Raw genomic sequence first — 60,948 nt, forward strand, 5'->3', positions numbered from 1 at the left:
CTCTGTTTTGTTTCATTCACAGGTTACAGGTTAAATGTGTCTGGCTGCCCATCTTACATGGCACGTGTTCACTACGGTACCTTCCTCTAACTGGCACGTTTGATTTATGGCTAATTATGATCGCACAAGCACAAGGAAAGGACGACTCATATTTCTAAAAAAGAAAAAAGAAAAAAGGGGGTCAAGCATCCTTAAATATTTCTTCAAGCTGTTTACCTCTTACTGACAATAGACCTCAGATATCTTTGACCTTGGACTGCACCGAGCACTTGTTTTTATTTAATAAGTTCCACGAATCCGTGGTACAGAACAGGAAGAACATCAAGTGAAGTTGGCATCAACTTATTGTTAAGTTTGGCAGCATGGCCTCTGACTAATATGTATATCCAAGAGCATTATCAGACATCCTTTCATATAGATGACTGAAGGCGGATGCTGGACGGCCGTGTTCCAGGTATCCCAAACGGGGATTACCATCTCTGACTGAGAGGGTCAGGTAGGAATGAGGGCCAAACTCCTGGAGGTTTCCCTCGAACAAGCCGCTGAAGGTGGAACAGCCATGGTATCACAATGCAATCCCTGGGAAGCACTCCCCTGCTTCCTCTCATTAACACAGCTCTGCGATGGAAAATCCATCTGGCTGTATTCGCTGTTTGTTTTCGGAAGCAAGCCGTGCCCTGTCTTTGTTCACACTGTCATGCACTTTTCATAGTTGCAATTTTTTTATTTGTTTGCTTCTCATGCACTGCTCTGTTTAGTGTTGTGGCTGAGAGGGGCACATGTTACATGTCAGTTGTGAGATGTAGGGCTTGTTTAGTCTGGATGAGGCAGGTAGTTCCACTGTTTTATATTCTGATATCACACTATATGAGGGTGGGAGCATTAGTGTCAAGTTGTAGCAAGCACACACCTGATTCACATTGTTTTAAAGAACCATACCTGTGGTTGTGCATGTTTCAAATATCTCTTTGAAACATGCAAAGAGATTTTAGATTCATTTCTAAACGTGCAGAAAGCCAAAATCAGCGTTCAGAAGGTTACAATCTGCTGTAGAGAGATGATTTCACACTGGACTACTACTATTTATTTTACTTACTTGTCGTTCCAGTTACACACTGCTTTGGCAAGTCTGTGTGCTGGCATATCCAAATACACTCTGTTGAGATTCAGCTGCCAAACATGATTTAAATGGATGAGTATAACAGTATTGTTTTTTTAAATAATGTCCATGTTTTTGTGCTGTTTGCTGTTTGTTGTATAGGTTTAATTATCCTATCAGCATATCACAAGAATGCAAAGTTTTTAAGGAGAAGACTCAACTAACTTTGACTGCCTGAGCAAGTTCCTGATTGTGTGCCAAAATAAATGGACCGATTGCGGATTCAAAGGTAGGAGATCAATCTACTTTGAGAGGTGTAATTAATGAAGTTTAGAGGTGCTGGTAGGTGATTTTTGTTACATTTGGACAGGGCCATTCAGGGCTCCCCCTATTGTCCAAATCCACTCACTTCTGGCCCAAAAAATCCAAGATGGAGACAGTCAAAATGCTGAACTCAAGGCTTCAGAACTGGTGAGTACACAAGGTAAAAACCTGCAGGCTCTACCATCGTAGTTAGTTTACATACAATATATAACAGTCTCTCAACTCTCAGCAAAAGAGCAAATGTGTATTTGCTAAAATATAAAACTATTCCTTTAAAACTTTGTTTTACCACCACCGTCTATCATACAGGTCAGTTCTGACTCTCTCGGTTGTTTTATTGTAGAGACACGGACCCTTTACAGCTAGTACAGAGAAGCATAGACTACCGACAGACTCTTGAGGACCTTGACCTTGATTTCCTGCTTTTTAATTAATCAGGTTAACAGAAACACGTCAATGGAATTTGTAAAGCTGTTTTCAATGGCTTGATGTTTGCTTGGGCAGTGTTTCAAGTCTCCGTTGTGTGAATGTTTTTTTTGGGAGCTTTTGTGAATGATTTTTTCGGATGTTAAAGGATTGAAATGATGTTATTGAATCATATTAATACATTGAGTATCAGTCAAAAGGAATGTTGGTTTCGTCAAAAGTCTAACATACCATATTTACTGAGTCAGTGTGGCCCAACACATTGTGTAATTTCATATTTAAACGACCTGTACTGACATGACCCATCAGGGCAGGATTCAATAGAGAGAACCTCCTGTCCTCTCCCATGTCCAGTTTACACTGTCTGTCAGGATGGCTGCCCACTTGAACCAAAACAATGGTGCACTTAGTCACTGCTGATGGGATATCCTGATTTATGTTATCTGAGTGTATCCATCAAGTGGATCTTTATTTAGCGATGAGTAGGTGCATGGCCCTGTCTGCCGGTGCCCACTCAACTCAAGATTAGATAAGCGGACACGCCAACCTGTTTTTTGTTTCTTTATCAACAGTCACATTAAATGATCGTTCTCAGGCATTCGCCACAAGGCAGAGAAGAAGGAAGTTCACCTTTGTTCAAAGCGGGGCCTACAATCTAAAATAAACTCTAATGATATCACAATCACAAATCTTTCTTAGAATTCATCAGCAAAAACATGGGCATGCATCAGGTGTCATTGCTCAAAATTCTGATAGTTTCATTTGTGCTAAAAGTCATACTTGGGTGGATGCGAGGATATAAATATTTTGCTCAGGTCTCCGCTGGCCTGATGCCACTTACACTGTAAACATCCCTACCTGTGGGGTTATTTGTTTTCCTTTGTTTAAACTATTTTGACGTCTATATAATAGTGAGAAAAAAACAGGGGGAGGCTTTGTTGGTCCTGAATGTCTGTATTTATGCAAGCACATCCCCTGGCCTCACAGACCTGGCCTTATTACAGAAGCGCGCTTATCATCAACACCAATCCACCAATGATACAGCGGTCACTGAATAACCTGCGACCTCCAGCTGGAGCTCATCATAAAAGAAGAAACTGAAGTGAATTATAAACCTAGAAAACCCATCAGTTTTGCTTTTATACACAATGGAGCCTTAAATGATTAGAGTAAAAGTTACAAAGATATAGATCCATATCAGCCCAAAAAGGGTTTTTTAAGGTGGTATGTTCGTCTTGAACTGTATTTTTCTTGCTATATTTGGGTGACCAGATGTGTTCCTCAGCTCAGATCCTCAAATTTGTGTATCTAAGTGGTTCAACCTTACATTAAAATGAGCAGCATATTGCCAAAATACTGTAGCCGTCCCCCATTTGACATTGACACCCTCACATATTGTCAATGTATACCACGCAACACAAAATGAAATGAACTGTACATGTTTTTCACATATTGTTTTTTCTCTGTTTGCTGAGCATGCTTGAAGAGGAAAACATGCCAACAGTGTTACTAAATGTTCCACATTGAAAAGAGGAATGAAAGACTTCATTGCTTCCTCTGGTTGGTGACAGAGGGTTTCATTTTTAACGGCTCCCACAATAACTTCACAAAAACAAGAGGTTAAAAATAGGCGAGAGGGCAAAAAGAAAGAGGAGAGAGTGGGGATGACAGTGAGTGACTGTGCTGTCAGATCTTTTAATGGAAAACAGGGTGGACAAGCGGACATCCTTAAAGGTTGTGTATTTGTGAGGGAAGTCCATGGACTGTCCTAGAGGCCTCCAGCCTCACCTTTAACTCTCTGGGAGGAATTTATGTTGTTGTAACCCCAAACACAAACATGGACATTGCATTCAAAAATAATGGTGATGATTCTGTTAAGGAGTGTTATTTGAAATGTATCTTTAAAACACCTTCCATTGGGGAATGATGCTAATCAGCCAGTCAATCAATATATGAGTCAATGACCTCTTATTGCTCACGAATGGAAATCTCCCCAGTTACGACATATTTGTGTTTGACAGTGTTTCTGCCAGTGAACAAAGGTGTTTGTCTGACTAACAGTTTGGTGTTTGTTGTGAAGAAGCCTCCCCCACTTTGCGTGGTCACTAGCTCCTTTACCTGCCAGTAAGTTATCTGTTCCAGCTGTTAACAACAAATTTATTGGCCCAGGCCATTTGCAAGAACGGAAACTACTTTGCATGGCAAGGAATAAGTCTAGAGCTAAACAATGGTTCCTCTTGTGAAATATGGCAACAGGGGCTCACCTTTGGCTCCTTGTGCCTTCTCCCCCGGCTTATTTACGTAAGCAGGTTGTGTTCTGTACCCCCATCAGGAAGAGGTGTTGCAGGAAACCCAAATCTGAGGTAGGATTTAGTGTAAACTCACAGCATTAGACCCCAAAAGAGAGCTTATCTGATCTCCCAGGGAGTTGAATAAAAGGGTAAACACAAGTATGACCTGTGCTCCAAAACCCACAGGGGGCTAAAGATTCACTTCAGGATTTGATTGCGGGTGTGTTGCTTCCACATCGCAATGAGGTTATGCTGACCTGCATCACAGCCTGTCTATTGTGTTCAAGTCCAGATATTCTAATTACTAAACGCCGGATATTTCAATAAATGCACAAGAAGAAATCACTGACCCACTTTTGAACATTGTACATATACAGAAGAGATTATTAGTAGGCAGCTTACAGGTTTCAGTCATGCTACCAAGGAATATAACATTGCTTTTCTACATTTATAAACATGGTTATTTTTAATTCAGTTCCTGTATTAATCATACTGCTAAAATGAAATTTTGGGCTGAAGTGAACAATAAAATGAACAATCCTTCAGTTTGACTTTGAATTTATCATATTTTGCTTTATTTAAAGTAGATCCTTGACGGCTACAATACAGAAACAGAGGGAAGCACGCACGCACTTAGACACGTTTTGGAAAATATGTACAATATGTTATGAGTCATGATGAATAATATTTTATCTGGAAGTTGATACTGGAACTTTCCGTATATCTTCATTGTCTACACTTTATGTTTTTCATGTTAGTCGTACGTCAGCAGCATCTTAAAAAAAAAATCTGTGCTCCAGTTTGCTTTTCTTTTTTTTGGGACTACATTTCAGTCAGTTTCATATTATTTAATGTACAATGTATATTAATATATTAATATATATATACAATTAATTTTAATTTCACATGATACCTGCTTCTGAAGATATTAAAGATACATAGCTTACATAAAATAATAAATAATATAACATTTAAAATAAGTAGGTCACTTATGCTCTTGTGGAATAACACATCACTGCGTAAATTTAAATTTGTATGCTTCTTTTTTTTTTAAATGAACCGTATAACCCATATGTCTGATTGGCTGTTCCTCTCTCAGCATACATATGATTGATGATGTGATCAATAGACAGCTGATCTTAAAGGTTGCTCTTAAGTTAATTTAAGGTGACGTCCAAATCAGGGTAACTCACGAGATAAATGTGTCTTATTCCTCAATTTTGTACCTTTTGACTAAGTATACTTGCAACAACAACAAAAAGCACCTCTGCAGCCTCTCTCACCCCTCACTGAACCCACGTCCATCTTTCATCAGCAAAGATTTGAAGTTTGAACCTAATTACTCTACATCCTCTCTGCCCTCCTGCTGACATTGCGCTGCTCACTTGCCCCCTTAACAATTGGTCCATTTAACCTTTGACACATGAACCTACTCATCTGTTTCACACCCATCAGTGCAATGTGTATGATTTGAACACCCTGTGCTTTTGTCTTGTCTGTGTTACACAACAAGTCAAAATGATTGACTGGTGTGAATGATGACACCAGCTGAGGGGCATCTGCCTGGATGAACCAAACTCATTAGCTATTTAGTGTTAAAAGGAAGAGAGGTGCAACCTAGAAGTTAGCAGAGGTATAACATAACTCTATAGTGTCAGTATGTATGTATATTGTGTTCAATCAGCAGTATGATCATTACTTAACACTATGCATATTTATCTTACTTTTACCTAGAGGAAACCAGATGATCCCCAAAAGGCAATCTATCCAGCCTGATGAATTAAAAGTATGTATATGATGACATACTGTATGTATTAAATATATGATATATTGCAAAGTATAGTATGTATTTATAAGTGCATTTCTACTTTCTCACTACCAACACCAGTCAAGACAACAATGACAACAATTACACTTTGCTGCCCTCTGGTGGCTTTTTGTGAAGCATTACATGACTAATCTGCTGAGACCTTCACTAAAGTGAAGTAAAACAGGCAAAGCAAGGCTTTGTTTTATTTCAAACATCATTTCACAGATGTAATTCAGAGTGATGTACATGTGGCAAAGAAATCTATTAGAGTAATATTTAAAAACACAATGAAATGCAAAATATCAATTACAATTGACTAAACTGAGATACAATTTTTTTGTGAAATAAAATGTGAAATAAAACACAAATAAATAATAAACCAACCAGCCTCTACTATTGATTGAGGTTACTTGTGTTCATCATGCATAACCCTGATGATTTTTTCTTTTACAGCATTAATGTACTTGGACTTTGGGTCTCAAGGGCTGAGGATGCTTGCTATGAACTGGGTTGTAAGATGTGTACTTTGACCACATATAAAGGCCAAAGTGTTTCCCTGGTCTGAAGCACCTGTTCTAAGTGCAACACACATCATACATACTTATTGTGGAGGTTGTCTGAATAAAATCAGAGTTTTTGACATTTCTGTTTTTTAATGCCTTCAGTCCTTATTTTTGTTGGGTCTTGTTTTTGTAGCACATCATTGTCTAGTTTGTATCATAAAACTTCCATGCACCCCATTGTTAAATGATATGCCATTAAACGTTTCCTCCATTACTCCTCTAATGTACAATTAATTAAATATTATTACCCTTGAGATAAATCTTGATAGCTCCTGACATGTTTGAATTTCCACCTCAGAGGTGTGGACAACCCTTTTTACATGGGTGTCTGGCAAGGAATGGAAGTACAGAGAGTAGAAATTAGAGTATAAGATAGAGGAAGACTAAATTATGAGTACAAATGAATTATTGTCTTTGTATCAATGTGTTAAAGAACTTTAATTTCCACAGATGGCAGTATTGGTCTGTCGGTTGGTCAGTTCCCCACTTTACTCCAGACAAAAATATCTGAATAATTAGTTTTGATGGTAACTCATTGGTCAAGTTAGATGAATTGAACAGTTATCCACCCAGTCACAGCCATTTGACCAACCCAAAGCCAAATAAACCAAATGTCAAAGGAAGATGTTGCTTTAGATGTCACCCCTTATTTTAGTGAGTAATGTGTGTTTTACATTTAATATAAGTTACAGTGAGCTATAGTTTAAGTTGTGTATTAAACTTAGACCACATTAACATTACTCTTCATTATTGAGCTTAAAATGGGCTCAGATGGTTGTAACTGTGGTAGTTAGCCTGTGGGAGCTAGTTGCTAACTTTGCACTTGCGAGTATAATCAGGATAGTTATGCCCCAGTCCTGCAATTCATACAAATAACTGGATGTAGGTTGTAAACTGCTACCAGACCCTAAATAAATTCTCCTGAGTTGTTACAGTTATATGGTAATCATTTTATTGTAAGCTGAAGCAGTGGTTATAACTATAGTAGCAGAAATACATGGCATTCATTTTGATTTGGCATGTTTTGGAGACTGGACTGGAGACAGAAACTTCTTAAGTCACTGCTCCACCCCCAGATGGATTGCCATGGACTTCAGTACAGACCCTCATGCTCAGAGGATGAAGCCTCATAACTCCTTCTGAGTTTTCAGCACCACCATGAGGTAGATTTTTGTGCTTTTAAGTGAAATTCATGCCCCCTCAGGATGTATTATAATAACTTTGGTGATAACTTTTCATCTAGTGCCATAACCATCATTTTATACATTTCACCCATCTTTATATTAAAGGCAATCAATGTTGACTAGGTTTGTCACAATAACTACTTTTGTTGGATAATATATTGCCTCAGAACTTCACCAGCTGGACCACAAACACAGAGGTCCTCCCCTATGACACCAGTGGCATCCCAGAAGGTGTTGTGGTCTGTCATTTGCCTCAGTTCAGGTGGGTGTTACTGGGGATCAGATGTTAACCATAGGCCTGTCACGATAACTACTTTTGTTGGACGATATATTGTCTCAGAAATTATTGCGATAAACGATATTATTGTTATTTGAAGATCATTTTATACCACTGAAATAATGATGATGTAATAGCTTAATAATGAAAGGGGGGTGGAGGGTGGGATTGGAGAATGGACGCTACGCTTCTCTAGAAACAAAGACTGTCATTATGGTTGGGGACAGAGTTATTTACCTTTAATTCTTCTGCAGTCTCCACTCAGGACGTACAAAGTGAGGAATGGAGGACACTACTTGCTTAGCCAATGTGACATGAATAACTTCTTAGCTGCTAATGTGAAGTGTGGCAATATTGAGGTAATAAAAAAAGATCAAGGTCATGTCCATGTATCATATGATAAGTCCATATATAGACATGATGATGTCGATAATTACATTATTGTACAATAAGTCGATAACGTAATTATTGTGATGGGCGTCATTTAGACAAAAGGCATCAAATGTTGAGACAACACGAGAAATAAAAGTAGATAGAGACTTTACATGACGACAGCAGTCAGGCTCAAAGGCTCAAAGGCACATTATCTAAATTCAGGTCCAAACACGTACCCTGATGGTATCAATCAACAAATTTAGCTTTTCTCACTGTGGGCAAGCAAGGTTCACTGATTGGATAAACACACCGTCTCCTTAGCTGGAATTGGTCTTTGCTTCCAGTTTTCAAACCGGATAAACATGGCAGCTGTTGTGGAAACATTGTCTAATTTCCACCACTGAACAAACAATTCTTTGTGCCAATGCTCTGTGTACTTTGGACGAAGTTATACGAACAACTGTGACGTGCCAAAAATGTTGCCGGTAAAGGGTGAAACTCACAGCAGATGACACCTCCCCTTTCACCCCTTTTTCTTACTTTTCTCAGGAAAGATAAGTGACTGGAACCGCTGGCTTAAACACAAACTGATGGAGGAGCTTTATCGGTTATTTTGGGCATGCTCTGCTCAAGCAGGACACTGGACATGTGGGGGTTCAGTTTAGATCTTCAGGTCTAGGTTAAGGGTCTCAGTCTGACTGCTGGAGGCTAGCAGAGGCTTGTATAGAAGAGAGCAGACCGGAGGAAACGTGAGATCCCCTTTTGGACCTGGAGTTGACCATTTGTGATGGTTGATAGCCTACCATTATGAAGATCACAGTATTGGAGCCATTGGAGAGTCAGTGAAAATGAGAGATCAGGGTTATTTGGGAGTGGGTGTGGAGTTTAGGCGTTTGACTTATGAGACAACTGTATGACATGACGTACTAAATGTTGGCCAGACAGCAGTTAAAGTCTGGGTGTAACCTTCAACAAGAAGGCCTCCTTCCTCAGAAAACAAGAATGACCGGTCAAGTATGTGGAGCCCAGTGGACTACTTAGTAGCAGATAGAAAGGTGGACAGGCAGTTGAGGGAGAATCACATCAGTCATTTATACTTCTACACTGAAGGGTAAAACAGGATCAGGGTCGGAGGCAGAAGAGGTGTAGTGCTCTTGTGGTCCAGGAGAGCCCTCTCTGCCCTCTCGCAGGTCCGGGTGAAGCTGGAAACTGAGCTCTTGGTGAGGATGATGAATGTGGCAGTCACAGGATAAAGCCGTTCATGAAGACATTAGAAGGCCCTGGAATGAGCCGTTGCCAACCTAGAACCACGTGGACGTTCTTAATATTGTAAAAGTCAGGATGCAGGCCACAGACATGTAGATCATGGTTGAACACTGGGATGACTGAGGAGTGGGTTAATAGAAAAAACAAACAAACAAAAAAACACTTTAGAGGGTGAAGGCTGAATGGAATTGAGCTCTACTCTGAAGAAATGCTAGTTTAATGAAGATCTGACAATTAGATTTAGTTTCCAGAGGGTTTTATGGCATTAGGTCTGTCTTTTTAAAAGATTTGCTTTATCTGAAAGCAGAACCACTAGCACACAAGTAGAGATCCTCCTCTCCCTGTGCAGGCCACTGACACACCAGCCGTCACAGACAGCAGTTCATCCCAAAGCAGAAAAAACGGAGATTTGGATGATGTTGCTCTGTATTTCGGCCATTTTTGGAGAGTTTATGCTAATTTACGCACAAATCTACGCTGGTAAAACCGGCAGTGGGTTGTGTTGTGTTGGACCTGTCAGCATCTCTGATGTGGCGCATCTCAGCTGCGTCAAGTAAATCATGGTTAGACAGATCAGACCGGAAGTGAGGAGATTTGGTTTCCATCATAAAAATGTAATATTTAGTTAAGCGGAGCACTGTTCCAGCCGTCATCCTTCTGCACCCTGCTTTTCAGGGTCATGGGGTGCTGATGCTTCTCCCAGCATGCATAGAGTGAATGACAGACTAATACTTGTCTGCATTAATGTCTGTACAAGAGCTCTCCTGAGACATTTGAATTTGCAATAAATGACATTTTTCATTATGCATTCTTAATGCAAGCAATGAAGGAAAACCAGACTTTTCTTTCAAAATGTATACAAATAATGAACAAACACAATCTGGTAAATACAATAGTTACTTAAAAGCTCCCAGTACCTCCCACTCCAATTTAAAAAAGACTGATGCTGTCCTTACTATGTAACCCCAGGAACAATACACACATGTAGGCTATATAATCTCAGGAACTTTTGCATATTGCACATTTATATATTGCAATTTTTTTTCACAGAGATTGTTTATTGTATATTTAATTTAATATAATTTAATCACTTTCTACCTTATGCTGCTACTTTCCCCCCCTATACTGCTTGTGTCAATTTGAATTTCTCCTTAGGGGGATGAATAAGGATACATCTTATCTTATTATTATTTTAACAAAGTTAATGAAAATATTTTAGTGTTGAATATTATTTGAAATAGGGCTTGGGCTAATAAGACAGTAATAAGACAGTACCATTTTCTCATCTTCAATGCAGTATTTGTTTGTTTGTTAATAGGCTATGCAAGATTTGTTTAAATAGAATATTAGATGTATAGAAATATACTGTATATACATTTCTGTTTATCATTTTGAATAACTAAATACTAACTACTGACTAACATGTTCACTGTGGTCTTTCCTTCGTCACACTTGTAGTTTACTTCACCTTCAGTCATTTTAATTATTGTGAGATAATGTTGCTGTTTGATTTTTAAAAGGAGCTTGTGTCTGTGGGCTTACTTGATTTTTATTTTTATTTTATTTTTTTATCAGAAATAGCCTACCAATATAATATATAGGCCCTGGGTATGGTATGCTATTTCTTAATATTGATTTAAATATATTATATATTATATAATTTGTATGCATCATGGTAAATGACACTGTTTTGTGCAGTAAATATAAATGATAGGCTATGTAACTTATATGATTGAATGATTGTTGTTTCGCATCATGGAGCGGTCCCCTCTGAGGCTTTTACATTGGAACAGACGGACCGGACGTCATGTCTCGGTGTATTCCTCCTGACTTCACGGTGGTGCGCATCTCTCCGACCGGGAATACCGATTTCTGAACATTTCGGCCTCCCCCCCCCCTCGCTGCACCCTGAGCTGTGTTTTCCTGCGAGCGGCTGCACGGAGGGGAGCGGGCTGCACTGGCGTGGCGGGGTTCAAGTGAAAGCTTCCATCGGTCAGTATTATGACAAACGGAGATGACACACATCCACAAGGAGCCGTGTTTGTTTTGTATGGCGAGATGAGGCAGGGGGTGGAGAGTCGCAACAGAGACGCTGGGTACCGGCCAAACATCACCGCATTTTAGCACTTATTCGATGCTCGGGATTTGCATTGCATTGCATCTGCTGCATCCTTGATAGGCCCGTATTTATTTTTTATTTTTTTTGCAAAGTTGCATGGTGGAAAATGCAGCTTGTTTGAGGACACCCCCCCCCTCTCTCTCTCCAGATATCCATTGCTGCCATGATAGGCAGAGGTCTCCTCTCGACCGCGGCTCGGCCGGTTGGAGAAGAGGCAGATTGATTTGGGACACAGGGTCGCATCTGCGGATGTTATTCCGTCTGTGGAGCCTGTATATCATCCGCACATACACACCGTGATTCTTACTCAGGGAAAAGGAGCAAGAAAACAACATGTCCTCTCGATCTGCATTACCGTCTGGAAACGACAGGAGTACTGGAGACCATGTAAGTGCAATTACAGCCTATAGCCTGCATGTGTGTGTGTGTGTGTGTGTGTGTGTGTATGTGTGTGTGTGTGTGTGTGTGTGTGTGCATGCAAAAGATAAATCATGCATCCTTAAAACAAACATCTCCTCATATATATATCTCCTATATAGGTGTGTGTGTGTGTGTGTGTGTGTGTGTGTGTGTGTGTGTGTGTGTGTGTGTGTGTGTGGCCCTTATTGCCATTCACTGGGTATGATCTCTGTGCAGATGGGAGGCTTAGATGGAGCTATTTTTCCTCATTAGGTTAAAGGACTCTGGGGGTGATATTGGATGGATATTTCAGCAGGACAGTCTTTTTCAAAATGGGCTAACCTTGAGTGTCTGCGCAGGGAAAGAGCTGATGGCAGGCAAACAGCCCGGAATGAGTCCATCCGCATACGATAACACTCAGCGGATATGCGCAGAAAGCCTGAAAACCAGCCGTCACCTCTTATTATAAGGCTTTGGAGAGATAGTGATGTCACATTATACTCCTTGCTGCTGCTGCTGCTGTGTGTGTGTGTATGTGTGTGTGTGTCTATATGTGTGTGTGTATGCACGCGCATGTATATTCTCCTGAAATTGGATGGGTGGGAACGAGCGCACGGATGGGCCAAAATAAATGTATAGAGAATATCTGGGTTGTTCTTATGAAGCGAGGGGATTACTGCGTAAAATGATGTGCAGTCCATTGCTGCGCAGCCTACAAAGCGCCCAACCCCAGATCCAGTGGGTGTCAGACAGCGCCATACATTCAGTACAGTGGAAAACAGTAGCGGCCTGCAGAAAGAAACAGGGGGTTTATTCAAGTGAGACAGATAGAATCACAGAGTCTGCACGTCTATCTATCTATCTATCTATCTATCTATCTATCTATCTATCTATCTATCTATCTATCTATCTATCTATCTATCTATTTACACTCCTTATTAATGTATATCAAAATGGTGACATGACTGACTGACGTTGCATTATGTCATTTCTCTGCCCTAAACACTTCTGGCAAGACTCCCTCCCATCTGTTTGTTAGCAGAGCTTTCAGCACAGAGGGATGGTTAAGCCAGTAGATATATGTGTGTGTGTGTGTGTGTGTGTGTGTGTGTGTGTGTGTGTGTGTGTGTGTGTGTGTGTGTGTGTGTGTGTGTGTGTGACTGACTGGATGTGCATAAGCGTGTAAGTTTAAGAGGTGCATGATTGATTATAAATGCAGATCCGCTCCTTCCATTAGAATGGATCTCGATCTGCTGTCATCACTCCACAATTAAGCGATGATGACAGATGAGTGAATTGACCGAGAGAAGTGTTGTGCTTTGCCACACAGGCACAGGTGAGGCTCGGTTTGATGTGGGGCGTACAGTCGGTGGATTAATGTACTCTGCTGCACGCTGTGGAGAAAAAAAAGGGGGAAAAAAAGAAGAAGAAAAAAAGAAAGAAAGCCCCCCCCCCCCCCTCTGGTGCAGTTGGTTGGGACTCTTTTACAGTAGGCGTCGATGATTGTGGGAAGTAGGGGTCCAAATTGGCTCGAGGTTGGGCGTGAGAACAGGGAAGGAAGCATGGAAAGGGAGGGAGTGTCTGAAGGTGGGGCTTAAAGGCTGCGTGGTTGTGTTTTGTATGTGTGTGTGTGTGTTTGATGCTGAGAGCAGGATGACATGCTGGGGGGATGGAAGTGTGATGCCTCAGGGCCTGGGACCGGCCAGGGACCACTGTGCCGGCATCTGCTCCCTTTTTTTACTCTTTCCTCCTATATTCCTCTGCATTAGTTACCATTTCTCTGGTTGACTCCTTCTTTTCTTCCCTCACCTCCTTTTTCCATCAGATATCCAAGTTTCTTTATCTCCTGGTGTTGCCTTTTGTCCCCCCCCCCCCCCCCCCCCCTCCCCCACCACTACCATCATCTCGTCTCTGTCTTTCCTCCCCTGTATCTTTTCAGTGTTGAGGCCTCAGTTTGTCACATGACAAGAAGCCGCTGCGTACTGTAATACATCACGCTTTGTTTGTGTAAATGCACATTTGTTGTCCTCCCTTTCTCTTCTGCTCTGCTTCCTGGCTAGAAAAATTATCTGTGACTCAAGCTTTGGACTCTATCATCGCTGCACAGTGCTCCCGAGCGTTTGGGGTCCAGAATGGAGCAGCATCAGGTGGTAGCATGCAGCAGCAGCAGCAGCAGCAGCAGCAGCAGCAGCACAGCTAACTGTTTACAGGCCTGTGAAAGCTTCAGGGCTGCCTCAGATTTGAAGCAAAAGCATTACGTTCATACGCTGTCATCTTGCATGAAGACATCTTCCAGCATTCAGGTGGTAGACTTATAAAGAAGGTGATGCTGAACCCAAAATGGAAACAATATGCTCAAGTGTTCATGTGCTGGACAGCAGCTGTTAAGCCAGAAATGAGGGGCATGTAATCACATGAAGCTCAACATCACCCTTTTTTGTGTTTATGAAACAAACATCTGGTGGAATTCTGGATTCTATTGATTTGGCACAGACATTTCCGTTTCTCAGTATTTCAATTATATGTACAGATGGGCTGGTTATTGTATGATTACCTGAGTACTTTATGTTTATGTGATATGCGCTCATCTGTGCAGAGGCTCGGTGTGGCCGATGACACAGCATGACAGAGGGTTCACTGGTTGAAACAGTTTAGTTCCTGTGTAAACTCAGCATATTCTCACCCTATTCTTTAGTGAACAGAGTTTATAACCAGGTTGTGAAGTCAGATCATTTAGCTTCTGGAGAACATCAGTGCTCTCTGGTTGCAGACAGTCCTGGAGGTCCTTGTGTAATATTGGTGTTGGCACAGTGATTGACCCCCCAGCCCCCCTCCCCCCCCCCCTCTCTTTAACCCCCACCCTGTCATTTTCTTCCAGCATGTGTCGCTGGGGGCCAGCCGCTCAGACAAGGCCACCAGCCAGTCCAGCCGCTCGCTGGGCGCCCGGTGCAGGAACTCCATCGCCTCCTGCTCCGACGAGCAGCCGCACATTGGCAACTACCGCCTGCTCAAGACCATCGGCAAGGGAAACTTTGCCAAGGTCAAGCTGGCCCGCCACATCCTGACGGGAAAGGAGGTGAGACACGGGGCGCTGGAGGTCCAGGGTGGGAGGAGGGGATAAGGAGATGGAGGGGTTTCAGCTGATAGTTGCTGGTGTGCTTCAAAGAGTTCTCCACCAATGTAGTCAATATAATGTCAATGCAGCTCCATTCTCTTGACATCTTTCTCCACACCGCTCATACTGACTTAAGTTACATCACTTGATCCAATTTATCAGATTCAACACAGCCACAAACAGCTTCATACTTATTATTCACATATGCAGTAGTACTACCCAACTAGGGCTGCAACTAACAATTATTTTCATTATCAATTAAGTTCTAGATTATTTCTTTGATTTGGTCCATAAAAATGTTCATTACTGTTTCCCAAAGCCGAAAACGATGCCCTCAAATGTCTAATTATGTCCCAACACACACCACAACTCAAACACATTCAGTTTACTTTCATAGAAGACTAAAGAAACCATAAAATACTCACAACTGAGAAGCTGCAGTCGAAGAATTTGGCCTTTTTTTCTTAAAAATTGCTCCAAACGATTAATTGATTATGGAAAAATGTAGAAAATTGGCGGCGTTCCTCTTTAAGAATTTCAGCATCATATTTCAAATCTTTTTTCACCTCCTCATTTAATCTCCTCCAAGTGAAGTGAAATGGTTTTATTGGTTCAGTTACAGGATTGAAACACTAAATACTAAATGATTACAGTAATATGTGTATCATACTGAACTGAGACTACTGTAATGTAAAATGAGTTTCAGTATTTTAAGCCTTGTTCTTATGATGCCTAAACACTTTGAAACCAATGATTTTATTTTTTTCAGCAATTGGCAGTAAACCATCATTATAGCCTCTGTTAGTCCTGCCAATGCAAGTCAGCAGGGATTAAAACCACTCAAATTGACTTTACCACAGCTTGTTGAAGTAGCCTAAATGTTCACAGTGGCCTCAGTCCACATTCACCTACTTTGGTAGACAGATATAGCCGATCTACTGCTCTCCTCGGAATACTATTTTTCTCAAAGTCTTGGATGTTGGGAGAGGATTCTTGGATTTGGATCAATGACATGAGTAGAAAAAGGCTTCTGAGCATCATGTAAAGAGGCAAATGATAAGGATGATGTGTTAACTTTGCCTCATGAAAAAATTGCTTGATTGTCTCTTTCAGGTTGCAATAAAAATAATTGACAAAACTCAGTTGAACCCAACCAGCCTACAAAAGGTGAGTTTCTCCTTTTTGATACTTGAATATGCGCATCATGTTCTCAGTTACAAAATAAAACCCTCGTGTAATGCTATCTGCCTTCATACGCAGCAGCAAGACTTATAAAATGTGGAAGATTCCGATCACATTGATGTAACTCAACAAAATGCTGATATGCCGTTGGGTACTGAGAGGTTCAGGTTTATCCTCAGCTGTGTCCCCCCCCCCCCCTCCCCCTTCAGAAGGGGCAGGAATGAGAGAGCAGCTGATAGAGAAGAGGGCTCATGGGATGTGATGCTGTTTGGCAGGTGCTAGGGACTGGATGAGAGCGAGAGGAGACCTCTGTTCCAGGGATCATCTCTCGTCTCTCTCTGGGCTAATCGCTGCCCTGAGAGAGGGGAGGTGACTCATCTCGGAAACAGTGGTCACCCAACCCACCCTCTTTTTTTTTTTTTTTTTTTGTATCTGCGTTCTTCATCTGTCTTCCCCTGAACCGAACGCACGTTGCTGTGGACAACAAAGAAAAACCGCGACGCATTTGCAGCTGATTTTTTTGTGGTCGGTGATGTTTGGTCCGGTGGCCATTTCGTTGAGAGAAGGGGTGGACGGGGGGCGCATCTTTAGAAAAAAAGCTTCGGGCTGGCTTCAGTTTTCTGTGCCGGTCAGCATGTTGAATGTTGAGCCTGAATGGTGGACACTCGAGGTTTGTTGTGCATGAAGGTCAGAGGCGGAACAGTGGACACTTTGGTTTTTTCGCCAGCGATCAAGGGCAACCTCAGCATGGCGCAGACACACACACACACAAACACACACACACACACACACACACACACTTGACTCAGATTCAGGACTGGAAATTACAGTAGAGACATCTGGAGCAGTAGAGACCTGGACTGGTAGACATCCAGACACAACATGGCTGACATGAAGGCAGTTTGATCGTGGGTTGATCACATGCTCGGATATCTCTAACCCATCATACAAACACATCAATCAAAAGCTTTTCTATCCAATCATGTGTGCCTAATGCTGCTGCATCACACACAGTCAGATAACATAAAAAAAACATGCAGTGAAGAAATAAATGTGAATAAAAGCTTACAGGAGACAAACAATGTATCCAGACAACCATCCAGTCAACTCCTATTTACCCCGTAATGCTGCTTCTATGCACATATGGGCCAAAGTGTCTTCCTCATTGAGCCGTAAGTCTGTCCCTCCCTCTCTCTCTCTCTCTTATCTCTTTCTACCTCCCCCTCGGCCCCTGCATGAGCCACTCTGCCTGTGGGCAAAAAGTGAACAGACCACAAGGATCAAATCAGGGATGAAATAATTGTTCTTTTATATGTGTGTAGCGTGCGTGTGATTTAGTTGGACTGGAAGATGTCTGTATGACATGCTACATACAGTAAAAAAAAAAAAAAAATACCAGTTCCTTCTTCGCATGAGGTGAAATGTAGGATTAAAGTAGCAGGGGTGTAGCTAGGATTTCTTGGACCCCAGAAACAGCGTTACAGTGTAAAGGCCCCCCCCCCCGCTTCTCTTTAATTAGGTCATATATTCTACTGGAAAGAGCAGATGTGGAATAACTGTTCATCTGTTGGCTCTTAGAATTGCTCTATTTTTTGCTTTACTCGTAACATCATAAAAATATCAGAATAAATAGCGATTAAAGAAAATTTAATTTTTTTTTACTGTTTATTGTTTTTCATCTGACTTTTTTTTCTGTGTATTTAGAGAGCAATAATAGCAATGACCTTGGGTTGTTATTATCCAGGCTTTAGTAAATAAATGCAATTTACTTTCCCCATAGTGAGCCATTGCCCTTTTGATAATTTGGCTTCCTCTAATCCTGATGCTTTGACTCATCATAATTCCGGTTGTTATATCATGACAGAACGTGTTTTTATTTACCTTATCTGGCTAGAATAGAAGCAGGAACTGTAATCCTAACTTGTATGTTATCTTGTCTTCATGCCTGGTGCTTGTGTTGGACCGGAGTAGTTGCCTCGAGAGACAATGGTGCAACATTTAGGGGCAGGATTGACGAGAGAGGTGAAGGATCGGCCACTCATTGGAGAGAATGCTCTACAATTGGCTGGCGATGATAGTGGGCTTCTTTACATACCCGTGGGCTAGAGAAAATCCTTAGTACTGAAGACATGAAAGAGCCCATATTAACATAATCTGGATGGTAATGTATGTAGAGGGGGAAGAAGGAAAGAGGGACATGTATTGTACAGGGGTGGGTAAAAGTGGAGGGGGAGAGGAAGGAGAAGGAGGGAAGTGAAATCACAGATGTGAAAATCAAATCCCAACATCCATGAAAAAGGATTTCACATAAGAGGAAATGACAGATTACAGGAGGAGGTTACAGATTTTTAGACTGGCTTCTGTGATGTTGGAGGACACCTGCATACTAAATATGTGTCAGATGAGGTTTGACTGAAGCTGAAACTTACATTCAATTTCCATCAGCTCGGTTTTAATTGCAGCAAGGAATTGCAAAAGGAGCCACAGTGTATGTGTGTCCATCCCTGTCAGTGTTACCGTAGGTTGGCTATTTATTTGCGGTCGTTAGCGACGAGCGGGGTCGAACTTGTTGCCGGGGGGGGAGGTTGTTTTTTTTCTGTTTTGACGGATGTGACCGCTCAGCCTTGGCATGACGAGCAGGGAATTAATAGGCCGCCGGATGATGAGACGCTTCAGCACTACGTATCCCAAGATTCCCCTCTAGCACAGCTGGAGAAGCCGGGAAAGAGCCTGGTCTTAATACCTGGGTCGCTATGGCAACAGTGACGTTGGGGCACTGCTAGAGGAGAAGACAGCTAGAGGAATTGAATGAAGGAGGAGGGAACGGAGGGAGACACATCGGGAAACAGGAGAAGGGGAGGAGGATTGAGAAAAGAGGGGGGGGGGATTATCACACCATCTTTTTCTTTTTTTTCTTAGCAGAGTCTATGATGTGGAGGAGAGTCGCTGGTTTCTGTGATGGACTGTACTGTTATATACGTGAAACCAGGGGAGCTGGCTCACATTTAATCCCTTGCTGTGCTCTGACAAAGTGTACAAATATATCCCAGAGTAGACATATCACATGCAGTGGGAAGCGCTCACACAGAGTAGAAGTTGCTCTGTTTTTGGCTGGAGATTCATCACATTTGTGTGTGGGCCATTTGTTGTTGTGTTTTTTTTTCCTATGGCGAAGAGGGTTTTTTTTTTTTTTTTGGTTGATGTCACCCTCGCAAATTCTCATTTGGATGAATATCAGACACTGAAAGGCATACTGTTATTTTTAGGACAAAAGTATAAATCCGTCTGCCTGTACTGGTCCACCCCCGATCTCTGAGGGGTTCTTCTTCTGATTTCGGCAGCAGAATTGATTCCACATAGACTATATGATACATAAACAAGCAGTCCATGTAATGTTGCCTCCACACTTCCTTCACTAATCTATGAAGTGGTGTATTAATATGCTAATGAATATGATTATAGTAGGCACATTTTCCATTTTAATCTTACTATTGAAATGCCAAAATTGCTCGGGACCAGCATTACTGGTGAAGCCACCCAGTATACGTTGAAACCTGGTATTATGGGAGAGATTTAGGGGTATAAACAAGATAATCATTGAGTCCAATTTGTGTTTGACACCACACTGAAAAGATGCATGTCAGAATATGCACCAGTGGCTTAAATTTGCTATATTTTGCAACTTTAATGGGATTCACATGATATTAACAGACAGCTTTTGTGATGAAAATTAAATATCAAACAAATATGAAAGCTGGATTGACAGTAAAGCAAATGACAAAGAGAAATCACAGGTTTCTATATCTCTGATTAGGAGGTTGTGTGTTCCCTTCCTGTTTGTGTCCCAGCAGGACAAATCTCATGACAATTTTAGGAACTTACTTCAGTTAAATTTAGTGGTTAGATTGGACATGATAAGTTCTGGTAATGTTGATCCACATTTGGGATTTATATCAGAAGACAGACTATCAGGTTAAAATGAGGAGCCTGAAAAGCATAATAATATCTGTATGAATGTCAACCATTTACATGACTACCTGATATCTCCGTAACTTCTGGGGTTCATGTGAATTCTTGGACCTATGGACAATGTCACAGTCTAGAAAACATTGAGAAATCCTACCTCGAGTCCATTTAATATATATGATTCCTATATAAAATAAACATATTAAATATTTCTCGCCATGAACATAATGAATGAAAAAATCTTGTCCAATATGATCCTGAAATGAACATTTTGCTTCTTCTTCCCAGCTCTTTCGGGAGGTACGAATAATGAAAGGCTTAAATCACCCTAACATAGGTAAGGCACATGCATACATCTCAATGGGCTTTATGTGTGAGTTTTGTTTGTGTGTTTTGCCTGTGTGTGTGTGTGTGTGTGTGTGTTCGTGTGAGCAAACGGAGAAATAATGCTTTGAATAAGCTTTAGAGCGTTCATTGACTGGACTGTAGCGAGCAGCGTGTCAGACCTCATATGGAGGTCACGAGGTTGGATTTTCTAAAGCTGAAATGTCATTTGAATCAAAAAAACCCCCCACAGCATTAGCGGGTGGGGGTAGGGTGGGGGAGGGGGGTTTCCTCAGTATTAAGACAGACAGACGGCTGTGCTATTATTTATAACGTGAGCATGATCTGTTTAGATATGTGATTTTAATCTGTTTCTGTTTCGGGCTACAGTACAGCTGTTCGAGGTGATTGAGACGGATAAGACCCTTTACCTAATCATGGAGTACGCCAGTGGAGGTGGGTACCTCGACCATTATGTGCAGGAAATACTATGACATATATTTGGATTTATGATGCACTTTATTGGTCTCTAATTGGATGATAAAAGTCCAGAAACATAGTTTGTTTCATAGGTATTTTTCCTCATCTTATGAACAGCTTAAAGAAATGATTTGATAATTAGAAAAATAAGTATATTTGCTTTCTTGCTGAGAGTTTTGGTGAGAAAATTGATACCTTTCTCATGTCTGTACATTATGTGAAGCTACAGTGAGGAGACAGTTAGCTTTGTTTAGCATAAAAATTGGAAATGGAGAAAGGGTTTTTATGTTTAACTTTATTATCAGTGCAATATGTATACACAACTAGGCCTGTCACAATAATGTTATCAACTTAAACAATACTGTAATTATCAACATCATCATGTCTTTATATAGACTTATCATATGATACATGGACATGACCTCGATCATTTTTTGACTTCAATATTGCCACACTTCACATTAGCAGCTAAGAGGCTATTCATGTCACATTCACTGTCCTCCATTCCTCACTGTGTAAGTCCTGAGTTGAGACTACAGAAGTAAGCTGCGCCGCTTATATGGAATCAAAGGTAATATAATAGATAATAGATAATGACAATCTATATTTTTAGAGAAGCTTAGCGCCCACTCTCCAATCCCACCCTCCCACCCCATTATATCAGTGGTATAAAATGATATTCAAATGACAATAATATCGTGTATCGCGATTATTTCTGAGACAATATATCGTCCAACAGCAGTAGTTATTGTGACAGGCCTACATACAACATAAGTACAAACAAAACGAATTATACCATTGATATAGCCAGCACATATGTATTCATTTCTTCAATTAATTAATACATAAATACAAATAATAAAATAATACACTACGTCCATGTACCGTTTCAATAGTCTTTGTCCAAAAATCTGCCTTTACAGTCTTGTTGTTACCATCAGGGTTTCAAGTCAGTTAGCGTAGACTCCAGGAAGTCACATAATAAATAATAGTCCAGCACATAATCTTTGGACAGAAAAACTGAATGCTTGTTGTACGTTTAATTAATGCTGCAAAATTTAATTGACAGATGACAATGTGGTAAACATGTATTCATTTCATTTAACATCTGAGCCCACTTTGACAGTTGATTTAATCTATTATACAGCATTTTAACAGTAACTAATTAAATAACTAATCTCATATGAGGAAGTCACTTCTTTACAGTGTACATCAATTAGTTTCAATAGTGTTTTTTCAGATAAAGAAAACAAAAAATAACATTATCTGGATAATGGGGAGGGTAATTTTTTTAATTGACTGCAGTTTACAGCAGCTGTTTTTTTGTGTGATCTGATATGAAAGACAGTACCTTTTTATAAATGATGAGTGTGGCCTCTACTCTAATAGGTGTTGTACGCTTCTACATTCAAAGTTAATAGACTATGGAACCGCAACATAAATAACTGAGCAGCCTCTCTGCAGTAATGGTGCTGCAGTTTAAACTGCCTGTAAACACAACACTGCTCTCCTTTTCGTTTAGCTTCCATTAGCCTTTTGTTACGTTTCCATTTGTGTCAGTTTTTTTGTCCGCACTCGTTCAGTTTTTCTGTGTTCTGACCCAAAATCATTTGCTCGCTGTGACCTTGGAGGATGTCAAAGACACAGTTTCAAATGTGGCTCTCTGTCAGGCCCATACCGCTTTGAATAAGAGATTAAAAAAAGAACACAAGGAGTTTTTTGGGACGCCTAAAGCCTTGTGAAAACCAAAATGTACTTTCCACTTGTATCAAAATGTATATTTCATGAACATAATTATATTAAAACAAGATCTAAGGGACTGTACGGAAATTATTGTGAGGTGGGGGTCAACATTTCTTCCTTAAGCTGAGGGGAGGGGAGAGCAGAGGAAGTTCTTTTATCTTTTACTCATCCCATATTTATATTTTATTACATTTTTTCCCTAGTGAGATTCTTTGGGAGAAAAAAAATAATATGCATATCTATTATTTGGAGTTCAGGGGTGGAACAAAAATATCACAGTCCTCAAAAACAAAAGCAGCCACATAATTGGTGGTTTTGCTGACCTGTGTGTGGGTTTAACAATAGTAATGCATACGCTCAGATATCGGTTTCCCTTGGGTGTACTATGGTCTGGAGTTAGAATTTCAAATGATGTGTCACTCTGTCACTACATTGGAATGAGTGCGGTGTGTATTAGTACAGCTTAGAACTTAATTTATTTTACCTTACATATTTATTACATTTTTTAAATCTTCTGTTCAAAGGAATAGGTGTTTTCTTTTTTTCTTTTTTTTTTAGAAAATACACATTGTTTAATTGCCAAGACTTTGTTGAAAGGACCTATACCAATATCTTGGTTAGCTTAGTTTAAAGACATGGAAATACTTATTTTTGTATCGATTATAGTCACAGCAGCCACTTTGAGTATGGCAGTTGTGAGATAATAGAAATGATTTAAACAGAGTCATAGTCAGACTTTAAAATAACAAGATATAATGTGTTAATTAGTGCTGGTAGCCAGATTTAGCTCACATGAAATGACAGAGCTGGGCTAGCTATGTTCCAGTATTTATGCTAAGCTAAGCTATCTGGCTACTAGCTAACCCTAACCCTAAAACCTAACCCTTGCTTCTTATTAAATGGGCAAATATGGAAGTGGTATCAATCTTATCATATGAATCTCAGAACAAAAGCAAATTATATTTTTCCCTAATTGTAGACTAGTCTCTCTGAGTTTTATGTTTCATGATCTTGCAAGACACATTTCCTTTTGGGAACAATAAACTTCAAGTTGACACGTTGACAGCACTCATAATTTATAAATATAAATAACTGAATTAATGTGATTGAAATGTATTGTGTATATCACCACTAGATCCAATAATATGTCTATAATGCCCCTTTTATTACCTAACTGACTTCTTTCTACCGCCCTCACTCACAGGTGAAGTGTTTGACTACCTCGTGTCTCATGGGAGAATGAAGGAGGTTGAAGCCAGAGCCAAATTTCGACAGGTAAGAATTCCCCTCCTCTTGTTACCTACATTGCATCAATCCTCACATTTAATTGTCAGCACTTCAGGTTTTTGTCTGTCTCCTCATGTCCACAGATTGTTTCCGCTGTCCACTACTGCCACACGAAGAACATTGTCCACAGAGATTTAAAGGTGAGAAAGCTCAGAAGATGTTTTGGGCTGCTTTCAGAAATGAAGGGATTAAGGCTAGTCCAAGACTAGGACATTTCTTTCACTGACAGATTACACTGAACTAAAAAATTATAATCTGGGACTAGTCTTAATCTGTGTATGTGAAAAGGGCCCTTTAGCATCTTAATCGCACTGATGAGTGGAAAGGCTTTTTTTTTTTTACCAAGCCGGGAAGGCAGTCAGAGCCTGGCTGCTGTTCTAATAGATTATTTCATTCCTGAACACACACAGTGACATATATACACTATGAGTCATGTCCAGTATCTATGTAGTTGGACAACACGCAAGCACCACCCCCCTCCCCATCTGTCTCTCATTCGCTCTCGCTTTTTTTCTCCATCACAACTCCTGTTCCTCTTGTCTTTCCACTTTACCTCTTTCCCCTTCCTCCTCCCCCATCCAATTATTTTCTGCCCATCGTGTTGTTCTCTTCTACTCTTCCTCCCTTCCTCCTGTTGTCAATCCCTGCCTCCTCCTCCTCTGCATCGGTGTATGTTGGACTCAGGCGGAGAACCTTCTGCTGGATGCCGACGCCAACATCAAGATCGCCGACTTCGGCTTCAGCAACGAGTTCACGCTGGGCAACAAGCTGGACACGTTCTGTGGCTCGCCACCCTACGCTGCCCCCGAGCTTTTCCAGGGCAAGAAGTATGATGGGCCTGAGGTGGACGTCTGGAGTCTCGGAGTCATCCTCTACACGCTGGTCAGCGGCTCGCTGCCCTTTGATGGGCAGAACCTGAAGGCAAGTGGATGGGAGGAGGGACCGCCTGTCTGCCTGGGTACACTCAGACAGGATGGTTCCTGAGGGAGTTATTGTAACAGTAATGGGTTTACATCTATTGAAATGAATAGTTTCAAATAACCCTCTTACATTAGAGAGGTAGAGTAAAAAATGGAGACATGCAGTATGATTCTTAAAAGCATATCCTCATATACTCTTACAGGGTTTTGTATTTTCACTGTCTTGGAAGTAATTGGTGATGAAGGTTGTAATTTGCCTTTTCAGCATTCCCACTTTTCTTTAACTTCTACACCTGATTTAGTTTTCCTGCATTTATATATATGAACTTTCTGTCAACTATAAAATTATATTTTTTGCATTTGCACAGGCACTGTTAGACCTATATATATGATTAAAAAAAAACAACCTTTGAGTATAACGAATAAATGGTGTTTTATAACCGATGAAACATTCTGGTGCCATATGAAACGTATACTGTGTTGATCATTGTGTTGGCACAGCGTGATTTCGTTTGCTAAGAGAGTTATCTTAGATTAGGTGATGAGTTTACAGAGGATGATAGAATTTCTGCCCAACCAGTGCAAAGGGCAGATATGTGGCCTTTGAATACAGTCTGAATCTAATCCAGGGATGTAGTGGCATCCTGGTGACTCAGTCATGGCTCAGTGTGTTACGTGTAGCTGCGATAGCCTGGTTCTGAATGTGGTCCAGGACTTTTTTTGCTCTCAGTTTCTCTCCTTTTTCTCCATTTTCAGTAATTTCCTGGAAAAATGTTTAATCATTCATATAAATCGTGTTATAATGTCCACTGATTAAGCTGAAATGCTTAGTTTTTGTCTATTAAAAAAAATATTCTTGTAAATAGTGGCTGGTGAGCATGTAAGCAAGTAGCCTATTTACACACACCGAGTGCAGAGCAGTTGGAGATGTGTTTTGGTTGTTTCTACTTATGGAACAGTGTGTAGTTACAGATAGTATGTGCATGTACGGTATGTTCTGTATGCGTGTCTGGATGATACGTAACTCTTACATCAATGTGTACGGATTTGAAAGAAGGGACTGTTGACATGGCTTCACCCTTTTTATGCAGTTTAGCCTTTTTATACACTATATCTACTCATTCGTTTAGATATACACCAAATGGACATAGAATTAAAATAATTTCCATTCTAAATATCACCCCCCCTTGATGAGTAGTGGTGAGAAAGCATTGTTCTCTGTCTTCTTTTTGGTTGCATTCTTTACCTTGAAGTAGGACTTAAAGCAAAAAAAAAAAAAAAAAAGCATTTTTATCCAAAATCCAGCAGATGGCAATGAGTCACCCCCTAGAGCTCTACCAGAGGGTGGAGACAAATGTGCGTTTAACCCCTCTCATATCTGACCGCACCCCAGCATACTGCCTGCAGTGAGCGACTTGGGGATTTACATTTTCCTGCAACACACACTTATATCAGTCTGACTTTAGATTAATGGAACATTCTTGTATGTACTGTTGAATAAGTAAAAAAAAAAAATGAGTGGGGAAAGTCAGAATTTCTATTACTGGTTTAAATGATTCGGAGGTGTGTCATGACTGTTGATTTCCTCTCATAGCATTTTTAAAACGTGTGTTGGGAACCAGCACCTGGTTCGGGTTTGGGCTACTTTTTTTTTTCTTGCTTGTTGAATTCTAAATGTGTTTGTGGCCAACAGGAGCTGAGGGAGCGCGTGCTGAGGGGAAAGTACCGTGTGCCCTTCTATATGTCCACAGACTGTGAGGGGATCCTTCGCCGATTCCTGGTGCTCAATCCCTCCAAACGGTGCACCCTGGAGGTAAGGAGTGCCAAACCCAAACCAAACTAATTGATCTCATGTGAAATTCAAACCCAGCTGAGGATTGTCTGTATTTCTGTTTCTGTTTCTACAGCAAGTCATGAAGGACAAGTGGATAAATTCAGGGTATGACGGGGAGGATCTGAAGCCCCATATAGAACCTGTTGAAGACTTCAGTGATCCAGCTCGCATAGGTGAGTCAGATGGGCCACTGGTGGTCAGCCTGCTTGCCATTCAGGTCTTCTAAATCTGATCAAGCTACAACATGTTCTATATCACTGTCTTTGTCCTTACCTTTCATATTTGGTTGTTTGTGTGCCTCAGAGGTGATGGTGGGGATGGGCTTCACTTCAGAGGAAATCAAAGACTCTCTGCTCAATCAGAAATACAATGAGGTCACCGCCACCTACTTACTGCTGGGCCGCAAAGGCGACGTGAGTTGTATAGATCTACCTTATATTGAGTATTTAGCTGACATACTAACCAGTGTAATGACTGAAATACCATAAATGACTTTGTTCTTGATCACCAATTGTACATGCACATTATTGTAAAAACCCCGACATCTTCAATCACCATTGATCGGGGGTCACACCTTCCAATCCGGTATTGCTGTGACTTTCTAGGACGCCAGTGAGGCTCGCACAGCTAGTAGCCTGTCCCTGGCGAGGGTTAGACCTAGCCCCATCACCAACGGGACCAACAAGCACTCCTCAGCCACTGGCTCCTCTTCCTCCTCCACTTCCTCCTCGCATAGCAAGACCCAGCGCAGTGCCTCCACCTACCACAGGCAGCGACGACACAGCGACTTCTGTGAGTCTCTCCTCTTAGCTTTTAATGCTTTAGGTAGTGCAGCGGCTAGTGAAGCTCTACCTGAGACGCTTGTACTTTAATCAGCTGATTAGGTCAAATCTCATACAAAAATGTGTTTTTTAATCCCACCTGAAGAGCTGATACAAGACTTGCTTTCACAAGGAAAACATAGATACATAGACTGTTGACCTATATAATAAACTATTGAGGCGTGTCTTACCTGGATGCTTCTGATAAGAGCTTATTTGGGTAGTTGTTTCATAAGATGGGGCTGCTTTATGTACTAGATCATGAATAGACTTTATGGATCCCCCTGTATATGCAGAATATTCCTTATATGAGTCTCTGTGTGTCTGCGCTCTGCTGTCCTCCACAACAAAGGCGGGCCCTCCATGCCCGTCATGCACCCCAAACGGAGCCCGACCAGCACAGGCGACCGGGAGTTGCGGGAGGGACGAATGCCTTCACGTAAGGCCAGTTGCAGCGTGATGGGAAGCCATAGCCTCCCTCCCTCCAGCCCAATGGTCAGCAGTGCCAACAACCCCAACAAGTCCGAGATCCCAGACCGCCGCAAAGACATGACTGCCACCACGGTTAGTGCTAGATATATTTACTCGTCAAGGAAGTAGAGTTTGATGTTCCCGAGGTATCAGATAAAGGGGTTCAGCCCTAGTTTCTTTTTTTTTTTACCAGTCACAAACATCACACCATTACTTCTCAGGCTCATAACCCAGTCAAATTTAAACAAACACATCGTACGCATTTCTACAATAAGCGGAACTTTAGTGTTTGTCTTCGGTATCAAAGTAATCGAGGTGATTGTGATTCAGATTTGCCAAAATGTAAACACAAAATACGTAAGGTATAGATGGAAATTTAGACATTCAGTGAGGGCCATCAACCAATAACAATAATACGTTTTTTATCAGATCTGAAAATCTGGGGCTTCTTCTTGACTTGACATAAGACAGGAACTGAAAAACTGAAGTTATGGACCATCTCAAAAGTTTATGCAAATTAGCCAAGAGAGCTTTTCAAATCTCAAGGACCTCCTCCCACTGTATGCGCAACCAAAAAAAAGAAAAGAAAAATGTAACAAGGCCTAAGTGAGCTATTATGGTCTGTTCATTGTCAATAGGTTTCCCATTGTGTACACTTAAGACCAACTTACCATTAACCTGAGCCTGCTATTTTTACTATCATTTATTACTGTTAAAACATCCTGTTGTATTTCCACTATTCACACACATCTCACTCACTCACATTTACACCAGCCCATGAAGAATTTCACAGCTTGTGTTTCAAATCACTTTAGGGTAGAATTGAAATAAAAAATCATGTCTCGTCTCATTTGATTTGAATTTAGAGACAATATAAATGTTGTATATATTTTGTGAGCACTTAAACCTTTAAAGAACGTGGTATGAGTGTTTTTCAGGCAGAAAATAAAGCAGACTGTAGCTGTATAGACCATTTTTAACAGCTTTTGGTGTGAACACGGTTACTCTCAGTATCAGTAGAATCACTAGAGTTTTGTGAAATAGACATGTATCATGCTGCTAGTACCATGTTTTAATGATATTTTGAGATGTAGTCATGTAGTAGATTTTTCTCCACTGAATGACAAAGTGATTTTCAGCTAGTACCTGCCTTTTACCTTATTCCTCTCTCTGTAGAATAACATCCCTGGAAGTGCCATGACACGCCGGAATACATATGTGTGCACGGACCGCACGGGCGCTGACAGGCACTCTCTTCTGCAAAACGGCAAAGACAACAGGTACCACTTTGTGTTGGTGGTTTAAATATTCATATTTGTTTGTAAAGATCTTCCACAGATACAGTGGCATCTGATATTTTCAGTAAGCAGGTACTATCTGCTTAAAAAAAACCTGTTATAAATGCAGTTGCAAGAACAATACTTTCCCCTCATATCTTGGGATGTTTGATTTGAAAGAGAACTATTCTAATAAGCTGTTCTCCCCCTGCTGGGTAACATATGGTCTCAGTCATATGATTAGCATGCTAGGCTAACAGTCCGTCAGCTTTGTGACTTACCGGTAATATCCATGCTGTCTTTTAGAACACACAAACACTGTAAACACACCTGTCACATTGCCCAGCAGGTTGCTGTTAAACTGTCTGATAATACAACCTATGAGCTACGCATAGCACGGCTATGCTAATGATGCTAGCCATGCTAAATAGCTGCTAGCCACCGTGCAGGCTAGTAAAACTGATTTCAATTCTTCTCAGTCCCGCTGAGAGTCACCTGCACTTGGGGCTTCAGTGTTAAGAAAAGTAGCTGCCAATAGAGAAACTCCAACACTGGAATGGCCAAACAGTTGTGTAACTTCATCACTCAGTCACTCAGTAACAGATATTCAAGGCTATAGGACTGGTCTGTGTCCGGTCCAGCCAACAACATGAATATTCTGTCAAGGCTATAACCACACATAAAATTTGAAAGGCTGCTGCAAGATGGATGCTTCAGTTATTTTGCCTGATAATATGTAATTTAAGACATAGCAGTTGTCACCTTCAGTGGTGCTGTTAGAAGGATGTGTGAAAATCTGAAATAGAATTCCCAGTGCGGTTTGTGTCTTGGAAGCTTGCCGTCTCTGTTTTCTACAGCTCTGCTAACATTATGCCTGCATCCTCAAACTCAGAAGAGACACAGTAGAAACATTTCTTCCATCTTTATATCTGTTATATATATATATATATATATATATATATAATATCTTAAAGATCCCCTCCAGCCATTTCTTATGATTTATAAAAATACCTAAATAGTAACTTCTTTCTGAATAAGGCTTTTCAACAAAAAAAATCTCAAAACATTTCTTAAATTTACATCTACTCCTCCCTCATTGAAAAATCCAGAATCTATCAATATGCAATTTTATGTCTCAAAAGTTTTAGCTGTCCAAATCTGCACATCATTCTGCATAGTGACACTCAAACATCAAACTGTAGGAACGAGAAGAAAAACACATTTTTCAGTAGAGGGGGACTTAAAAGGCGATGGTGTATAACAGACGTGCCAGGCTCTGTTGCCATTGCCAGTGCCTGGAGAAAGTCAATGTGTGTGAAAACCTGAAACGAAAATAAACATATAGCCAGGGGGTCAGTTATTGTGCTGTATAGGGAGTGTAGCTGTTCGGTATGATGGTGTGCAGATGTCAGATATGTTGTAAGAAGAGGTATAAAATGCCAGTGAAAAAAGCAGAAAAATGGCATTTTCTCTTTCAGTATGGAGTTAATTTGAAATGTTGTACTTAAATGTAGATAACATTGCAAATGGATGTTCACACATGATGATGACATGCTCCTTTAAATTATTCCAATTTCTTTTTTTAATTGAAGACATTTAGGTGGGATTATTGTCAAAGAACCCATTTTTACATGTTGAAAAATGCATGGATACTTATAACAGTCTTGCTTTTTATTTCAAGAGTTTTTATGTAATGAATTTCTCTTTTTTCTGTGTCCTCCCTGCAGCTCTCTGAGCCACCGCTTGCCTGCAGCGTCTCCCTCCACGCTCAGCATCTCTGGGGCCGGAGCTGCCTCCTCCTCTTCCTCTTCGGATCGATGCCGCCTGACCCGAGGCTCCACAATCCGCAGCACCTTTCATGGGGGACAGCTGAGGGACCGTGGCCCCCCGGTTTACTCCGCTCCACCCACTTCACCCACCCTGTCTCATCATGACGCCAGCCCGCTGCCCCACGCCCGCACCAGGGCAACCTCCAACCTCTTCACCAAGCTGACCTCCAAACTCACTCGCAGGTAGATGCACGCTGCCATGACACACATTTTAAAGGGATGATTTTACATTTTGGGAAATAAGCTTATTGGCTTTAATGCTCATGTCTGTCCATTCAACATAAAGCTACAACTAGCAGTCAGTTAGCTTAGTTTAGCATAAAGACTTAAGGCAGGAGGAAACAGCTAACCAGGCTCTGTTCAAAGGTAAAAGAATCAGCCTACCAGCACTGGTAAAGCTTACAGTATTTTTGCTAAGCTAAGCTAACCATCTCCGACTGTAGCTTCACATTTAGCGTACAGACATGAGTGGTATCGTTCACCACCAAAAAGCAAATAAGCATAGTTTAATAAACACTGAACTTAGCTGTCAATATAAGTTTCAGTAGTAGTTCATATAATGGCTGTAATTTAAAACATTTTAGTAAATACTGTATACCCTTTGCACCACTTGAAAATATTAACAAGTTGGCTAATATGTTTATTTTTTTACACTTCCAATTTATTGAAAGGGGACTTTTGTTTCATTTAAATACATATATGCAGCTATTATTACATTATCAGTTGCTACAGTCCTTCATAACTCTTTACACTACCATGTAGACTTAAATCTATTTCTTGTTCCTTGTTCCAAAGGCCTGATGTTCGCATCACGTATTTTTTGGTATTTTCACATTTTTGTGATTTCGGATTTTAAACTGAGTGTAAATTGCTCGACAGAACATTAGCTCAGATGTAACATGCCCACTGCAGACAAACCAAGGAAGTCAAATTTGATACAAAAATCATGCTGCTATGTTATGAAGTTTCTGCTTTTTCAGTTTGAGCACAACCTGGGTATGGATCCATGCTTATCAGAACATTTTACTCATGTAGGCCTTTTGGCAAGCTCTTCCGTAGCCCTGGATTATCCTCTGCTCCCCCTCTCCCTGCCAGTCGTCATAATCACACATGTCTAATCTTATCAAACCTCAGCTTTATCCTTGCCAATCAGCTCCTGCGCTGCGCTCTTTTCTACCACTTGCTCTCCTGTGATTCAATTATATTCTCTCTTGCCCCCCACCCCCACCCCCACCACCCGCTCTTACCCTATATTCCCCTCTTTTTCTCCACCTTCATCTTGTTCTGCTTCTCCCCTCCTCCTCCTCCTCCTCCTGTCATGGCATCAGGGTCAACCTTGACCCGTCCAAGCGCCAGGGCTCAAACAAATCAGTCTCGGGTTGTACTCTTCCACAAGGATCAAAAACAGTTAGTAAGTTCCCATGTCTCTCGCTTCTTTCTTGTCTGCCTGTGTTGCCCCATTTGTCTGACTGGTCACACTGTAATGACTTAAAGTCCATGAATGCCTGCCTTGACTTTTTCATTCCTCTGTCTATGAATTATTGCTTGTCTGCATGACTCGTTAATCATCGTCACACTGTGAAGGTAACGCACTTGGTTTCAAGCATGGTTGCAATCAAGGGAGATTCATTTCAGTTATTGTTTTTTTTTTTTTGCAGGATGATTGTTATCATCAGTAGAAATCTGCCTCAATGAGCATTTTACTTCTTTACCATGCAGAGCATAAGTATACCCCTAGAAGAATTGTGTTTTCGTGTTGTATTTGTGGTTCATGAGTTGGAACACATTAAATGTTTATATGTGTTTTTAGGAGCAATGAATGCATAGAAATGTGCACTGCAGTACCGCACACAGAGGCAAATAAAAGTCAAAAGGACTGCATTTATACTTGCATGCTATAAAATTAGCGAGTGAGGAAAAACTGTTCCATCCTATAAGTTGAGGTCAGTCAGGACACAGTGTTCTGCATATTGCGTGCTTGTTGTCGATGCTTGCTTTGGTCTCACTGTGTGAAATCCACCACTGAATGCCATCTCATCTGAGAGTCCTGGGTTGGTCATAAGGCTCATTGTACTCCAATGGATTACCTCTTACGCTGTCTGTTTGTCCTACAGGGTCACAAATGAATCTGAGGGAATCAGGAGATTTGCGGTCACAAGGTCAGTCCGCGTGCTCCAGCTGCATGAACAGTTTTTATAAAATAGATAGATCATTTCTGTTTTCTAATATTATCGCAATGTCTGACTATGTTTCTGATATTTATGGTTTTTCTTAGTTGCCATCTACCTGGGTATCAAAAAGCGTCCGAGCCCCGGGCCGTCGGACGTGGCTGGGATCTGAGAGGCGGTGGGCGGCGGGACCCTGCGGAGGTGGTACTGGCTCTGCGGGAGGCGGCGGTCGGATGTGGCTGCCAGGTCCACCATGCTGGCCCCTTTCTGCTCTCCTGCACCCACGGCGTGGCAGGGGGCCGTGTGGCTTTTGAGGCCGAGGTGTGCCACCTATCCACGGGTGCCTCCGAGACTTCTAATGGGGTGCGTTACACGCGACTCTGGGGGGCACCACTAGCTTTTCGGGACATTGCCACCCAAATCTCCAAGGACCTCGAACTTTGAACGGAGGGTGCGCTTGTGTACGAGTGTGTGTTTTTGTGTGAGCGAGTGTGTATGTGTATGTGAGAAGGGGCGAGGGGCTGGACCCGAGAGAAAAGACTTCTCATTCTGTCTCTTTCATGACTACCCTCCCCCCCCCCATACACACACACACAGATACACACACATCTGACCCGTAAAAGACACTCAGACTGAGGCAACCCCCCCCCGTCCCCGTCCCCGTCCCCTCCCATCCAATCAACCCCACCCAGCTCAGCCAACTTCTTCACTGTGCGACTGCACCCACTGGACCTGGATCAGATGGAATCTAGTTGAATATTTTTTATTGCTACTCTAGCCATAATGACTCTTTATTTTGTTATTTATTGCTCTGATCATTGTTTTTACCCACTGTCACTTTCACCACTACAGAGAAACATCATCTCTTGTGTATCGGTCATCATTGACCAGCCAGTCCTTTTTTTTTTTTAATTGTTCTTTGATATGTCACCTTTTATGTGCACCATTCATGTTTTTTCTTCATACCAATGACGTGATTATCTGCTGACTTTTCATCACCTGGGGAAAATAACATGTACAAACGTGGAGATGGTCTGACAAGCAGCCGCAGAGCTGCGTTGCTTTGATTTGTGTACATACAGCAGTGACGACAGCACTGGATTAAGGTCAGTGGGAGCTGGGCTGACAGACGTTTGAAACAGCCAATCAGAGGCTGACTGACACTAATGAGCTTCAGCTTCATGAACTGGTGTCTCTATATCACATTCTTTTACACATTTCTCTGCATGGGATGAGCAGAAATTAAAAAAAAAATGTAGATTTAAAAAAAAGAAAACAAGCCCAATTTCACTCACACACAAAAAAGAAAAGATTATATTATTGTGCAGCTCATGCTCCATTTTAGATTCTTGCAGCACCAATATCTAAATTAAATGAATACAGCTGATTTGGCGAGTTAAGGTTGTATAACTTTCATATGATTGCTATCATTGCATAAGTTGTCTATGCTGGCTCTGCAATAGGATGAAATTGACTTGAAAAGGCCTTCACATGCACACAGCTGATAACCTTTCCAAGAAACTCTCTCTGCTCTCTGATTGGCTGGATTCATTCATTGTCTGTCAGCACAGGTCCTCGTCAGTAAAACTTGTTCAAAGCATTTGGATTTTTCCAGCCTCCCACCTCGTCTCATCCCTTTACCTTTTTCTTCAAAAGCATTGTACTGAAGACACAGCAGCAGTAGCGACGCTCACTCGAGAAGAAACGTTCCGACTCAAAGCCCCTCGATCAGTCAAATCTTTCAAGTCGATAAAAGCGGGGCCGAGACCGCTCACAAACGTGGCTCATCTTGCAAACCTAGCCCTTGAAAGCGGGTCACTCGTCCCACCACGAAATAACGCGAGTCTGGTTTATTTTCAGTGCAATGCAGTTCCTCGCTTCTATTCTGCACCACGTGATCTCACCTCAGTCATCATCTCAGTATGTCGATGGGAAACACCAAAAGTGGATCAGCCAAGCAACAAAACCTCTCAGATTACACATTCACCTTTACACACACACACAGACAGACACACACACACATACACACACACACAGAGAGAGAAACATACACTCACAAATGTCCACCCTCTTCTTGTGGCACAGTATATAAACTCGTCTGTCCATTATTGATGACTGTGGGCTGTTGGTGATCAGGGGGGAGTGTTCTGGAAAGGCACGATGAAGGCAGTGTGGACGGTGTTTTCTTCTTGTAAGTCCAGTTGCCTTTAAAGTGAACTACCCCCAGCGCCTTCATACAGTACATATTTAATGTAAAAAAAACAACAAACAAAAAAAAAAGATAAAAAAGAGAGAGACAGAAAAAAACTGAGAAAGCTTTCTATTCTCCCTCCCTGTTTTTAGTGAATAACGTACTGTGATATTTACGTAGGCTACAGAGATCATGTTGTTTGGCTGCTGATTTACTGTTAATACTATCTCTCAGTTGTGGCTTTGCTCATGGTGACCCAAAACCAACACCCCCACTCCCTTGCCCAGCCCCCCCACCCCCCATTTTCCTTTCCCACCCATCATAAACTCCCCCCAACTCCCTACATTTAACAGGGACACCAAACCTTCGCTGTCCAACACCTTCGTATGTACCACCAACCTTTTTTCTATCTTCACGAAGAGCTTTCGGCTTTCCTTGACCCTTCGTTTTGAGACCCTGTTTTCTCGTTGCGCAGGGAACCACTCAGCCATCATCCACACTCTCACGTTGTAGACCCATTTATGACATCTTCTCAGTCCTGTTTGGTGTGTGCTGCTTCATGGAGCCCAACATAGGGAGACTGGACGTGACTTGTCCTCTTCCTTTCGGGGTTGAGAAGCAGACACCAATATGGACACCAGGAATCTGTCCTTGTCCTGTCCTTTGGACCTTTCTCATTGTGGTGTATATTAGCATTAGGTAATATAGACCTCAATGCACTTTGCTTTGACTTGAATCAGCTCCTTCCAGTGTACCTGTATAGGTAATACCCAGAACTAGCCACTGGAGGGCGCCAATGTCTTAAATGTGAAACACTTCAATTTGTGGATATTTGCACAGGTACTTTATTTATTTTTTAGAATAATATCATTAAAAAAAACAGGATTTATATCAGTCAGTTGGTGGCTGTATATAAAATATATGAATATAGTATATATCTTAGAGCTCAAGGTTTATTTATAGCTAGAGCAAGGGAAGTAAATCTAGTTTAAAGCAGTTTCTGTCAGTGACAATGGGGAACAAAACCAACCTGCAATCCTGCATGACTTCAGAGTTTGAGTTTTAGGGGGAAAAAATGAAATATGATGCACACTTAGGACTGGAAGCTTTGTGAATAGCAGACACGGCCGGTTTTTAGTGATTAATTGAAACATAAATGGTGCTAGATGTGGCGCCGGGTTCTTCCCCCTTTCACAAAAACAAACAGGAAGGCTTGGTGAAATACAGTGACTTCACTCCACCTTGTTTGCTAGAGGAGAGGTTCAGTATATTCAGGGCAGCTTCTGGGTTCTTGGAAGTATTTAGATATGCCATGAAATGTATCACAGACCTATAGTATGCAAGAAAAAAAGGCCAGTTTTTAGATTAGAACTTACATTTGGAATAAATTGTGCAGTTTGCTAATGCATCTATGCCGATTTCCATTTTAAATTGAATTGATATGAGATCCCAAGAAGTCCCTGACACGTCGAAAGCCCTGGGTCGCACTCAAGCCATAGAAACGTTACTGTCACTGTCTCCTGATCGCAAATATGAAATCAGGTTGTCTGCGCAGCATTTCAGTGGGGAATAATTGAAGTGAAACGGGCTAAAAAAGCAAATAACTTTGTGTAAAACAACTCACTCTTAGTATAAGATGGATGAACGTTCTTTTTTGGTGGAATCTACTGTGAAAAATTCTTGAGAAGAGTTTTGTTAACCTGAGTGTTGAGTAAATGCTTGTTATACCTGCTCAGAGACAGTGTATCGCTGGTGTGGTTTAGATGGTGGATGGTACAGTATTACAATTCCAGGGGCTCAGTATTTAATATGTCATTTCAAAGTGGATTTTGGAAACAGTTGATGTGATATGCAAAAGAGACTGAATGAGACTGAAGACCATACACAGTTTGACCTGTATGAGTAATTTTACACGACTCTGCTGTTTAATTCCTCCCCTCAGAAACAAACTGTAAACGGAGCTTGAGTGGTTGTGGTATATAAGGAGAACATGGAGCTGAAGATTAATAAAATTCACTGATGTTGGCATTTTTTCCTTCACTTTGGTGTTTTGTTTTCATAGTCACGGTACACAAGGTATCTAAATCTGAATATTTTGAAATAACTGATCATATGACAAGCTGAGTATTAATATGTGAAAAGATAAAAGTTCTGAAACTAATGGTACATTTGTGATTTCTTATGCTGCAACACCAAAAGACCAAAAGATGCATGTGCTTGTTTTATGGGGTATTTCTTTTTATTGAGCAGTATGAACACCTTCAATAATCACTACTTTTTATAACAAAAAGTAGGTGATGCCACATTTTGCCAGGCGAACCCAGCTCAGTGGAGGCTGATCCCAGGATGTTACCAACCAACACAGGAGAACATGGAAGAAAAAAAAGGACGGAAAAAAAAAAAAGCTGGAAGGAAGAAAAAGTGGTGAGCAGAGTCAAGAGTCTCTAGGTGAGCGGCGGTTTCCTCTGCGCACCTGTCAGCTGGCTCGATTGCACATGAATGGTCACGAGAAAAAAGGTAAGATTGTCCCTTTTTACTTCTGGGAGGGGATCATGCCATCGATGGCCTCTCCCTTCTCAAGCTTCTTCTCCATCTCAACCATGAGCTTGACACCATCAACCACCAGCTGGACCTGAGCCACCTCGGAGGAACCCAGACGGTCAGCGTTGGAGATGTCAAACACACCACCGACGGAGGCAGTGTCCACACCACCTGAAAGAGGAGGAACATTATTAGGTACAGATAACACAATTGTACAGCACTGATGTCAAGTTTGACCTGCAGGTTTACACTCTAAAGAGTGTATAAGTGCATACCTGTGCCACGCTTCTGCAGACGCAGCCTTTGGAGAATCTCCTCGAACTTGGCGTGTGTGCTCAGCTTGGGCAGCTTGACATGGACACCACCACGCAGGCCGGTTCCCAGGTTGGAGGGGCAGGTCAGGACGTAGCCGAGATGCTCGTTCCACATGAATCCGTGGTTGTGCTTCTTGAAGATAGTCTCAATCTGGTGGGTAAATAAGGAGGAGAGTCAAATCTACACTGCTTCCACTCAGCACAATCAGAGTTTGTTTTGAGCTGCTATCATTGTGTACCTTCTGCAGGCCAACGCAGAAACGCTTGAAGACCTCCCTCATGTTGCCGCCCTTCTGCATGGAGATGACACGCAGGTGATCCTCCTCGTTCACCCAGACCAGGAAGGTCTTGCCATCGTTGTGCCTGGACAGAGATGGACGCAGAGGGCAAAACACAGGTGATGCAGAGGCATAATGAAATCATTAGTGAGATATATTTGTGAGGTTTTTCACAGCTGGCATGCTGGCAGTGATAGGTGTTACTCACCAGATGCCTCTGCCGTCAGGCCAGTCACGGGCCATACCGGCGCAGGTCAGCAGGGGAGAGACGGGCTTGTCAAACAAGAAGTGATCAGCGATCAGCAGCTCCTGCTCGGCATCAGTCATGCCCTTCAGGGGGTAGTACTTTCCCTTGAACTCGCCATCCAGGCTGGTCAGAGCTGGAGAGACACGTGTACAATTAGGAGATTGCAAGTTCTTTCGCAAAAGTAGATATCAGCTTTTGTTGTTGGGCATTGATGTGTATTTTACCTCTTACCATTCACTGACCCTTTCTAATCACTTACACTTTCCACACTAATACTCAACAGCCTATTGTTTAGGCCTAAACTGTTATGCATACTGATTTACTCAAACTGTTGATTTCTTACCCTCAACGGACAGTTTCTCAATAAGTCTGCGCTCTCCACGGCTGTTGTGGGGGGGCAGGGTGAATCCCTTGACGCTGCGGCCAGTACGGACACGGCTGGACAGAACGTAGTTGGGGTCCAGATCATCACCACCCTATTGACAAAGAGATGACAATGTAGCATCATCATCTGATTTGTTCTTTTTTTTTAGTTAAAGACTATGTAAGTCTTTAAAGTCACAGGCACATGATTGACCTCTTAATTTAGAGTTCTCTTAGTAGGTTAGGGTATTTAATGGAGATACCGCACCTTCAGGTTCTCGAAGTTCAGGTCGGTCTTGTGCTTGTCAGTGGGCTTGTATCCACCATGACGGTCTGAGATGATGGGGTCCAGCAGATCCTTGAAGACCTCATAGGACTCCTCATCACCAGCGACGCAGCCAACAGTCATGATGAAGGGGTGACCTGAAGATTAAGAGAGAATAGAAGAGTAGAAGTTAGAAGATAAGAGAGATGACCTCTGTCCGGAGTGAGGCAAGTATAACATGTGTATTTAATTTGCTGATTTTATGATTGAAGGAAAGGAGGTTTTGTTTAAATTGTGTCTTACCAGGGTTGTCAACACCGGTCTGGATGACATCATCCAGGGTGTAGCCGCTGGGTGTCTGCTTGTCCCTCAGTTTGCCATAGATCTCCTTGGTCAGCACCTTGGCCATATGGTTGTTGTGCTTGGACAAGTCGGGGTACTCATCCTCAACTTTGTAGTTGAGTTTGAAGTTGTTGTGGGTGTTACCGAAAGGCATGATTGCTTTTCTAACACTGCAGACAGAAGCAAACGCACAATGAGAAATCTCAGCGGAGGCTCAAAATGATCTAAAAACAAGGTGATCTAAACATTCAGAGAACATGCTGAGCATTTGGAGATATGGAACATTCTGCAAGACAGCTGCAGAGAGTTTAAGTCTTCGCAGAGGAATTCTGGTGACAAGTGTCACTCAATTTCCAACAGATCAAATGTCCAGTTGAAATAGAGTAGGGGGAGGAGTGAGTGTTGGCTGGGTATTTTTAGCATCAGCGTGTCTGCCTGTATACTCTCTCTTTAAAAAGTCCTCAGCATATATGAGTAGAATTCGATTATCTCTTGACACACTCACAGCTGCAGTTCTCCAGTTTACATATAAACACACAAATGCATATGAACAAGTCTTTGCTAATCATGTTATACCCCCTTTGAAAAGTATCACACTTGTATCACTGCTCTCTTTACAGGATCAAACACTTAGTGGTATCACTTTAAGTTGTGACTTTGCTGAACTCCTGAGAAGCTGCAGCCACACTTCCCTCCGGCATGTCCACTCCACCACAGTCTAGCAAGATCCATTTACTTCAAATTATCTATAGACTTGTTTATGTTGCCTTTTTTGTAATTTGTTTCCTATTGCTTTGATAGCATGATCACATGCCTAACAGAAAACTGATGAGTTCAATGACGCTCTTATTACGTCACATGAAATTTGATCTGTAATCTGATCTGTAACTGCAGCTTGACATTTTTCCAATGAGCCGTATTTGTTTATGAAATTACCATCTTTGATGTCTTAAATCACATTGCAAAGTACAATTGTCTTTTTAACTTAAAGCTCAAAAAGCCATGTTAAATCTTAAATGGCTGAAATCATTTACAGAACATTCAGGGCCTTCAGGCGGTCTCTCCTACATGGCTCAAACTGTGAAGCACCTGTCCACATAAATCACAGCCCAAATGGGAGAACCAAACAAGTTAACAATGCCACAGCAATGCCGCTACTGCTGTGCTAAAACATCACACTCATGCATACTTTCATTTAACTGAGAATAATCTGACTGCTATGACCTCTGATAACCAGTAAGTCTCCTTTTTTCCCAAAATGCAAAATACAGATTCAAACATCCCAGCAACTGTTGTGAATTTATCCTTTGATTTCATAATGGATATTGACTCCGAAATTCTTCCTCCAGAAGAAAACTGCAGGCAACATAATTATTTTTGCCATTTCAAATGTTTGGATGTTTTTCTCCAAATCCGAACACGTCTCCAAATATCTGCTCCTCCTCCTTTTACTCCGCAATCTTAATAATCTCTGTGATATTTCTTTACCTGCACACCAGACAAATAAAGAGGTAACAGTCCTTGAGATCAAATCCTGTTCACCACAGCCAAAATAGGGGTCACCCAACTCTGAAGCCCTTCGCTCCCTGTTTATATACTGGGTAGACACTCAACCATTGGCTTGTCCATTTTAGCTCCTGCTACGCCCTAATTGGCCAGAGCCTATGAACTGATACTCTGAACGGTTTATGAAAGGGATGCATTTACATGTCAGTCAACCAAGACGGGCACTGCAGCTGTACCTTCACCCCTCCCCTCACGATCCCTTACCCACCCTTGGCCCATACATAGCACCAGAGGATGGTGGGAGTATCTGAGTATCTGAGAGGGGAAGGGGTGGAGTGTGACAAGGGTGGAGGTGAGATGGTGTTGGGAAGTGGGGGGGGTTGAAGCAACTGAAAAAAGCTGAGGCTCGCTTTTGCCAAACATGCCGTGGAGATCAGGGGTCCTTCCTTGTGTCAGGTATGAAGGTTGTAAAGGGTTAGTATTCTTTCAAAGCGCTCCCATGTATAAATGCTGCCCAAATAAAAACATTTTATCCATCAGATCAGAGTCTTTTCTGACTGCTGTCTGGATGGAGGGAGTCCTGACTGTGCTAATCTCAACTGGTTTACATTTGATGGATACATCCTTGATGATGAGTAATGGCCCCCCTGAAGCAAGATTGATCAGTTTTGCACTATGGGAAAAAAAAGGATATTCAACAGCAGCAGCTCATCAGGGTAAATTGTCAGTTGCTTTTCAGGACAGCTCACTCTGATTCATTTTTAGGTTTTTATAAAAACTAATTGTTTAATTTGAATCATAACATTGGTACTGTAGATTTAGAACAACTAAAGCCTGTCTCCAAACATACATCATTCCCATTTTTAGGTTGTGATAAAAGCGTAATGTAATGAGAAATATGAGTTATATAACATATATAATATACTGTGTGTTTGTAATTTGTAATTCAACACTACAACCAAAAGTAGATTTGTTTTGGTGCTTGTGTTGTGGTGGGAGAGGTTGCTCTGGGGAACGCTGGCACATGCTGGCTAATGCTCCTCAATTAACTGGGAACTTCACTGCTAGTGTGATTAATGTGGTCTTCCTTTATTTAGCTTGAGCTTTACTTATCATTCTATTTTCTTTCTTCATGTTTTGATTGCTCCTTGAGTTGGAATACACTCTATCGAACTGTTGGACTTTGAGTTAATTAGCAGAGTACTGAAGTAAAGTACTGCCTATCTTCTCTGCCGGGATTCGTGGATTTTTGGATTATTCAACATAAAAAGTTTCCTCCCTTCTCTACTGGAATGTGTAGATTTTTGGATGATTTAACGTAAAGTGCTTCCTACTGGATCTCCCTTTCCTTCTCAGTCACTATTCAGGGTGTTAGGTTTGACCCTCAGCTGGCTTTTGATGACCATATAAGACGTCTATGCAAGACTGCTTTCGACCATCTCTGAACCATCTCTAAACTGCACCCATCTCTAACCCTGTCAGATGCAGAGAAACTTGTCCACGCCTGGAATAGTGCAGTTTACTTGTTACAGGGATCCCATCCCAGGGTACATTCAGCACAGCGCTGCCTGAATCCTGATGAGAGTGCAAAAACACAAACATATAACTATTCTGTTTTCATTGCACTGGCTCCTGGATTGACTACAAAGTCATTCCACACCATGGGGCCCCAAGTACTAAAGCTCCAACCCATGGGGCCCGAGAACTAAGTTGCGCACCATGGGAGATCAAGGGCAGCACAGACCCCAGACGCTTTTAATAAAGGCCTAAAAACCTTTATTTTCAAGAAGACCTTTTAATCTGAACTCTTTTTACTATTTTCTTTATATTATGTGTTCTATGTTATTGATACTATAGCACTTTGAATTTCATTAAGAATGAAAGCATGGTACAAACAAACAAACAGCACAGAGATTCCACACCTTTCTGACAGGGGCTCATAAATGAGGGTATTTAGGGCTATTATATTAATGGACATACTGTTGCTGTGTTCACCTATACTAGCACTTAAAGGAAGCTACTTTAAAGCAACCATCACTCAGTCTGACTCTAATTGATGTGCTAATTATCCGTCATCGAATCTTCGATGGGAATACTGACTGGTGCGTGGAATGTCGAGAATGAAAGATGATGCCTTCTTTGACATCAGCTTCATGAGCTCTCATCCCTGTTTTGATCCTGTATTCTCTCAGATCTCTTGCACCATTTAATCCATGCTTATATTCCACAGCCACAGTACGGTTTTGTCTAAAATGATTGAAAAATGACATATTGACCCTTTAATAGTCTATCAGAATAGCTTCGTTTGCTCTGTCAGAGAAGGTAATATGGCTTTTCTTTGACTCAGATTTTATCCACAGTGAGGCCATACCAGCTGAATTTTCTAGAACTCCACCTGCCAGGACACACACTATTTGTCTTGCACCCAAACTAAAGTTTAGATATAATTTACCCATCAAAATGCAATGTATTCACACTGATAGAGAGATAGTAAAGAACACTGTGTTGAGCTGAAATACTAAAGGCTGCTTCAACAGCTCAAGTGTGAATCCATAGGAAAGTTACCCCAGGCGCCCAAGATGGGGGGGCATCCCAGCCAGCTGCCCTGTCTGTGGGATGCCCCAACCGACTCTGACTGGCAGCTGACTGGCTCACACCTGCTCCTTCCAGTCCCTCAAATCGCCCCACTCCCACCACCCCCCCCCCCACCCCAAACTCTGAACAACCAGCACGTATAACACAGCCAGGGTCCAGAGAAGTAGGCGAGTAGGGTGTCAGCTGGTCACAGTGCCCTTGCATTGAATTGAAACCCCGTCTCTTGTTACACAGCTGTCTGCTGCCTGCCCCCCCCCCCCCCCCCCCCCCCCCCCCCAAGTAGGAGTAATACCAAATTAGTCTCTGTGCAGGTTTCTACTATTACTGTGTGCACCAGTCTCCTCATGCAGCATACAACACTTGGTTTGTCTTAATGTGTATATTACTGAAGCGTAATGTAGATGTCTGGTGTTTGCATGGGAAGAGACTCAAAACATTTTAGTTCTCACTGTACATGAAGAGTCACAATAGGTTTGGCTTACTTTACTTTTCATCATTGGCTGAGGCTGAGAGAGAAGGAAGCCAAATCATCTGAAAATGAGATACCAGATACAGTGTCTTGCTGCTAACATTTAACCCACAGCAACAGAATAATACCAGTCTAGAACAGTTATGCAACAGAGGGGGGGGGTGATGTGATGCATGAGCCTTCTGCTAATGTCGGCCACAGAGTTCCACAAGCTTCACAAGATGCTGGAACTCCCCCAGGGGCCTCAGAAATATTCACCCATCACAGCTTGGACACGTGTCAACAGAGGGCAGGTTTATTGAATTCTTATGAAAAAAACTGAAGATGTAAGAGTTTTGGGTGTACAGATGTTGTGGGGATAGTGGAATGATTTGATTACAGTGTGCACAGTGTCAATACACAGATGGGATTTTTTCCAAAACCTTAGAGTGTTGAACTTGAGCAATTTCTGTCCTCTTATCCCACCGGGATAGGAAGTGGAAGTGTGAATTAGTTCATAGCCTTGCAGGACACCTTCTTGAAACATATACAGCTTGAATTCTGGAAAAAGAATCCATGGCAACTTTGCTGACCTGTGTCAGAATAGAACGGTGTCAAGCTGCAGCTGTGTCCAACGCTGCACTCTGATTATTAGGTTAGAGGAAAGTTATTTTGCATCAGTCTTCACCGAAGTGGGCAGTTTTAATACGTCTGCCAAGAGCTGCAATACTTGTAAGCACTTTCTTCATTATGCAACCATTTCAATGAAACATGATTGCAAATGTAACTTGATGTGCCTGGCAACCAAATACATTAACGTAGCAAAGCCGCTATAAATAACACCTTTATGGGAGACTATATTTACAACTTACACCTGTCTGTAAAGAAGGAGCTCAAGTATGCTGATCATCATCAACAACATATGGTTTAAAGAAATACATTTGTTTTTAAAGGTCTGTAGATTTACGGTGTTTTCGTGCTCGAGTACAAATGAAAGAACATCTTTTAGCTGCAGCGACCATTTGGGCTTCAAAAAGAACAATTTAGAGTTCTGCATGATGATCATGCAGATGGTTAACAAGGGTCTACAAACTTCTGCAGGCCTGGGGTGGCATACTTGTCCCAGAGCTTGTTGCAGTGTTGATGGTTGGTCTTACTCCATTGAAACTGAAGCCACCAGGGTCCTGTGTCCATAGTGTGGTCAGGGGGAGGCTATAATTATACCAAGCTTGCTGTTCCATCTGCACCCTGTCAAATAGGAGACACCCCCCCACCCACCCACCCCCCCACCCCCCCCACCCCCCCAACACAACCAGTTCCCTGATTCAATTTCATCGAGTCAGTCAGCTAACCGTCTCTACCTTATCGGACTTGAGCAAACATGTCTTAGCTTGGGCTAAGTCCTCAAAAAAACAAGGGATCCAATTCATTAGACCTTGAGAAATAGATTGCGACACTCAGCTGCACATGTAATTAATGAGGTCATGTGCAGAGATGTGCTACAAGGTAAGGAGTACAAAGCAACTCAGCCAAAAACTATACTACTGTTTTTACTGATAAAAAGCTGAAAAGAAATGATAATATTTTCTCACAATTCATCATGATGTGGAATATAAATCTATATCGTCAAGCTTTGCATCAAACTGACATCAGTCGTAAACTTAATCTGTGGGTAAAGTGATATCTGCTGTTTTTGTTTGCGTTTATCCTCCTCCTTATCCCTTTACCACAGTATTAACAAATGAGTTAAGCAGGTGCTGTTGCCAAGCAAATAGGTACGGCCCTCTCAACAGAATTTACTGGACCAAAACACATGAACACAGTGTGCTCCAGTTGGAAACGGTGTATTTAAGCGTATCAAATATGTATCAGTGCAACTGAATGAATAAAGGGAGCGACATTCCAGAGGCTTTGAGTACAGTATGTGACCGTGGATCATTACACATGTGATGTGACCGCAAATGGCAACGCTGTACCGTGCATCTGTACTGGGCTCAGTGCCACCATCCTAGGGGGAAAAAATGTATATATAAATATATACGTTCTCACCTTTGCATCTTTGACCCCAGTTTGAGTTACACAAGGTTGATTTGTACACTCATTCATTCATAGTCTACTTCAGTGGTTTTGCAGTGAATGGATGGTTTGGTTGAAGGGATAATCAAGGTTTCTATTTGTGCCTTTAAATAGACTTAAACATTAAAATGGTATTCCAGCTATTTAATATTGCAGTACAATACATTTGGAGGATTTGTGAGACAGATTACCCATAATGCAACCTCAAAAGCATCTTTCAGTAGACCTTCCCTCTCCTTATCTTTCATAATACCCACTGTGTTAGCTCCATATATCAAGCTCAAAAGACATTATACAACTGTTTTCAAAGGTTGAGTTGTGGTCTCCATGACGAGTAAACTGATCTCTATGTGTAAAATCAGGTTTGTGCCCCTGTTAACTGGGGTTAAAGGAGTTATATTATTAGTGGTGGATTCCTCTTCATCCACCAATCCACCAAGAGTAAAGCTAATGTTTGTATCATCCTTCCTGTGAGGGCAAAACTGTTTGTTCATCTGTTTCACCACTTAAGAGGATTAACTCATGAATTATCAGGCAGCTATGGATTCACCTCTAACACACAGTGGTCACTAAGAAAAACCCACAATACACAGGAGCTGAAGGGTGGATGACAGCTGTCAACTCTCCTATATGGACGTGACCAGGTGGGGAAGTTAACACAACCAGTATGTCTCCTGTCTCTGCACTGAAGACCTCTGTGCGTCTCCCTGTCCATTCCAACTGTCCTTTTTTCCCCCTTATGCAATACTTTGAATTGACTAGAATTGAAAGCTCCTTTTTTTCACATGCACAAAAACTAATGATGATGCCTTTTGTGTGGCCCTTCTTAACTGTACTGTACAATAAAAACCTGATCTGCTACCACTGCTGAGCCCAAGTCCAACTGTAGAGAATTTAAGATGTCAGCACATGATAAAAAAAGAAAAAAAGAACACCTGTCCATGCAGCAGCACATGTCTAACAATTGGCAGTTGAGCTCATATGACTGTATGTCTGTTACATAATCTTATGTGCTCTATTAAAGCACAGCCTATGGCCTCAGTCAGGAATTAACACTCAGAGCTTTGCATTTAAATATATTACATTTGCCTTATATTCTAATATTATGAATGCATTTTAGAACCAGATTACTACATTACAGTTCACACTTCATACATAGAGTCTACTGCCCCCTGTTGATTGTCTGGCACACCAACATCCATAAACCTTCCTGGCTCAGGGTCTTTCTTATGTCATCTGCAGCTGAGCTATAAATTAGCCTCTATGACATAGGAAAAGATAAGTTCAGGCTATATTTGCTGCTTTGAACTGGTGTCCAACATCCATAAGCCTTCCTAGTGTTAAGAGTATTTTTTTCAGACTATCTGATCCATTATAGGGCATCCCAGAAAAATGGATTCAGGTTTATATTAATTATGAGCCTTCAAAAAATCTCTGAAAATATTGTGTCACATTCTGGTGTTTCTGCCTTTATTTAACAGTGATAGCAGAGATCTGACTGGGAATAAAGCTGCAACAAATTTCCCAGAATTAGGAACGCTGTGAGTACATGATCAATGTCAAGCTTCATGACTGATACACATCAGAGGACATGTATCTTCTCTGCAGCCTGCAGCCCTCTTTACTGGTTTAAAGGCATTCCATGTTTTGCTTACAGTGAGAACGAGCCCAATGTAATATGAGTCTGTACACACACACACACACACACACACACACACACACGCACACACACACACACAGCCATAAATATATACGGTAATATAAATATAATACATTAATAGGACATGTCATCGCGATCTACATTAAGTAAACTGCTTTGGCAATTATCCTTCTGAACGTTCATGCCAATAACACTTACTGAATTGAAAATAAAACTAAACTAAAATGTCAGCTTATTTTATAATACAAGTATTCTGTGGATGTTTATTTGTCAATGTCTGCTGCAGATACATTTTTATATCTACAGAAAAATATAATTTCCAGTACTTTTGTGTTAAAAGGTATCATATTTATTTAGTTATGCAGTGATCTCAAGGTAGAATGAATTTACCAGCATTTCTTTGATTAGACCACTGTTGAAATGTTGCAGTAACATTGAATTATAACTTTTAGACATGGTTTCCTCTATGGTTATATATAGTTAAGTGTCTGTGATGCATTGTTTTAATGAATCAGCTGGTAGTAGATTTGCTTGACCTCAGTATGTTTGAATGAATGTAGTCCTATAGGATCATTTATAGCCAAAAGATTAAGTAGCTAAATTCTTGCATTTGTTTTACATAACTGCTGCAACAGAAACTCTGAAAATGCAGGAGGTATTTATTGTACTTCTGGAAAATACACTAAATCTGTTCTGTCGTTCAAACCAATGTATGCCTGACACTGTGCATGCCACATGAAACTGAGGTGACTGGTGAACATCCATAAAGAATCCACAAGGTGGAGACATTTGTAAAGTATTCCCTGTTTGTAGTGACTCTGGGAAACACATTGAAACTTCTTTTCAATGGTGTTGAGGTACAGACAAACAATAAATGCAGACACAACTAAATTCAAATAGCAATAAAAGAAAAATTCATGGCTTTATCAATTCAAAACAAGGTAACATTAACCAAGCTAAACAGTAAAAGTGTTGAAATTGACAATGAGACAAATAAATAAATAAAATGGTAATAATAACATCAATTTCACAAATTGAAAGCAATGACAGTCACAATAAATACAATTAATTAAATTAAACCTTTGAATTGACTCAGCGGTATTAATGAGTCAGTTTGAAGTTTTTTTTAAATCACATTACACACAGTAACAGAAAGTCGATCTTCCTAACTGAACTGTATGAATTTGTGGTATTTGCAAGGTGAACCATATCTGTGAGCAGGTACGATAGCTACCAACATTCCAAATAAATAGGGCTGACCCATTAAAAAAAAAAAAGCTTTATGAATAAATCAAAACAAATGCTGATCTCACCTCACTGATAGAGCAGGAAGGCCAGTTTTTGCAATGGTATCTCCAGTAATAAATCTTAATGTAGAGTGACATGCTACAGCTAAAGGTTTGAGAGAAACATATGTATTACAGAAAGCACTGGCTAATAAGAATGGGTCAGTAACATATCATATATAATATTATTCTCCGAATAGCTGCCAGGATTTTCCACATCTGCAGTTAACAGAAAGAGAGAAAGAGAAATGAACAAAAAACAGAATGCATAATGTAGTAAAGGTCATTCAGATCATTGCTCAAATCTGGTGGTCCTGCTTTTTAGTGAAAACATGTATTTTTTATTATTAATAGTTTTTTAAAAATTACACAGTATGTAACTTTTTGAATAATACTCAGCATGTATCAGTATCAATATCACTTTCGGTTTATGAGGTTGTATTATTATAATTTTATAATTTCCTATGAAAAATGGTAAGATTGATAGCCATATTGAAACATTGTATATCTTTCTTTTGAATTTTCAAAAAAAAGAAGAAATATATCCTATGGAATATGCCCTACAATGATATGACAAGTAGCTTATCTTTTTTCAAGAGAAGAGTATAAAGGGTCTTTCCCAGCAGGAATAGTGATGAGCAGAATAATGCCACACGAATCATTTCAACAGCTGCAGCCAGAGATACTGCTGAAGTCATTTCATTATTATTGCTCTACTGCATGGAGGGGGCCAGACCTTATCAAGGCCCTAGCCTGTTTATGTTTTAAATATACATATTAGTAAAGCATTTGGGTTTGTAAGTGTCAAATGTTTCACCTGGAAGAAGTTACATTTATATTTAAAACATAAAACTACGTATTCTGGTATCATTTCCATATCAGTGCACTGCAGGCTTAAATTCTATTCTGCCTAGTAAAGGTAAAGGTGTGTAAAGAGTGCAAAGGCCAGCGCTGTAGTGTCTCCACAATAGTCCTGTAACCATGGAGTGATTATATAGGGGCACACCGCTGACTAAACAAGAGCTGCCACTGATAAAAACCGTGGAACAGAAGTCAGAAAGGTGAAGAAAGGTGTGTGGAGGTGAAGTCTGCAACTGGAATAATCATAGACATGTTTAATGGTTGATAAGCAATTAGTTTATTCAATTTAAAACAATGTTTAAAGTGATTAAATAGATTGAAATTTAAATTATTATAAATTATGCTATTAAAATGACAAAAATATTATTTGAATTTCAAAAAGTTGATTTCAAGTTGGACATTTTTGTTATTTCATTTACTATTTTTTCCTGATATCATTATCCTTCTCACAGATCATTTTTCTGCTGCAGTGCAGTTTTTGTTTGATCATCTCAATCATTTCAGCTATGGAGAACCAGAAGCCAAAGATATTCTGGCTCAAATATCAAGCTTTATACCCTCCTGTAACCATTAGTTGGTTACATGAAAGTCAGTTGGTTTGATTTTTTTTTTTTCTATGAAAAAATAAATTGAATAGAGTTTTTTTTTTTAAATTATATTTAATTTTGAAACCTATGGATCCATGGCATACAGCAAGCAGACTTTCAAATATGAAATGTTCCTCCTGAATGTTTAATATTGTAATATTGTCATTTATTTAATTATGATCAATGTTAATGAATTGTTATTGTGTTGTATCACTGGGTGACACACCTAATCACTTATGACAAAACAATGTTGTCATCATTATGTAGCCTACAGTATATTACATGCCCAAGATGCATACAATGAAATGATAGCAATTCATGTTATATATAATAGTATAATAGTATTAAATAAATACATACATAAATTGACCAAGCAAAAAAGATAAATACAAGAATCAAGAATATTATTTTTTTTTAAGTATAAATTTCCAACCCATTTATTTTTATTTATCAGACAGAATGATCTACTGATGTAGCCTATTCATTTTTTTCTTCTTACTGACTTTTGTCTTTTCTAACACTCCTCTTAAATTTAAAGAGAAGATATAATAAATTCTACTTAAACAATGACATGAATTGAAAAAATGAAAAATAATATTTTGAATGGCTACATTCATGGGTGATGTCATTAAGTCATCCTCAGGCTCCCATACAGTGGCGTAAATCCCGAAAACTAAACATATATTAGTAACTCTTTTATTAACACTGCAGCCGCAGATACGTCACTTCTCTGCTGTTTAAAACAGACTACTGTGTCTTTAAGAAGCCAGGGAGCAGCATACAGTCATCATTACATTACACATGGGGTGTGGCGTAGACTGCAAGCTGTCACAAAATGCTATGAAACTTCCTGGTTGAATCGGTGAATAACAACACACACACACAGCAACATGTCTGCTGCAGAATGGAAGAAGAAGTGTGAGGCTGAATGGAGTCTGCAGGGCGGACCGATGCCCGACAGCGTAGACTGGAAGTCCGTGTATGAAGCCAAGCCTCTGGGGAGAAACCTCCTGAAGAACCCTTCTCCTCACGGTACTATAACAACCAGTGCTGTTTTCATTGACAGGACTGACCCACAGCACACTTTATACTGGCTGCAGTAGATTTAGAGAGAGGGGGATGATGTTTAAGTATTTCAGCCTACTTGTTACAGTGAAGTAACTATTTGAAGATAATTAGATTTTTTTCCAAAGTTTCAAATATCTTTCTGCATTTGGTTTAATAGCAGTCACAAAGCAAACTGATCCACAACTGTCCTGTAGGGTTTAAATGACTCATCCTCAGGGTTGAACCACTGTTTATCTTAAGTGGTATTTATTTAGACAGAATCTCCTTCATAGCACCAGTGAGCACCAATGAACAATGTTTGCTTTACGGTTGGGAGAGATGTTTAACAAACTTGTCCTGTGAGTTTCAGACAGTTCCTCAAAGATTCTGAGGAACTGTCTGATTCATTGCTGTTTGTCTGGCTTGGCTCGGTTGGGATGTTACTTACTCATCTGCTTAAGTAAATCATAGTGTTCAGATATCCACACTAAAAGGGAACATCAGCAAACCGTATAGTCAGAGTACACCACACCCACTGATAAAGGACAGGCTAAGTGGCAACCATAGAAACAAGTACAGTGTCATAAAAATACAAAGCATTAAACCTTGTGATATAATTCATTTGAATCATTTGTCGTAAATGTATCAAATATCCATGTAAAAAGTTAAGATGGTTCTATTACTCAGTTTGAAAGGTGACTGAATTGAATTAAAAGGTCAGTTCGCCCAAATGTGCAGATGTGTTAGAAGATGTAAAGGTTGCATTTGAAAAGATAAAGAGCCATGTGTTTTGTAAGATTAGTGTCAAATATTTCTGACACAATGTGTACCATGAGAGCTTTCCTCTCTGTAATCATTCCTATTGTTCATACTGACTTTTAAAAGATCTTCTTCAAATGTGCTTTCAATGGAAGTGATGGAGGACAAAATCCACAGTGTGTCCACACAGTCATTTATAAGTAGATGTGAAGCTTCTGTTCAGCTTCAGCAGTCTGAGTTAGTCATATCAAGTGATATCTGACACATTTACAGTCTTTTTAGCATCTAATTCCCTCTTAGTTTTTCCCTGTTGAGCTGTGGTGGAAGTAGTAACAAAAAGAGGAATGTTGGTACTAAAAACACTGTAACGTTGAAACATAGAAGACTTGGTTTGACCTATTTGGACACAGAAGGAGGACTGTGGATTTTGTCCTCCATTACTTGCATTGTAAGTGCATTATGAAGGGATCTTCTAATGGTCAGGATGAACAAGAGGAACTACTACAGCATGAAAAACCTGTTTCAAGTTTTTTTGGGAATCTGACTGTTGTTTTAAGACATACTTGAAATGTCATGAACCCATCGTTTGAGATGTGTGACAACCAATTATGATCATATTTGTAAAATCTATAAGCCTACAATCTATAGATGTATAGAAAAGAAATGCAAATTAATGAGCATCATATTTATGAATTTAAAGGACCCTTGACCCCTGTTCACCTTTATGAAGAAATTCCCTTAAAGAACAGGAATGTTGAAATGTTGGCTTTTTTGATTAATTGAAGCATGAGTGCATTGGGGGTTGATTTATTGCAACAAGCAGATGGGAGGTGCTGCTGACTAATGCTCACAGTAAAGCGTGTGATTTTTACACAGGCACACACCCAGTGACCCTGTTAGAAAGACATAATCTTGGCTATTCTTGCGTTTGTGATATTGACAGTGGGATTACAGCAGGCGTGGTGCATTTTACAGTTATCCATTTGTCTTCTGTCCTACGCAGGGTTGAGTAAGGACACCCCTCCACCTGAACCTGACCGGCCCGAAGTGCCCTCACGTGGGCCTCCACGTTTCCAGCCTGATGGTGAGGGACAGGAGTGCTTCAGCATGTTTGGCAGCAAAGAAAGACAAAGAAAATGAATGAAGTTTTGTTAAGTGTTTGATCAGCTTAATCATTCTCTTAACTCACAGGTGACTTCACCGGCTGGACCACCAACACAGAGATCCTCCCCTATGACACCAGTGGCATCCCAGAAGGTGTTGTGGTGTGTCATTTGCCTCAGTTCAGGTGGGTGTTATTGGGGATCAGATGTTAACCACACACCTGGTATAATAGATTGTCACTAAGCATCTACTTCTACTTATCTCCAGTAATGTAAAGTAATGTACATGTGGTAAATTTGACTTGTACCCTCTCTCTCGTCCTCAGCTGGTTTACCATGGAGCAGGTGCTGGACCTAAAGCAAGAGGGACTGTGGAATGAGCTGATGGATGAGTTTCAGCCTGAAATAGTGATCCAAGACTGGTGAGTTAATGAGCACCCGCACCCAGCTCCCACCTCCAATCCTTATAACAGACTGTTTTATTACTCACTTTACAACTGTGGCCTTATCAGTTTGGTTAATAGAGAGGTAGATGACACCATGTACAGTACAGTACATGTTTCACAGGCGGTGCATTTGTACAACGGTTGGGTGGGTGTGTGACTTTCACCTTATTATACTCAGAAAATAATGTTGCTTGTGAAAAATGAACTCCCACGACTTTGACGAATCATCCCTTCGTCAGAACATTAAGGGAATCGATCAAATGTTCATCATCAGTGAATTTGTATATAATCTAATAGAACTAGAAACATTAAGTTTGTAGGTGTAAGGCAAACCCAACAAGCTAAAGAAACAGATATAATTACAACTTTATGTAACGTTAGCCTTGTTGCTGTGCTTTACTCGGCCATTGTTCGGGGTAATCAAAAGGACGAGAATTTTTTGGCCTTTATCTATCAACTGTTTTGGTAAGGCTTCAATTTACAAGCTGAAAAAAATCCTACTAATTTCCTAAGTAGTTACCAGGAAGGACCTCTGTTATTTGGTACTACTGTAATTAAAAGGGGAATATGAATTTCACTTAAAGAAAGGCTCCTTTTAAATCCACCCATATATTCAGTTATTGAATATTATAGTATAGTATGAGAATATTACTGGAAATTGAAATTATAGGCTTGTCTGTAGGCAAAATGTCACATTTCTGCTTTTTCAGCTACCTGCTAAACTCAGACTAAAAGATTCACTTCTACAATGATGGCATTGGTGGTCTAAAGGTTAGAGAAGTGAGCTTGTGACTGGAGGGTCGCTGGTTCAATCGACTGGACCGGCAGGATGAATCTGGGTGGTGAAAGTGAAGAAGCAGCACTTGCCCCTCCCTCATTACACCACTTTTTTTTTTAAATTTAGGTATGAGGAGACTCAGCTGCATGCATCCATCTACCAGCTGCATGTAAAGTTACTGGGTGCAGACAAAACCACAGTGATTTCAGAACACACTGTCAACCCCACTGAGCAGCTCAGCAACTACTCACACACATGGAAGGAAGTGAGTTACTAAATCCTCTGAAAACGAATCTTCCTGTGAAGTGTTCGTCTCTAAATGTCATTGTATGTCTCTCCTTTGGCCTGCAGGTGTCGCATGTGTTCTCTGGCTATGGACCAGGGGTGAGATACGTTCACTTCATGCACAGACTGAAGAACGAGTTCATGATGGAGTTCTACCCCACACTGTTCACTGGCAGCTCAGTCATTGTCAGACCAACCAAAACCAGTTCCTAGGCTGAAACAGGGAATGATGCGAGTTGCAATGTAGACATAGTAGCTTACTCTACTAACCTGATCAACACATAGCTGCTTTTAGACTGGTTGTTGGACTGGTTACAAGGTGTGCAATAATTATTTTTGTATCTAATTTTTAATGCTGATTGTTGGGGTTGATTGTTCTTTGGGAGCCTTGAATTAGTTTGGTGAAATAATAAAATACATTTTCTAATTCCACAGTTTATTTCTTTAAAGCAGTGAATCCTCAGCTTGAAAATCTCACCAAGAACACTAACATGCATGAAATGAGCCTACAGTATGCAAACACCATCTATGCACTCAGTGGGTATTTCAGTCAGTATATATTATAAAATATAAATGTTGGGTCCTGGACTGTGGGGGATGATCCTGTCCTAAATGACTCAAAAGCCATGAATCATCACAAAGAAGGAAAGCCCATTGTAAAGGAATCTTCTGTGCTCTCATTTTTATTTCTCAAGTTACACTTTGTAATAAGGTAGCCTTTATAGACACATAACACAAAACATTTATTTTTTATCTTAAAAGCCATGTTAATTCAAATTGTCTACTTAAATTAGGGTTTAGACAAGAGTTTAAATGAAGAAAAGTAATTATAATAATTTTTTTTAAATTTTTTTTTGTATTATTCATTGTCAGACTGCATAGAAAAATAAAACTGTGGTTGTACAGCCACCAGGGGGCGTCTTTTCCCAGATGTGAAATTTTCATACAATCATAAAAATCAGTTTTATACATTGCTCCAATGTAATGAATGGTTCCTCACATAAACATCCCGATTTTACTATCAAAATATTTATTTGTGTCTGACTTTGTTAAAATGCACAGATTCTTAGAAACTAACAAGGAAATACTTGGAAAACAAAGTAACTTCAAAATCAGAAGAAAGAAAGATAGACATTTACATACGACAGTTTTAACTGCATGTAGGCAACATATAGACATGAACCAGCATCTGTTGGGCACAGGCTGATAAACATAAAGGTGGCCATCTTCCCTGACTATTATCCTAAGTGGTGGAAGAAGTATTCTGACCCTTTATTTCAGTAACAGCACCCATGCAGCAACATAAAAAATATTTATTACAAGTTAAAGTCCGGCATGAAAAATCCTACTTGTAGGTAAAGTATTATGGTAAAAGTACTGCAGTATTATGAGTGATGTAGTATGCAGTATTACAGTAAAAGTACTGCAGTATTATGAGTGATGTAGTATGCAGTATTACAGTAAAAGTACTACAGTATTATGAGTGATGTAGTATGCAGTATTACAGTAAAAGTACTGCAGTATTATGAGTGATGTAGTATGCAGTATTACAGTAAAAGTAGTGGTTTGGTCCCTCTGACTGATATATTATTATTATGACATCATTAGATTATTAATAGTGAAGCATCAGTGTTAGAGCAGCATGTTACTGTTGTAGCTGCTGGAGGTGGAGCTAGTTTACACTACTTTATATACAGTTAGCTAGTTTAGTCCAGTGGTTCCCAAACTGAGGGTCAGGCCCTTCTAAAGGGTCACCAGTTAAATCTGAAGGGCTGTGAGATGATTAATGGGAGTTCTGATACACAAATATGTTTTCAGTTTTTTTAAAAAACTTTTTTAATATTGGATCATTTGGACATTTATTGAACAACTTTTAACAAATCATAGACATCTGAAATGTGAGCCCGACTACACACTGCTTTTTGGTTTCATCTTTAACGATGTGTTGTATTTTAAAAGCTTGTTATATTATCCATTGTGTCAAATCTGCATCTGAAAAGTAACTAAAGCTGTCAAATTAATGTAGTGGAGTAGAAAGTACAATATTTCCCTCTGAAATGTAGTGGAGAGTAAGTATAAAGTAGCATCAAATGGAAACCATGGAACAATTACCTCGGAATTGTACTCAAATAGGCTCCTGTACCTGAGTAGACTTAGTTACTTTCCACCACTGATTATTCAGGTAGATACAAATAGTAGTCTATACCCTACTTGTAAAATTCAACAACTGTATCAATCCTCTCCGCACTTTATCGTTAAAAATCATTTGTTAATGATTGTAAATATTCCAGCATTGGTTTAAGAATAACAGGTCAGCTCCACACACAGTTCACAGAGCACATATGAAGCGCTTCACCTACCACAAACATCTGTTTGCAGTTGCGCAGTTTCCCTGCGTATGCTGCCTTCAGGTGCTGTGAAAACAACTCGGACGAAAGGTATTTTAATCAAATATCAACTCTAATTTTGCTGCTAAAACGAAAATGAGCTCTTTGACGTTTAATCTGCTATCATAGTCAAGAAGTACAGAAAACACATATTTTTTTTGTAATTATTTGCAACCACAGCGAGTCCTGTTTCAAACTTCTCTTTAGTGTCCGAAACAGGGACAACTGGGAGGAGGAGTCCTTGAACGCAGCGCGCCACCCGCAGCGTGGGCTCTCAGCATCACCCCCGCTAGTTAACAGCAATGTGAGTTAACGGGGAAAGTTCACTCTGTGAGTTCAGCTGTGTGTCGAGACGGGGATAGTTTTACCAGGCGTTTGTTTTTTCCAGACTTTCAGAAGCAATGCCAGGCTGTGGTGGAGCTGTGCCATAAAGCAGAAGGTAAGACACGGACACAAGGATCATGAACAGGTGATGCAGATAAACTCACACATTTTGGGGGAGACAGAAAAAGGCTACGCCCTCCGTCACCCATCTGTTTTGATTGATAACATCCTATTAATGACGATATTGAGCTTATTAGGTATCAACAATGTCAACACACCTTCATGTTCTCTAGACTTAATAACTTCAATGTGTGTTGTTACACATTGCAGCGGCTTATTAAATGTTTTATGATTAAGAAATATACTTAAATTTGGCTTATAGGAGTATCTTTTGTCTCAGAGAATCCTAATTAGGAGGAACTGTGAAGCTATTATTGGCTCAGGAAAGAAATACATAAATAAAGAAATATAAAATAATAAAGAAGTGTAAATACAGTACAAGAAGTGACCAAAACATAAAAATGAGCTTGTTATATTTAATAACTATACTATTAGTAAGTAGAAACCATTCTTTATATTGTTTTGGACCTGTTAGACCTCTCATAAGGTATTGTTTTGACCATAAAAATACTCCTAAACTGTTCACTGGCACAGCTGGCTGACTGTAACATGGACACATGTGTGTTTTAACATATCTGCACAATTTGAATATGTCTTATGTGGTTATGTGGACCATCAGTTTATAGTTTAGATGATGGCACACTATGTAACATTTGGTTGATGCTGGACTAAACACATCCTGTCCTGCTGCAGCTGCACAGCACATGTATATGACAGTCTATTGTTTTCTCTCTTCCTTCCACTTTTTGAAGTTAAGGATGTTTTAAGACGTGTGCGTAGGTGTATGTTGGTGTGTGTGTGTGTGTGTTTGTGTGTGTGTGTGTGTGTGTGTGTGTGTGTGTGTGTGTGTGTTGTGTGTGTGTGTGTGTGTGTGTGTGTGTGTGTGTGTGTGTGTGTGTGTGTGTGTGTGTGTGCACTCTCTTGCCGGACACTTAGAAGGTCCCATCGATTTGTCTCCTGAAAGATCACTCCTTGACATTTTCTGATAAGGGCTGAACTTCACAGCTGACATTTACCTGACATAAAAGCATCATTCATTTAGCAGATTGGCAGCGCCACATATACAACGTCCCGCTCTCCCCCATTTCTCGTGTCCACGTCAGGTATACTAGCTGCCCACAAACATGTTAAAGGGTTGGTGATGTGTGAGACAGGAGGCGTTGACTGCAGATACACCCCCCTCAGTGCCAATCTGTTATATTTGATTACACACATGATATTGCTTGTATGTCACTTTTTAGATAAGCATCCCAAAAAAAGCACTATGATCAGTCCTCTAGTTTTTGCTTTAAAAAAAAAAACGTTTTAAACTGATGCATGCCTCTGTAGCATACTGTGTTACTCATTATGTCATAAATATATCACTGTGTTCATCCATCATGTCTGCAGAGTTTAAGAATGAAGTTTGGGTCATTTCAGCACCACAGAAGAAGTAGCAGGTTGTATTAGACACATAAACACAATAATAACAAAAGTAAAAGACACAAATTAACATACAGAGTGTTTATTGCGCGTTTGTATGTATCGATTAGTTGATCAACAGTAAATGAAATTAGAAACATGACTTTAGATACATGGAATACTCCAGCCTAATGTCACTGTGAATGTGTTTCATATTACACGTACAGAAAACTAAAGGAAAGAAGTTTAGATTTATTCCAGAAGCCATTAAACAGTATAAGATATGCTCAGTTTACTTTGTGTATAGACGGATACATATATGTGCCTCTGTGGGGTTGTGTATTGTCTAGACTGGACTTTTCTAACATTATCTTGTGTGTGTGTGTGTGTGTGTGTGTGTGTGTGTGTGTGTGTGTGTGTGTGTGTGTGTGTGTGTGTGTGTGTGTACTTTGCACATTTGTTTGCCTCAAATTGCTCCTTGTAGGATGAATTATTTTGAACCTGTCTGAAATTATTTTGTCTTTATGGCAACAAGACTAGGTCAAAAACTAGTGTACTTAGGTCTCAATTATTTCACCCCTGTCTGAAATTAATAGATTGACCTCAAATGGCATAAATTTGAGGTCAACTAAATTGTCAACTTTTTTCTGATACCTGATTATTTTTTCAAGTCACTTCTTAAAAAAAAAAAGCCAAATTTTTGCTGGTACCAGCCTCTTAAATTTAATCTTCATCATTTTTTTTCATTGTAAATTCAACATCTTTGTGTTTGGATCGTTGCAAATGTGAATTTGTCACTTTGGCCTTCTTCAGACTGTTATAAAAATGTTTTCACAAATTGACATTAATGGGCAATAAAAAACAGGAAAACAATTAATTGAGAAAATAGTATAATAAGTCTATTTTTAGGTGTAAAACTGAAAACTGGGCACAAAATTAGCATCACACACCAGCCAGATGCCGGTAAAATAAGCAAATGTCTTGACAGATTTGCTTCATTCACCAGCCAACAAAAAAAAACCCAATAGTAATCTATTGAGTGGCTGGTCACATTTAAACATTCACTAGCCTGATGGGGAAATAAAGTGAATTTTGCACCCTGGAAGACAATATGTGTCAGTGTTCAGGAAGCTAAATCCAAGCAGTCCACCAGTAAAGCTCACTGACACTCATCCTGAAATGCAACCT

The 60,948-nt window shown here is 40.5% G+C and overlaps 3 protein-coding genes across 7 annotated transcripts; 2 read left to right on the plus strand and 1 right to left on the minus strand.

Annotated features, from left to right (window-relative positions):
* The first annotated feature begins 12,067 nt into the window (after positions 1-12,067).
* mark4a (MAP/microtubule affinity-regulating kinase 4a) lies at positions 12,068-33,994 on the plus strand. Of its 3 annotated transcripts, none has more exons than XM_062432707.1 (18): positions 12,068-12,121; positions 15,012-15,209; positions 16,362-16,415; positions 20,685-20,733; positions 21,111-21,176; positions 24,148-24,218; positions 24,314-24,370; positions 24,915-25,151; positions 26,844-26,963; positions 27,058-27,157; positions 27,288-27,397; positions 27,590-27,776; positions 28,158-28,369; positions 29,453-29,556; positions 31,281-31,565; positions 32,711-32,793; positions 33,497-33,551; positions 33,658-33,994. In XM_062432707.1, exons 1-18 carry the CDS (start codon positions 12,068-12,070, stop codon positions 33,992-33,994), a joined length of 2,379 nt encoding a protein of 792 aa, XP_062288691.1. The 3 variants fall into 3 exon arrangements, with proteins under 3 accessions (XP_062288691.1, XP_062288693.1, XP_062288692.1); XM_062432709.1 differs by having other exon boundaries at positions 33,497-33,541; positions 33,658-33,722; XM_062432708.1 differs by lacking the exon at positions 32,711-32,793 and having other exon boundaries at positions 33,497-33,541.
* Positions 33,995-37,958: 3,964 nt separating this feature from the next.
* ckma (creatine kinase, muscle a) lies at positions 37,959-41,672 on the minus strand. Its single transcript, XM_062433935.1, has 8 exons — positions 41,580-41,672; positions 40,053-40,261; positions 39,753-39,907; positions 39,465-39,597; positions 39,083-39,254; positions 38,836-38,959; positions 38,558-38,747; positions 37,959-38,453 (listed from the first exon to the last, which is right to left on the minus strand). Exons 2-8 carry the CDS (start codon positions 40,243-40,245, stop codon positions 38,275-38,277), a joined length of 1,146 nt encoding a protein of 381 aa, XP_062289919.1. The 5' UTR covers positions 40,246-40,261; positions 41,580-41,672; the 3' UTR covers positions 37,959-38,274.
* A 584-nt stretch (positions 41,673-42,256) lies between these two features.
* On the plus strand, positions 42,257-58,181 carry nccrp1 (P1, F-box associated domain containing). Of its 3 annotated transcripts, none has more exons than XM_062433937.1 (7): positions 42,257-42,313; positions 52,014-52,142; positions 53,920-54,000; positions 54,108-54,204; positions 54,346-54,441; positions 55,370-55,508; positions 55,595-56,285. In XM_062433937.1, the coding sequence occupies exons 2-7, from the start codon at positions 52,061-52,063 to the stop codon at positions 55,739-55,741; spliced, it is 642 nt and encodes a 213-aa protein (XP_062289921.1). In that variant the 5' UTR covers positions 42,257-42,313; positions 52,014-52,060; the 3' UTR covers positions 55,742-56,285. The 3 variants fall into 3 exon arrangements, 2 of the variants coding, with proteins under 2 accessions (XP_062289921.1, XP_062289920.1); XR_009927112.1 differs by lacking the exon at positions 42,257-42,313 and adding an exon at positions 58,123-58,181 and having other exon boundaries at positions 51,989-52,142; positions 55,595-55,847; XM_062433936.1 differs by lacking the exon at positions 42,257-42,313 and having other exon boundaries at positions 51,989-52,142; positions 55,595-56,284.
* Positions 58,182-60,948: the final 2,767 nt, after the last annotated feature.

This window comes from Scomber scombrus, chromosome 14 (assembly GCF_963691925.1).
Source record: "Scomber scombrus chromosome 14, fScoSco1.1, whole genome shotgun sequence".
In the NCBI taxonomy this organism is placed as follows: Eukaryota; Metazoa; Chordata; class Actinopteri; order Scombriformes; family Scombridae; genus Scomber; species Scomber scombrus.

Excerpts from the sequence above, each read along its gene's own strand:
- ckma (XM_062433935.1), bottom strand. The coding sequence starts at position 40,245 with ATGCCTTTCGGTAACACCCACAACAACTTCAAACTCAACTACAAAGTT. Across the intron at positions 39,908-40,052 it reads GACCGGTGTTGACAACCCTG|GTCACCCCTTCATCATGACT; the intron begins GTAAGACACAAT and ends CTTAATCTTCAG. Across the intron at positions 38,454-38,557 it reads TCTGCAGAAGCGTGGCACAG|GTGGTGTGGACACTGCCTCC; the intron begins GTATGCACTTAT and ends CTCCTCTTTCAG.
- mark4a (XM_062432707.1), top strand. The coding sequence starts at position 12,068 with ATGTCCTCTCGATCTGCATTACCGTCTGGAAACGACAGGAGTACTGGA. Across the intron at positions 24,219-24,313 it reads CCAGAGCCAAATTTCGACAG|ATTGTTTCCGCTGTCCACTA; the intron begins GTAAGAATTCCC and ends TCATGTCCACAG. Across the intron at positions 29,557-31,280 it reads CAAAACGGCAAAGACAACAG|CTCTCTGAGCCACCGCTTGC; the intron begins GTACCACTTTGT and ends TCCTCCCTGCAG.
- nccrp1 (XM_062433936.1), top strand. The coding sequence starts at position 52,001 with ATGTCTGCTGCAGAATGGAAGAAGAAGTGTGAGGCTGAATGGAGTCTG. Across the intron at positions 52,143-53,919 it reads GAAGAACCCTTCTCCTCACG|GGTTGAGTAAGGACACCCCT; the intron begins GTACTATAACAA and ends TGTCCTACGCAG. Across the intron at positions 54,205-54,345 it reads TGTCATTTGCCTCAGTTCAG|CTGGTTTACCATGGAGCAGG; the intron begins GTGGGTGTTATT and ends TCTCGTCCTCAG.